The following is a 72,089-nucleotide window of genomic DNA, read 5'->3' as shown; positions in this document are numbered from 1 at the left end:
CATCCCAGTGCACCAGCCCCGAGCACCCTGTCTCATGCATCAAACCTGGACTGGCGATCTGTTTCACATATGATAATATACATGTTTCAATGCCATTCTCCCAAACCATCCCACCCTCTCCCTCTCCCATAGAGTCCAAAAGACTGTCATCTGTGTCTCTTTTGCTGTCTTGCACATAGGGTCATCATTACTATCTTTCTATATTATCTTTATTATTTTAAGTTCTCTTGTTACACATTCTTTTACTCCTCCTTTGCTTTACCTGTATTCTTTATATTTCTCTTTATTTTCAGTAGAGGTTACAACATGAATCCTTAACTTTATTTACAATCTAATATAAATTAATATTTTTGCCACTTTCTAAATACTTTTACAGCCTCAGATCCCTCTATTACCATTTACTACAACTGCCTTTTAAAATTAGTATTCTGTTGAATTTTAATTTCTGTATATATTTTAAATCCTGCCAAATATTATTACTCTTTTGTGTGATTAGTATTTATTTTTATCTGTGAATATTTTTGTTCATGCTTTTGGTCTTTATTTCTTTATACAGTCTTGAATTTCCATCTAGGATCAGGACTGATTTTCTTCTCCCTGAAGAACTCCATTTATTATGTCTTTTAGTCCATTTCTAGTCTTGACAAATTCTCTACTTTTTTCTGTCTGGAAATGTCTTCATTTCACATTCACTCTTAAAAGATATTTGTGCTGTGTATAGAAATCTGGGTTGTTAGTTTTTTCTTTTTCAGTGCTTTAGGGATATTGTGCCATATCTTATGGCTTCAGTTATTTCTGTTGAGAAAATGTATCTTTTATTCTGTGGCTGTTTTTAAGGTTAATTCTTTATTTTGATGTTCAGCATTTTGTTATGTTGTGCCGAGGTAGATTCCTTTTGTTGTGAGATCATACTGCTTCTTAAATCTATAACTTGACATCTTTTTATAATTTTGAAAAAAATCTCAGCCAAAATTTTTTCAGTTATCACTTTTGCTCCATTTTCTTGCTCCTCTCCATCTAGACTCCAGTCACATGTTATTAAAAGTTTGCGTTATGTTGTATATGTCTTTTATGCTCTGTTTTTTCTTTGTTTTTTTCCTAAATCTTGTGCTTGAGTTTTGATATTTTCTATTAATTGACCTCCCAGGTCACAAAATCTCTTGAGTTAAGTTCTATCTACTGTTAAACCCATTGAATAGACTTTTAAATTTTAGTCATTGTGCTTTCTGTTCCGCAGCTTCCATTTGACACGTGTCATTTATTTTCTTGACCACATTAATAATCCCAGTGATATTTAAAGTCAATGACAGATAGTGCCAATATCTGGGTCAACTGTAGATCTGTTTCTATTACCTGTTTTTTTCTTGATCCTGCTTCTTGCTACACTTGGAAAGTTTGAATAAATGTGGGCGTTGCATATGAGACTTTTGAGGCTGTGGATGTTTTCTTCCTACTGGGAAGATTCTCCCATCCTCTTACTAATATCAGAGGGGCAAGTTATCTCTACCCTGTAAGAACCTGAGCCATCTTGTAGCTCTTTTGAAATCTTTGTATGTGTCTTACTCTTTCTTTCCTGACTTCCCATTAGGAACTTCAAGATTCCTAATAAGTGTTTAGGGTGCCCCCCAGGGACCTTTTCTTCAATAAGTCATGAACTCCAATTTTTTTATCTCCAATACCTTGAGATTGTCAAAACCTTCTCTGTAGTTTTTAGCTGCTTTTTGTGGTCCTCTTAACCTTTTACCCTATATAGTAAATGTCTTGAAAAGACAGCAGGTGTTTGATATTGGCTACACTCTTTTATGTGTATCTCATATCTAAAGATGGAGAAGGCAATGGCACCCCACTCCAGTACTCTTGCCTGGAGAATCCCATGTATGAAGAAGCCGGGTAGGCTACAATCCATGGAGTTGACAAAGAGTCGGACACGACTGAGTCCCTTCACTTTCACTTTTCACTTTCATGCATTGGAGAAGGAAATGGCAACCCACTCCAGTGTTCTTGCCTGGAGAATCCCAGGGATGGAGGAGCCTGGTGGGCTGCTGTCTATGGGGTTGCACAGAGTCGGACAGGACTGAAATGACTTAGCAGTAGCAGCAGCATATCTAAAGAATATTGGCATCCTGGATCACATCCACCTCCCATAGCAGCCTAAACCTCAAATTCTGTCTCCATATTCCTGAGTTTGCTTAAAACTCTGATGACTTCTCTGCCACCCTTTGTTCTGTAAGCCTGATACAGGTTTCTAAGAATTGGCAAATCCCCTGAGAGGAAAAGTGGCCTGAAGGAAATTGTGCTTCTCATCTTTCTGCAGTGTAGATCCACTTGTCTTGGTTGATTCGTTATCTCTCTGATCCTTCAAATCATTCCTTTCTTGTGGCTTTTTTTTCAGTTTTTCTAATTGTTCTCAGCAGAAGCATTGAACTTCTACAAGCTACTCTATCAAGCCAAAAGCAAGATGTCTGTGTAGTTACATTTTTTTCCTCTATGCATGCTTCAGTTAACTAATGAGTTCTGAAGACTTTGTTGTTGCTTAAATACTCCAGACCTCAGGACTCCTAAATGTTCTCTTTACATAAGAGAGTAAGAGACAATAATTCTTTATAGAACTAAACCCACAATTGCAGATACTGCTCAAGAGTGCCACTATGGATGTGAGAAGGGTCAGAAGGAAGGCCAGTGTTGCCTCATGACATAGGCCAAGAGGGGACATTTGCCTTTCCAACCTCCTCTCTTTATCTTCTATGCTTCCTTTTACCAAACTAACTAGTGTAGTGTCCTTCTTTCCAAATGTTATCTCCTGAGGCACAGCCCCAGTCTTGGTGTCAGGGGATATGTTAAAATTTTTATTTATATAGAATAATTTCCAACAGATACCAGTTACATAGATTATAATATGAATGGGGACGCCGATGCTCATGCAGTTGAGTCCAGGGTTTTCCTTACTTAGATCATCTAGCACAGTGTTCTATGCGCCACACCATGGTCCTTTATATCAGTTCTTCCTCTCCCCTTCCCCTGTTCCTGTCTGCACTTTGCCTCTTGTTTGCCAGTGACTAGAACAAAGCTAGTGGAGGTGATGGAATTCCAGTTGAACTATTTCAAATCCTGAAAGATGATGCTGTGAAAGTGCTGCACTCAATATGCCAGCAAATTTGGAAAACTCAGCAGTGGCCACAGGACTGGAAAAGGTCCGTTTGCATTCCAATCCCAAAGAAAGGCAATGCCAAAGAATGCTCAAACTACCGCACAATTGCACTCATCTCACATGCTAGTAAAGTAATGCTCAAAATTCTCCAAGCCAGGCTTCAGCAATACATGAACCGTGAACTTCCAGATGTTCAAGCTGGTTTTAGAAAAGGCAGAGGAACCAGAGACCAAATTGCCAACATCCACTGGATCATGGAAAAAGCAAAAGAGTTCCAGAAAAACATCTATTTCTGCTTTATTGACTATGCCAAAGCCTTTGACTGTGTGCATCACAATAAACTGTGGAAAATCCTGAAAGAGATGGGAATACCAGACCACCTGACCTCCTCTTGAGAAATTTGTAAGCAGGTCAGGAAGCAACAGTTAGAACTGGACATGGAACAACAGACTGGTTCCAAATAGGAAAAGGAGTACGTCAAGGCTGTGTATTGTCGCCCTGCTTATTTAACTTCTACGCAGAGTACATCATGAGAAACGCTGGACTGGAAGAAGCACGAGCTGGAATCAAGATTGCCGGGAGAAATATCAATAACCTCAGATATGCAGATCACACCACCCATATGGCAGAAAGTGAAGAGGAACTAAAAAGCCTCTTGATGAAAGTGAAAGAGGAGAGTGAAAAAGTTGGCTTAAAAACTCAACATTCAGAAAACAAAAATCTGGTCCCATCACTTCATGGGAAATAGATGGGGAAACAGTGGAAACAGTAGCTGACTTTATTTTTTTGGGCTCTAAAATCACTGCAGATGGTGACTGCAGCCATGAAATTAAAAGACGCTTACTCCTTGGAAGGAAAGTTATGACCAACCTAGATAGCATATTCAAAATCAGAGACATTACTTTGCCAACAAAGGTCCATCTTGTTAAGGCTATGGTTTTTCCAGTGGTCATGTATGGATGTGAGAGTTGGACTGTGAAGAAAGCTAAGCACCGAAGAATTGATGCTTTTGAACTGTGGTGTTGGAGAAGACTCTTGAGAGTCCTTTGGACTGCAAGGAGATCCAACCAGTCCCTTCTGAAGGAGATCAGCCCTGGGATTTCTTGGAAGGAATGATGCTAAAGCTGAAACTCCAGTAGTTTGGCCACCTCATGTGAAGAGTTGACTCATTGTAAAAGGCTATGATGCTGGGAGGGATTGGGGGCAGGAGGAGAAGGGGACGACAGAGGGTGAGATGGCTGGATGGCATCGCTGACTCGATGGACGTGGGTCTGGGAAAAAGAATAGATGCCTGTATATGTATAACTGAATCATTTTGCTGTATAGCTGAAACTAACACAACTTTGTTAATCAACTATATTCCAATATAAAACAAACAGTTTTAGAAAATAGTTGCCCACAACACAAATACTTTATCTAGTTCTATATGTAAAGAACAAATGAAAGAAATAGTGTCATCAGAAGGGTATATGCAGATGTCTTTTAGTGAATCTGGAAATGGTACGTACCTTAATGTGGTGACATAGGAAGGTACTGAATATCAGGAGAAAGATGTTAAGATCTATTCCATTCTTCTAAAGGTGAATTTTCTGCAGAAATTAAATGTGGATGCATTTATTTTTGATGCATATCTATTTATAAAGCCATTTTTTAAAAACACAGATTAAGATTAAACACAGATTAAGAAAACAGCTTATAGCATCATGATTATAATGTTATGAATTTTTATAATGCTATAACATGGATTGTTATACATAACATAATGAATTATTAAAAGGTGAGCCATTGCAAAGATCAAAGAATAGAGCTTTGGGCAGCCATTCCAGAAGCTCTCCACATTCCCCTTACCAATCACAAATCCTTCTTTCCTTCATAAAATTTACCTCTATTCTGATTTTCATAGTTGTGATGTCTTTGCATTTCTTTAAACATTTCCACCCCAATGTGTATCTCTAAACACTATAATTAATTTTTCCCATTTTTAAAATAGTATTTTAAAATTATTTCTTAGTCTAAATATTCTCCCATCTCTTTTTATGTTCTTTATTAATTGGATAAACCTAGATTTGACCTGTAGAGATCCTGCACTCTAGATTTTGCTGATTACAATGACATATCCTTGTTTTGGTGTGTTAATTGCTTCCCAGAATGCTGTTAGGCAGTTTGGAAGAGCTGTGAACTTTGGACTAATCAGAGAAGCCATTCATCATTCACTAGCATCTATACATTGTGCAAAATCTTTTTGCCCAGTCACTAAAAAGCATTCAGTGTGATTCAAATGGTCAGTTTCTGTGAGACTTGCCAACAATCCTTTTGCGAGGTAATCATAAATGAATACAGTCAATGAAGCTTTCAATTTAATAAAAGGCTAAGATATGTGTGCTTATGCACATGGACTTGGTTTTCTGACTCCACCTTCTTCCTGACTGGTTGCTCATTGTGTCAGTTAGGGAGACAATAAGAAGTAAATTAACAGAGTGAATTAATATCCCCTGGGACAGTATTTCTCAAGACGTGTGTTGGAGAACACTAATGGCCCTTGGTATATTAATACATGGCCCCCCAGAAAAGGCATCTGTAGTTAAATAAATTTGGAAAATGCCAACTGACAGTGCTCTTGAGCATATGAATGTTGCTGAAAAGTCCTGCATTAAATAAAATTGTTTAATTTTGGCTAACTTATTTTTCCAAATTTCTTTGGCCAGAAAGGGCTTTGTTTGTCTGTTTACACTGATTATCTCATGATATCTTATGATATACATGTTTACCATGAATTCAGTTGGAAAATTATGATCAAGATTGCATTGAATCTATAGAGCAAGTTGAAGAACGTAGCCATGTTAACAATATTAAATCTTCTGATCCATGAACACCAGCCTTTCCACTTATTTAGATCTTCTTTAATTTCTTTCAACAATGACTTGTGCTTTTAAGGGTACAGGTTTTACACTTTTTTGTTAAATTTATTCCTACATATTTTATTATTTTTGATACTGTTGTAAGTGGGATTGTTTTCTTAATTTTCTTTTGGGATTATAAATTGTAAATGTATAGAATCACAATAAACTTTTTGTGTGTTGAGAGTCTTTTCTGCCTCTTTTCAACCTTTTGGACTTACTAGTTGTAATAATTATTAAACAGTTCCCTAGGCTTTTCTATACACAAGGTCATGTCGTCAAGCAACGACATTTTATTTCTGCCTTTCCAATCTGGATGTCATTCACTTCATTTTCTTGCCTAATTGGCTTCACCAGGACCTTCAGTATAATGTGGGATAGAAGTAATGAAAGTCGACATCCTTGTCTTGTTCCTGATCTTGAAGAGAAAGCATTCAGTATTCACCATTAAGTATGAATATTTTAGCTGGACTATATTCACCTTGATCATGGTATATAATCCTCTTTATGTATTGCTGGATTTAGTTTGCTGGTTATTTTGTGAGTAGTTTCGTACCTATATTCTTAAGAGATACTGGTCTGTAGTTTTTCTCTTGTGATTTTTTTGCTCAGGTTTGGATTAGTAGAGCTTCATAGAATGAGTTGGGAAGTGTTCCTTCCTGTTCTATTTTTTTATGAAGGATTGATATCAATTCTTATTAAACATTTGGCAGAATTCAGCAGTGAAGCCATCTGGGCTGGGGCTTTCCTTTGTGGATAGTTTTTTGATTACTAATTCATTCTCTTTATTTGTTATAGATCTGTTCAATTTGTTTATTCCTTCTTGAATCAGTTTGAGCAGTTTTTATCTTTTCAGTAATTTGTCCATTTCATCTAAGTTATCTAACTTATTAGCGTACACTGTTTATAGTATTCCGTAATAATCACTTTTATTTCTGTAAGATGAGTAGTAATGTCCTCTGTTTCATTCCTGATTTTAGCGATTTGAGTCTCCTCTCTTTGTTTGTTAATAAGTCTTGCTAAAGGTTTGTTCATTTTTTCTATATTTTTTGAGATATAATTGACATACAATATTGTATAAGTTTAAGGTATGCAGTGTGTTGATTTGATATACTTATTTATTATAAAATGATTACCACAGTAGCATTAGCTAAGACCTTCTTCATATCATATAATTGTCATCTATTTTTTGTGGTGATAACACTTAAGATGTACAGTTTTAGCAGCTTTCAAGTGTAAAAATACAGTATTAATAACTATAATCACTATGTTGTATGCTAAATATCCATAACTTACTCATTGTATAGCTGGAAGTTTGTACTCTTAAAGGTTGTCAATTTTGATCTTTTCAAATAACCTACTTTTGGTTTCATTAATCTTATCCATTTTTTTCATTTTTCTTTTTACCTCTACTCTGGTCTTTATTCCTATATTCTGTTTGCTTTGGGTTCAGTTTGTCTTTTCTCTCTAGTGTCTTAAGCTAGATGGTTATTGTACTGATTTGAGATCTTTCTTATTTTTTATTATAGGCATTTATGGCTATAAATGTCTCTCCAAGCACTGCTTTTACAGCTGCATTTTGTTAGTTTTGGCATTCTGTGTCTTCATTTCCATTTATCTCAAAAGTATTTTGTAATTTCTTTTTTGACATATTGATTATTTAGAAGTATATTGGAAAAGACTCTGATGCTGGGAAGGATTGGGGGCAAGAGGAGAAGGGGACGACAGAGGATGAGATGGCTGGATGGCATCACTGACTCTATGGACGTGAGTCTCAGTGAACTCTGGGAGTTGGTGTTGGACAGGGAGGCCTGGTGTGCTGCGATTCATGGGGTCGCAAAGAGTCGGACACGACTGACTGACTGATCTGATCTTATCTGATCTGATGTTGTTTAATATCCATGTATTTATGAGCTTCCCAAATTTGTTTCTATTATTGAATTCTGATGTTATTTCATTATGCTTAGAGAATACTATGAGGTTTATTTTATAGCTTAGCGTGTCACCTACCCTGAGAATGTTCCATGTGCATTGGGAAAGAATGTATATTCTGTTGTTGTTGAGTGGGGTAGTCTATAGATGCCTCTTAAGTCTAGTTGCTTTGTAAGTGTTTTGATGCTTTCATTTCCTTGTTCATCATCTGCCAGTTGTTTTATTCATTATTTAAAATGAAATATTGAGGTCTCCAACTAATATTGTTTAATTGTTTACTTCTCCCTTATTTTCTATAAGTTTTTGCCTCATGTATTTTGGTGCTCAGTTACTAGGCACATATCTGTTTATAATTTGTTGTATATGCCTGATGGATTAACCCTTTTATAAAAGAATTTACTCTTATAAAATTCCTGTACTTATCACTAGTAATATTTTTGTTTTAAAGTATATTTTGACTATTAATATAGCCACCTTAGTTTTGTTACGGTTGCTGTTGCATGGTATACTTTTTTCACGCCTTTGCCTTTTAATCTATTTGTCTCTTTAAGTCTAAAGTATGACTGTTGTACATAGCACATAGTTTGATATTATTTTTTTATCCAGTTGTCTTTTGCATGAATTATTTAATCCATACACATCTCATGTTATATTGGAGAAGGCAATGGCACCCCACTCCAGTACTCTTGCCTGGAAAATCCCATGGACGGAGGAGCCTGGTGGGCTGCAATCCATAGGGTCGCTAAGAGTCAGACATTACTGAGCGACTTCACTTTCACTTTTCACTGTCATGCGTTGGAGAAGGAAATGGCAACCCACTCCAGTGTTCTTGCCTGGAGAATCCCAGGGTCAGGGGAGCCTGGTGGGCTGTCGTCTCTGGGGTCGCACAGAGCCGCACACGACTGAAGCAACTTAGCAGCATGTTATATTGATATAGTTAAGATTTGCATTTGTAGTTTTGCTTTTTGTTTTTTATATGTCTCATGTCATTTTTGTTCCTCTATTCCTTCTTTACTGCTTTCTTTTCCTTAAACATTTTCTAATGTAATGTTTTCATTTCTTTAATGATTTTTTACAGTTCTTACTGGGTTTTTTTTCTTATTTATTGCTGTAGGGCTTAATATATACATCTTAAGATGTCAGCATCTACATCAAATTTATGTTAACTTAATTCCAGTGAGATACAGAAATTTAATTCTAGGAAATCTAGTTTATTGGTTAGGCTAGTAATTAAGCTACTAGCTTGCTCGTAACTGCTTTCCACCCAAACCTCCATCATCTGTGAGCACATCCCTAGGCTTAGATTTACTCACATTCTGACTCAAAAAAATAAGTCCTCTTGGGTAGAGCTTCAGACCTCTCTAGTCTATGGCCTGCCTCTTGCCCAGGGCAAAGATCTCTGAGCCATGCGCTAGAGCTGGGTTTAGGGACAAGTGCTGTGCTTTTCTCTGAGTGACACTCCTGCTATAATAGCTGGGCACTGGATGGAGGGTGGTAGTCTCTGGTCCTCTTTGTTGCCTTTCCTAGTCTGGAACCTCAGACCCAGGTATGAACTGGGGACCTAAGTGTTCTTAGGGTGTCATGCATACATACGTAGGGCCTCTTCCCATGAGTAGGAGCTGGACAGAAAAAGGGAGCTCCCAGTCTCTTGATGGCACTTACCAGGAATTTAGCTATGCCACAAACATCTGTGACGTGGAATGAGAAATGTGGATGTTCTGCCCTCCTTGGAAAGACACTATAGCCCTTGACACGTGGCTGTAGCGAAAAGGAGTCCTGTGCTCCTGGCTGCCTAGAGTGGAATTTCTCTAGGCAAGAAACAGGGAGAAGGAAGTGGGTTGTGGTTCAGCTAGCACAGATAATTGCTGTTCTTGCTGCATTTTAGTAGATTTCTTGAAGAAATGACTTTTCCTTTTCTGCATGTCTTTAGGATCATTTTCAGCAACTTTAAATGTTTTTTTTTTTAATGACTTCAATAGTATATTGAACACCTATGTCTTTACCAAGAAACCTAAGAATTAAAACATTACAGAGGTGACCATAGTCCTCTCTGTTCTTCTTCCTAATCCCATTTCTCTCTCTTTCTCCAGAAATAATCAATACCTTGAATTTAGAGTTTCACATTCCCGTCATATGTTTATCTTTTATTATATATATATATACATTCTGAAACAGAAAACACATGATTCTTTAAGGTTTATAATAATACATATGTATAAATATATTGAGCCTGTATCATTAAAAAAGAGAAAGAAATTCAGCTCTTGCTTTATAAAACACAGATAAATGCAGGAATATTAGCTGAAACTATCCCTTCGAATAAATTGAGCCTTAAAGTTCATCATTTGTGACCTAGAGGTACTTGTCTCATTGTTATGTAAAAATGTCTGAAATAACATGACAACCTGCTGTCACTAATTGATAACCACATCTGGACTGTGAAGTGGTAGAGGTTTCCTGGAGTTACAAGGCCCCAGTATGACACTATAGAGGGTTAATATGCATCTCTGTCAATACCTACCCAGCAAATTCCACTTTACATGGACACGTGAGGCCTCAACATAGCAGTACTAACCTGGGAAAGTAGTGGGTGATGGTTTTCTAGAATAGAAAGCCATTCAAGGGAGACTGTTATTTTAGGAGGTAAATCAAGCAAGAGAGGAATGTATGGAATTTCAGAGTCAGAACTTTTGAAAAGCTTGAGTTGAGAACCAGAGAAAAAGGGGGATAAGAAAATGACTTAAGGTCTCTCTGTGACCTTATTAACCTGTGACATATTAACCTGGCTGAAAAGATAGATGGAGACTGGAGAAGAAAGAAGGTCTATAGTCTGTAGGGAGTTTTATGTTTAAGGAAAGGGATGGGAGTCAGTAGCAAGTTCATTGGAAGGGGCCTATGAAAGACCTGAGATAATACCGAATGACCAGGGTTCTGTTCAATCCCCTAATGTGCACAGTGTGAATGGAACCTGTTCGTACGATGAGATATTGCTCCTGTGGTTATATTATGTGGAAGAGATGAAGAAATTTTGCAAATGGGCCTGACTTTATTAGGTGATGCACTTGAAAGCAAGGTCTCCTGCTGGCCTTGAAGAGGCAAACAATCACATCTGAACTGCCTACAGAAATGGGTGGCCTCTCAGAGCTGAGAGCCTCAGTCCTATAGAAATTGAAGAAATTGAACTCCACCAGCAACTTGAGTAAACTTGAAAGAGGACTCACCTCCAGATAAGGATGCTTCCCAGCCAACATTTTGATTGTAGGTTTGTGACACCCTGAGCAGGAGACCCAGTTAGATTGTGCCCAGACTCCTGACCCACAGAAACTGTGAGATAATTAGTGTTGTTTTAAACCACTAAATTTGTAGTAATTTGTTACATAGCAATCAAAAACTAGCACAGATCTCTTTCAAAATGTTTGCTTGAGACATCAAAGTACCTAGTCAGGCTTCTAGAAAAAAATATCACAATGACTTGGATCATTTTGGAATATACTTGACCTATGTGATTATCCCATTGGCCTATCTATTCCTTTATTCCCAAGGCATGAGAAGGGCCATTCTTGAGCTAGTTTTTAAGACCATGTTTTAATTGCTTAGTTTTGTAGTGTTTTACCTATGGCTATCAACAAAAGGTTTCAGAATTTTATAGTAATACTGTATTTTCTGTGTACTAAATAATGGTATTTAAAAGTGGTAACTTTATGCCAAATTGGTTTTTCTTTTGTCAAAGACTGACATCTTCATTTATGTAATTATATTTTCAGTGGTCTCTCCTGGCTTTTTCCACTCACCCAATGGGTTCTGTCCTACAGGCATTGTTATTGAAGGAAAGAAAAGTAAATGTCTTAATGATTTTCCCCTTAGCACTTCAGGCAATTCTAAGATGGATGGTGGAGAGCTTGGATAAAGACACAAATTCTTGGTGCTGACAAAATAAAAAGAGATATGTGCTTCAGAAATTACTATTCAAAGTATGGTTTCATTCACTTTTACCTTTAATCTGTAAAATTGGATTCTTTTACCCAGAATCCATTGGAAGCTTAACAGTCCCTGTATAAGATTATATGTTTAATATAGGAAGTATTCTTTAATTTGGGTTTTTAATTCATTTTGTATGTGAAAGGAAAACAGTTTTTTCATTAAGGAATAAAGGAGTCGGAAAGAATCAGACTTGCTCTGCCCTTTGTATCATCTCCTCTTAGACCAGTGAACTTCTAAAGAAACAAGGTTAAACAAATGTCTGTATTGACGAAAATGGTATATTTAGATTTGTCAGGATGAATCTTATGTTTTAAATTTAGAAATGTACCGCATGCTAATGACATTGAATGACACTGAGTTGAGAGGAGGCTTCTCCATCTATTGTGAGGTTGCTCATGAGTAAAGCGAGTTAACAAGTGGAGTGGCCAGGCATATACAGTTTATAAGTGGATGTCTGCTCTTCCTTCTTTTCTATACCGTTTCTTGCAAAGAAGTAAAGGTGGAAAAAATCTTTCAAAATCTAGTGCCCCAAAATGCAGTGCAGAATGGCAACAGCAGCTCAGAAAAGCTCTGAGAGGTAGAGGGCAAAGTGCTTAGAAATGATGCTAGATTATTAGCACAAGAATTCTGAGAGAGTCACTAAATTGTAAAGCTGTTTGTTTCTAACACTGCAAGGATTTTTCAAGTTGTAGTTGGATGACTTAAAGTGACATTTGTGGACACTTAGGAGGCATGTGAAACAATTGTCATTGTTAGGATCTTAAAGAAGTTGCTGACCTGAGTACATGTAACCCTCTCATTAGAAAAAATAAAATAAAATCACCCCAAGTGATCCAGAGACACAGCCTTTCTCTCCAAGGGAAAAAGATACAGCAACACCCAAAGCATGGCTTCTGGTGAAACAATAAACTCAACAGTCAGAAGTTAAGCTGCACCAGAGAGAACTAATGGAGCAGAACAGAATCTTTAGAAACAAGTCCCTTTTTGTTATTCTAGAGTTTCAACAAGTCATTCTGCTTCCTTCCTACTTCCTGGTGCATTAGTAGAGACAAAAAACTGTGCCTGCAAAATAACCTATGAAATAAACAGGTCAGTTCCACTGAACTAAATTCACTGCAATTTGCAACAGGTAACATTCTTTGCCAGCCTGTCCATGGGACAGGTTTCCCTGTCCTACTTCAGCCAGGAGGATTTAGTGCTCTAGCACATTACCATGTCAGACCACCTGGAAAGCAATAGTTTAATCATGTCAATGAAAATAATCAATAAAAAACCTATACTAGGAGTAGAAAAGAGTTTGATCTGAGCCAAACTGAGGAATATAACTCAGAAGACAGTCTCTCAGAAAATTAGGAGAGTCTACTTCAGAGAAACATTTTCAGCACAATTTTATGTCTTATCAGAACTAAAGAATATCAAACAAGTCAAGAATACATTCCTTCGGGGCTTCAAAAAAAGGAAAAACAGATCAACATGTTCACAACACAGCACTGGGGAAGACAGTCTTATAATACTGGAGGAGTACCAACATTGGAATCTCCAGAAGGGAGGCTTTTTATATGTATTTTCAACATGGATATTCTTTACTTCTGGCCAGTGACAGCATATGTAAAACGTATGTTTGATAGACCACAGACTGCTTTAGTTAACATAAAATTCAAGTTAACTCATGTATTAGTCAGAATGACTTTCTTGTACCTCAGTATGTGAACATTTCTTTTATCCATAATATAAGTAGAAAATAAAATTATACTTAGGAATATAAGTACATAAATGTTAATATTTGTTATACTCAAAGATCAAATTAGAGATAGCATGTCAGTCAACTTAGAAAGCTCATAAAAATACTTTATTTCAGAATTTGCATGGCAGATAAAGAAACCTCATTTTGTTGCCTCCCTTTTCTGTGTCCCAGGACAGTAGAGAAACATAGAACATCCCAAACCCTAACTTGGTTAGTCGTCTCAGAGTACCTCCAACACAGTGCATCCTGAACTCCAGAAAGAAAATACCTTTTTTTTTATTGTATAATGTTAAAGCTTTTCTTCTCTTGGCATTCTTGTCTAGTGCTATGAGCTAACAGTGTTGGAAATTATTATGTTTAGGTAATTTACTTGCAATCACCACGGAGACAACTTGAATCTAAACTTGAATTATGAAATAAACTTCAGTCTTTATGTTTTGACTTTATCTACATAGTACAGATATTTACATTGGATCCAAATAATTGTTTTTTTCTTGATAACATAGGTGAAATGCTTCTCTCTTCATACATATTAAATGAAAGAAGAAGCCCAATGATGAAATAAATCAGCCATGTGTTTAAGCTTCCAACTTTGTCATTATGTTTTATCACATCAGGATCTTTTCCCAAGAATTCTTTCCCATTTTTATCCCCATGTAGACTCTAAGTAATTTATTCAATACAGTTTGTAAAATGTTAGTAAGAAAGGACTTTTCTGGAAGCAGTTTTAGGTTTACAGAAAAATGAATGGGAAGTAGAATTCCCATATACTCTCTCACCACTCTCCTCAGTTTTTCCTATTATTACCAATTTGCATTAGTATGATACAGTTGGTACAAGCAGTGAGACAATGTTGAGACATTATTGATTGAAGTTTATAGTTTACAATAGGGTTCACCTTTGTGTTATACATTATGTTGGTCTTAAATATATAATGACATGTATCAACCATTACAGTATCATAAAAAGAATCCAGGTATGACTTGAGAGTGTTACTTTTCTGGTTCTATAGATATTGTAAAACTTGTAAACAAGAAAAAAAAATATATATATATATGTTTGTTGAGATCAAGAAGAGCTATTGTCAAGTTACTTCCAAAGGTTACCTCCAGCACTGTATATTGCTTCTGTTCAATGGAGCAGACACTGATATAAAAGGAATGATTTTTCTCTAGCTTTTTCTATGCTGGAGATGAAAGCTACCTTACGTAGGTTATCAGTTCAGTTAAGTTCAGCCACTCAGTCATGTCCGACTCTTTGCAACTCCATGGATTGCAGTATACCTGGCCTCCCTGTCCATCACCAACTCACGGAGTTTACTCAAACTCATGTCCATTGAGTCGGTGATGTCATCCAACCATCTCATCCTGTCATCCCCTTCTCCTCTTGCCTTCAATCTTTCCCAGCATCAGCATCTTTTCCAGTGAGTCAGCTCTTCACATCAGGTGGCCAAAGTATTGGAGTTTCAGATTCAACATCAGTCCTTCCAATGAACATTCGGGACTTATTTCCTTTAGGATGGACTGGTTAGATCTCTCTGAAGTCCATGGGATCTCAAGAGTCTTCTCCAACACCACAGTTCAAAAGCATCAATTCTTCAGCCCTCAGCATTCTTTATGGTCCAACTGTCACATCCGTGCATGACTACTGGAAAAAACATAGCTTTGACTACATGGACCTTTGTTGGTAGAGTAGTGTCTCTGCTTTTTAATATGCTGTCTAGGTTGGTCATAACTTTTCTTCCAAGGAGTAAGCGTCTTTTAATTTCATGGCTGCAGTCAGCATCTGCAGTCATTTTGGATCCCCAAAAATAAAGTCTGTCACTGTTTCCACTGTTTCTTCACCTATTTGCCATGAAGTGATGGGACCAGATGCCACGATCTTAGTTTTTTAATGTTGAGCTTTAAGCCAACTATCCCACTCTCCTCTTTCACTTTCATCAAGAGGCTCTTTAGTTCTTCTTCACTTTCTGCCATAAGGGTGGTGTCTGCATATCTGAGGTTATTGATATCTCTCCCAGCAATCTTGATTCCAGCTTGTGCTTCATCCAGCCTGGCATTTCTCATGATGTACTCTGCATATAAGTTAAATAAGCAGGGTGACAATATACAGCCTTGATGTACTCCTTTTCCTATTTGGAACCAGTCTGTTGTTCCATGTCCAATTCTAACTGTTGCTTCCTGACCTGCATACAGATTTCTCAAGAGGCAGGTCAGGTGTTCTGATATTCCCACCTCTTTCAGAATTTTCCACAGTTTCTGTGATCCATACAGTCAAAGGCTTTGGCATAGTCAATAAAGCAGAAATAGATGTTTTTCTGGAACTCTCTTGCTTTTTCAATGATCCAGCAGATTTTGGAAATTTGGTCTTTGGTTCCTCTGCCTTTTCTAAAACCAGCTAGAACATCTGGAAGTTCATGGTTCACATATTGTTGAAGCTTGGCTTGGAGAATTTTGAGCATTACTTTACTAGCGTTATGTAGGTTATAAACAGATATAAATGAAAATTAAGAGGAACAAAACCATCCCCAAGAAAAAGAAATGCAAAAATGCAAAACGGTTGTCTGAGGAGGTCTTACAAATAGCCGAGAAAAAAAAAGTGAAAGGCAAAGCTGAAAAGGAAGGATATACCCATCTGAATGCAGAGTTCCAAAGAATAGCAAGGAGAGATAAGAAAACCTTCTGAAGTGATCAGTGTAAAGAAATAGAAGAAAAGAATAGAATGAGAAAGACTAGAGATCTCTTCATGAAAATTAGAGATACCAAGGGAACGTTTCATGCAAAGATGGGCACAATAAAGGACAAAAATGGTTTGGACCTAAAAGAAGTGGAAGATGTTAAGAAGAGGTGACAAGAATACACAGAAGAACTATACAAAAAAGAACTTCATGACCCAGATAACCCCAGTGGTGTGATCACTCACCTAGAACCAAATATCCTGGAGTGTGAAGTCAAGTGGGCCTTAGAGAGCAACACTATGAACAAAGCTAGTGGAGGTGATGGAATTCCAGTTGAGCTATTTCAAATCCTAAAAGAATATGCTGTGAAAGTGTGCTGGACTCATGCCAACAAATTTGGAAAACTCAGCAGTGGCCACAGGATTGGAAAAGGTCAGTTTTCATTCCAATGCCTAAGAAAGGCAATGCCAAAAATGTTCAACCTTACCACACACTTGCACTCACCTCACACACTAGCAAAGTCATGCTGAAAATTCTCCAAGCCAGGATTCAACAGTACATGAACCAAGAACTTCCATATGTTCAAGCCGGATTTAGAAAAGGCAGAGGAACCAAAGATCAAATTGCCAACATCTGTTGGATCATAGAAAAAGCAAGAGAATTCCAGAAAGACATCTGCTTCATTGACTACACTAAAGCCTTTGACTGTGTGGATTAAAAGAAACTGTGGAAAATTCTTAAAGTGATGGGAATACCAGACCACCTTACCTGCCTCCTGTGAAACCTGTATGCAGATCAAGAAGCAACAGTTAGACTGGTTCCAAATTGCAAAAGGAGTACATCAAGGCTGTATATTGTAACCTTGCTTATTTAATTTATATGCAGTATATCATGTGAAATACTGGACTGGATGAAACACAAGCTGGAATCAAGATTGCTGGCAGAAATATCAATAACCTCACATATGTAGATGACACCACCCTTATGGCAGAAAGCGATGAAGAACTAAAGAGCCGCTTGATGAAAGTGAAAGAGGAGAGTGAAAAAACTGGCTTAAAACTCAAAATTCAGAAAACTAAGATCATGGCATCTGGTCCCATCACTTCATGGCAAATAGAAGAGGCAAAAGTAAAAGTAGTGACAGATTTTATTTTGGGGGCTCCAGAATCACTGCAGATGATGACTGCAGCCATGAAATTAAAAGACACTTGCTCCTTGGAAGGAAAACTATGACAAACATAGACAGCATATTAAAAACCAGACACATCACTTTGCCGACATAGGTCTATATAGTTAAAGCTATGGTTTTTCCAGTGGTCATGTATGGATGTGAGAGTTGGACCATAAAGAAAGCTGAGCACTGAAGAACTGATGCTTCTGAACTGTGGTGTTAGAGAAGACTCTTGAGAGTCCCTTGAACAGCAAGGAGATCAAACCAGTCAATCCTAAAGGAAATCGATCCTAAATATTCATTGGAAAGATTGATGCTGAAGCTGAAGCTCCAATACTTTAGCCACCTGATGCAAAGAACTGACTCGTGGGAAAAGACCCAGATGCTGGGAGTGATTGAAGGCAGGAGGAGAAGGGGATGACAGAGGATGAGATAGATGGATGGCATCCCTGACTTGATAGGCATGAGTTTGAACAAGCTCCGGGAGTTGGTGGTGGGCAGGGAACCCTGGCTTGCTACAGTCTGCAGGGTCACAAAGAGTTGGACAGGACTGAGTGACTGAACTGAACCAATTAAGTCTTGCTTTGCTTATGTGAGGCTTAGTACAAGTGAATCCACTTTGGCCCTGTTATTTCTTTTTAGCAATCCTCCCCTACCCCCCCCCCAAAAAAAATCCTCCCCTTTTGATCAGACCCTTAACTCAACTGAGAAATGCAATCAAATTATAAGGCAGTAGGAGCACTCTCAGCTACTTTTCTGTAGTTCTCAAAGCTTTTGTTGATCCTTTATGTGTTATCCACTGGTCATGACATTTCACTTAATCTCTGTAATAAATGACAAGTCACAGCTTCAGGTTTTTTAATATGGTCATTCTCTTTGTTCTATTTTTGAAGTTCCAGTTATGGAGATCATTTGCTTAGAGGCCAATGGCTGTGAGCTTACATTTAAAACCTTTAAGAACCCACAAACTGCCCAGGAGGTTACTATGTTTCTTATAAGCAGGATAATTCCAATCTGGATGCAGTTTAGAGCCATTGTCCCCAAGACCCAAACCAATCAAAATCAAATAAGTCAAAGGAAGTCCCCATTGAAGGAGTCACCTTTTTTAGCCATGTGACTTGCTCAGTGATGTTATGAAATAGTTTTACCTTGCCCAGAAATATTAAACCAGGAATAGCAGGTAGTATTGGCTACAGTATATATAACTCCTTATACAGTTAAAAGATAATCAAGGGCTATTGTATTATCAAGAAAACTTAGGCCAGAGAGTCTAAGGATTGTTTGGGTCATTTGTTGCTTTACTTTCAAGAGTTAAGAAAACGTTCCTGGTTATAGCCTCATTTGCATTTACTCCGAACTAAGGAAGTAGATGGGGAAACAGTGGAAACAGTGTCAGATTTTATTTTTCTGGGCTCCAAAATCACTACAGATGGTGACTGCAGCCATGAAATTAAAAGACGCTTGCTCCTTGGAAGGAAAGTTATGACCAACCTAGATAGCATATTCAAAAGCAGAGACATTACTTTGCCAACAAAGGTCCATCTAGTCAAGGCTATGGTTTTTCCAGTGGTCATGTATGGATGTGAGAGTTGGACTGTGAAGAAGGCTGAGCGCTGAAGAATTGATGCTTTTGAACTGTGGTGTTGGAGAAGACTCTTGAGAGTCCCTTGGACTGCAAGGAGATCCAACCAGTCCATTCTGAAGGAGACCAGCCCTGGGATTTCTTTGGAAGGAATGATGCTGAAGCTGAAACTCCAGTACTTTGGCCACTCATGCGAAGAGTTGACTCATTGGAAAAGACTCTGATGCTGAGAGGGATTGGGGGCAAGAGGAGAAGAGGACGACGAGGATGAGATGGCTGGATGACATCACTGACTCGATGGACATGAGTCTGAGTGAACTCCGGGAGTTGGTGATGGACAGGGAGGCCTGGCATACTGCGATCCATGGGGTCACAAAGAGTTGGACACGACTGAGCAACTGATCTGATCTGATCTGAAGGAAGTAGGGCCCTGCCAGTGGAAGCAAATCCTGAATCATGAATGCCTTGATAATTTCTGTTTAAATCTATGACTCAGGACTGGAAAGGTGACAGCCATGGAGGCCATAAAATTTTAAGAGTCTATAAACCACACAAGCGGATATTCCTGGTGGTCCAGTGGCTAAGACATCTGTGCTCCCAATGCAGGGGGGCCTGGGTTCAATCCCTGATCAGGAAACTAGATCCTTCTTGCTGTAATTAAAGATCCTGATCACTATCAAAAACAACAGAATGATCTCGGTTCATTTCTCATAACTAATTTTTCAGCGTGCCACAGAACATATTTACTGATAGATCTTTCCACTGTTCTGTAAAAGGAAAACAGAAGTGGATAAACCTGTGTTTAGTCATTAATAACTCACTTGGAAATGATCTGTATATTTAATGACTTGTTGTTCAGTCCTTCAGTCATGTCTATCTCTTTGCAACCTCATTGATGCCGGGTTTCCCTGTCCTTCACTGTCTCCCAGAGTTTGCTCAAACTCATGTCCGTTGAGTCGATGATGCCATCCAACCATCTCAATATTCTCTTGCCCCTATCATTTAATTTAACTTAGCAAAACTTTGTTTCAGGATCTCAAAAAGATTTGTGAAAAGTTCATCTAAAATTCTTTATCGTACTTACATCTATTCAGTTTACTTGTTCTTCAGAAGTTATGTTTATATTACCCACAAAAACTTCATGAGCCATTAGACAGAGTCAGCAATCATCCCAAGTTTTTTGTTTTGTTTAGTTTGACTCACAAATTTTCTAAGCTCTGACATGACCTAATGGACTGTTAATAAAGCTAGGTTAGAATGAAAGTTGTATGTCAGAATTGTTTTTAATGTTGATAACTCTAAAGACATACCTATTTAATTTAACCAAGAAACAAACTGGCTTTTATTTACTAAAGCTTATTATCTCAGGTCATGTGAACCTGAAAAGTATTGGACTATGTTTTATTGTATTTTTAAGAATTTTGTGAATATGTAATTCATATAAGCATTTAATTTTCTTTAGAACAGTTAAATACCTTTACAGATTAGTTTTGGCATTACCAAGTGGAGGTAGAAAATACCACACGTATGGAGACACATGTGAGCATATAGATGTATGAAGAGACCTCATAGCTTCAGTACACTTAAGACATCTCATTTGCCCACATTTCAAGTGACCTTTCCGCACCCTCCTTTTCTTTCACTGATAAGAATTGCTTCCTTGAAGTTTGCACTTTATCATTTACATCTCAAAGGTACAGGGTAAGAACGCAGGTTATAAGTCATTTAAGAGAAATAGAGGAGGCTTTGAAATTGGTAAAAAGGAATGGGTAAACTTTGAATTGCCTCTGGAGCTGCATTTCTTGTTTTGCAAAGATTTTTAAGGACCCTTCCTCTCAATTCCTCAAGGAATTGGCTTGCAACTTAAATGATATCATAGGTTGACCCACCTATAAATTCTTTTACAGGAGCTTTAAAAGGTTTCTCTTTCCCTCTGGATATGTAGTTTTATTTTAGTTTAAGGGAGAAGGCTTTTAAAATGTTTCTAGTAGGCTTTGCAATTTGGCCAATTTCTGACCACAGAGCTACTTTGTAAGTTTTTTAGCTGGGACAAACAGTAAATATTTCTGGCAGTACTAAACAACCCTTTGGACTCAAGAGGCATTCCCAATGAGGTTGCAAAAGAAATTTTATTTTCTTCTTTCTACTGAGTACTGCAGACAGAGATCCAGGAGAGCTGATTCCGGTAAGGAATTTTACCCTTAGCTGGCTTGTCAGTTTTCTGAGGATCCTGTTGGCAGACTTCAGGCAAGTAAGGTTTAAACTAGGGGGTGTAGCTTCAGTGTTCCAGAATTTGACAAAGTTCTTCATTAACTTTTAGTTTACCTTAGCTGTTTAAGGGAATACCATAGCAATTTACCAGAAAATCTCTCAGAGTTGTATCAACTCTGAAAGGGGCCAATAGGAAGGTTCTCCTTTGAGGGTGGACAAGAAGGCATGTGAGACTGATGTCGAAAAATTTGCATAAGCCCTTTGAAGATAATCTCTTTTCATGTATTCCAGATGATAATAATTGAGACATTGATCCCTGGACCAGCATTTTAAAGATCAACCCCTTGGAGTATGCAGAGTTGGGGGATCCAGGTATTAATTTTAGTGTCTGACAGAGCTCTCGTAGCTGTAGAGCTAATGGTTTGCTTCACTTTTGCTTATGATCTTGTATTTGAAATTCTCATTAGCCTTTAGCAACAAACTTTTTAATAAAGTTATTTGGGAGTCTTCTTTTTGTAATGTTTTTTATACCAATTAAAATAAGTATTTCATTCTGTTTGATATGAAAGCCTATAAAGTACTTTCAGGTACACTACTTAGGTCAATTATCTTGTATATTTGAAATATGTACTACTGTGGGCAAGAATCCCTTAGAAGAAATGGAGTAGCCATCATAGTCAACAAAAGAGTCCGACATGCAGTACTTGGATGCAATCTCAAAAACGACAGAATGATCTCCATTCGTTTCCAAGGCAAATCATTCAATATCACAGTAATCCAAATCTGTGCCCAGACCAGTAGTGCTGAAGAAGCTGAAGTTGAATGGTTCTATGAAGACATACAAGACCTTCTAGAACTAACACCCCAAAAAGATGCCCTTTTCATTATAAGGGACTGGAATGCAAAAGTAGGAAGTCAAGAAATACCCGGAGTAACAGGCAAATTTAGCCTTGGAGTACAAAATGAAGCAGGGCAAAGACTAATAGAGTTTTGCTGAAAGAACACACTGGTCATAGCAAACATACTCTTCCAACAACACAAGAGAGGACTCTACACATGGACATCACCAGATGGTCAACACCGAAATCAGACTGATTTTATTCTTTGCAGCCAAAGATGGAGAAGCTCTATACAGTCAGCAGAAACAAGACTGGGAGCTGACTGTGTGGCTCAGATCATGAATTCCTTATTGCCAAATTCAGATTTAAATTGAAGAAAGTAGGGAAAAACACTATTCAGGTATGACCTAAATCAAATCCCTTATGATTATACCCTGGAAGTGACAAATAGATTTAACGAATTAGATCTGATAGAGAGCCTGAAGAACTATGGACGGAGGTTCATGACATTGTACAAGAGGCAGTGATAGACACCATCCCCAAGAAAAAGAAATGCAAAAAGGCAAATGGTTGTCTGAGGAGGCCTTACAAATAGCTGAGAAAAGACGAGAAGTGAAAGGCAAAGGAGAAAAGGAAAAGCATACCCATTTGGATGCAGAGTTCCAAAGAATAGCAAGGAGAGATAAGACAGCCTTCCTCAGTGATCAATGCAAAGAAATAGAGGAAGATAATAAAATGGGAAAGACTAGAGATTTCTTTAAGAAAATTAGAGATAAAAAAGGAACGTGTCATGCAAAGATGGGCTCAATAAAGGACAAAAACCATATGGACCTTACTGAAGCAGAAAATATTAAGAAGAGGTGGCAAGAAAACATGGAAATACTATACAAAAGAGATCTTCATGACCCAGATTACCACGATGGTGTGATCACTCACCTAGAGCCAGACATTGGAATGTGAAGTCAGGGAGGCCTTAGGAAGCATCACCACGAACAAAGCTAATGGAGGTGATGGAATTTGAGTTGAGCTATTTCAAACCCTAAAGATGATGCTGTGATAAAGCACTACACTCAATATGCCAGCAAATCTGGAAAACTCATCAGTGGCCACAGGACTGGAAAAGGTCAATTTTCATTCCAATCCCAAAGAAAGGCAATGCCAAAGAATGTTCAAACTACCACACAATTGCACTCATCTCACACACTCAATGCTCAAAATTTTCAAGCCAGGTTTCAACAGTACATGAACTGTGAACTTCCAGATGTTCAAGCTGAATTTAGAAAAGGCAGAGGAACCAGAGATCAAATTGTGAAAATCCGCTGAATCATTGAAAAAGCAAGAGAGTTCCAAAAAAAATCTGCTTTATTGACTATGCCAAAGCCTTTGACTGTGTGGATCACAACAAACTCTGGAAAAAATCTTCAAGGGTTGAGACTACCAGACCACCTGACCTGCCTCTTGAGACATCTGTATGCAGGTCAGGAAACAACAGTTAGAACTGAACATGGAACACTAGACTGGTTCCAAATAGGAAAAGGAGTCTGTCGAGGCTATATATTGTCACCCTGCTTATTTAGCTTATATGCAGGGTGCATCGTATGAAATGCCAGGTTGAATGAAGCACAAGCTGGAATCAAGATTGCCGGGAGAAATATGCAGATGACACCACCCTTATGGCAGAAAGTAAAGAATAACTGAAGAGCCTCTTGATGAAAGTGAAAGAGGAGAGTGGAAAAGTTGGCATAAAACTCAGCATTCAGAAAACTAAGATCATGGCATCTGGTCCCATCACTTCATGGCAAATAGATGGGGAAACAGTGGAAACAGTGACAGAATTTATTTTGGGGGACTCCAAAATCACTGCAGATGGTGACTGCAGCCATAAAATTAAAAGACGCTTGCTCCTTGGAAGAAAAGTTATGACCAACCTAGACAGCAAATTAAAAAGCAGAGACATTACTTTGCCAACAAAATTCTGTCTAGTCAAAGCTATGGTTGTTCCAATAGTCATGTATGAATATGAGAGTTGGACCATAAAGAAAGCTGAGCACTGAAGAAGTGATGATTTTGAACTGTGGTGTTGGAGAAGACTCTTGAGAATCCCCTGGACTGCAATGAGTTCCAACCAATCCATCCTGGAGGAAGTCAGTCCTGAATATTCATTGGAAGGACTGATGCTGAAGCCGAAACTCCAATACTTTGGCCACCTGATGCAAAGAGCTGACTCAGTTGAAAACACCTTGATGCTGGGAAAGATTGAAGGCAGGAGGAGAAGGGGATGACAAAGGATGAGATGGTTGGATGGCATCACCGACTCGATGGACATGAGTTTGAGCAAGGTACGGGAGTTGGTGATGGACAGGAAGGCCTGGCGTGCTGCATTCCATGCGATTACAAAGAGTCGGACACTACTGAGCAACTGAACTGAACTGAACTGATTTGAAATGTTTCACATAATGGGCATAGTTTCTAGGTTGTGTCTTTGATAGTATTTTACCATGTTTGTAGATATTTATAGCTTTGTATGGATGTGAGAGTTGGACTGTGAAGAAAGCTGAGCACTGAAGAATTGATGCTTTTGAACTGCGGTGTTGGAGAAGACTCTTGAGAGTCCCTTGGACTGCAAGGAGATCCAATCAGTCCATTCTGAAGGAGATCAACCCTGGGATTTCTTTGGAAGGAATGATGCTAAAGCTGAAATTCCAGTACTTTGGCCACCTCATGTGAAGAGTTGACTCATTGGAAAAGACTCTGATGCAGGGAGGGATTAGGGCAGGAGGAGAAGGGGACGACAGAGGATGAGTTAGCTGGATGGCATCACTGACTCGATGGATGTGAGTCTGAGTGAACTCCGGGAGTTGGTGATGGACAGGGAGGCCTGGCATGCTGCGATTCATGGGGTTGCAAAGAGTCGGACACGACTGAGTGACTGAACTGAACTGATAGCTTTGGGATCTGTAGTTCTTAGACATAAAATAAGCAGGTGTGCCACCAGGTGGCACACTTAACATTTTGGATTTTGAAGATCCCATTTTTTACTTTGTTATTGTTGTAATTATTTTTAGCTAAGCCTTTGTGTTCTCAGAGCCAAACTAATACCTAAAAGTGATGTGCCACACAGTTAAGAATTGTGTGATGTTTCACAGTTTACCTGGCATGGAAATTTTCTTCAAGTTGGCAGGTGACCTAGGATAAATCCAACTTGTTTCATTACCAACTTATTCTGTGTAGTGAGTGCTCTAAAAACTCTTAAATACTCAACCAGTGCCCAACTTTTGTGGTTTTTTTCCCCAAAGATTTCCATTAACAATAGACCTTGTCTAGACAAACCAAGACAAAGAAACGTGCACCTTAACACACTAACAATAATGAAGAGATGTTAGTGGACTAGACAAGAGAAAACCAACTACCAACAATTTCCAGTGTGAACCAGACCAGCATTCTCCTGCAAATGTGGCCTGTAAACTGAAACTGGGGGAGTTCCAGTCTGACTGAACCAAAGGTTTGGGACTCAGACTGCAGTTGGAACTGTCTGCCAGCTCAAGCTGATCCGCTAAGCCCTGAACTGGAAAGACAGTTAGATCAGGAGCTCAACACAACAGAGTGGAGCTCGGAACCCTGCTGAACTTAGCCATGGTCCTTGAAAATGGCGATAATAAAGACAGTGAACTCAAAACAGAGTTCTAGGGTACCACACCTGTGTTTCTCATTGTCCTTGAATGCTGTAAGAAGCTCCCCTTGGATGCCCTTGCTGCTACCAAACCTGTTAACAAGAGAAATTCAACCGAATAAACTTAAAGATAAAATTTACTTCATTAAATGATTCGGGAATGGGGCAGCATCCCATATAGCAAATAGAGAGGGACTCTCCACCAACCTGAAGGAAAGAAAAGGCTTTTAAAGGCAGAAAGGGAGTGAGTGTAAAAGGAAATTATTAGCAAAAAAATGCATTGTTTTAGGCAAGGTCACCCTTCTCAAGGGAATGGGAGGAATCTTTTGGGTAGATTATCTTACTAGTGCTGACTGGGTAATTCCAAGTTGACTGGTTAAAGGTTACATTCTTGACATGTGCTGAAACAGCATTTAGGTTAGGTATTAAGTCCTGGTTTCCTCATGTGGGACTTAGCGTAAGTGTCTCCATTTGGGGCCTATTATGTCTTTTTAGCACCATGGTTTATTTTTAGCTTTATTTTCTTATGGTCAGCTTCTGCCAAGTTTTAATATTTCCTTCTATAAAGTTAGTGTGCAAATACCTCTCAAGTTTAATGTGTATCCAGATCACCTAGATATCTTTTTTTAATGCATATTATGTTTCAATCAGTTTTGATACATGTCTAGCAAGTTCTCAGATCATGCTGATACTTCTGGTTCATAGAATACATTTTGAGTAGCAAGGTCCCATTCCATTATTTCTCTAGATTTTATAATAAATCCTGACCTTCTCTTCACCTGTTCCTTACTAAGTGGTCCCAACTTACATTCAGTGTAACAGTGACTAACAGTTTGGTGTTTTTTTTAAAAGGCTCAATCTTATTTAATCCTCACAGTAACATCTCCGGTAGATTGGAAGTTCTGTTGGTTTCCTCAGTGAGAAAAGGGAGCCCAAGGGTACAGTGACCCTTTCCAGGCACTTCTCAACCTTGGCTTTTCTGTCATACGTCTCTGTACTAGCTGTTTCCGAAGGAACTGTGGACATACACAGAGCATGGACATCTTCACTTTAGGTAATTTGCCTGAGAAGCCTTTTTCTCTCAGTCTGTTGTGTCCTTATTTCTCTCATGAGCTTGTTCTGCTTGCCTTTGGTGTTTTTTCTTTCAGATTGAGGTGGAAATTGGCTTGACCTCCCATGAAGCTCTCTAGGGACAGTTTTTCTGGGTGTTGATTTAACATTTGCGTGTCTCTTTTCAGCTGACTGGTTGGCATCCGTGAAGCTCCATGTTTTTTTTTTTTTTTAATTATAGCTTTCTCTAGTGGGTTCCTAATGTGTGTTAGTATAATACAAGTTTAAGGAAATCTTCAGTAAAGAAATCTGTTTCCCTATGTTGAAACCTATATATTTTTTTAAACTTACATGGCCATATAACTCTTGGTTTTGGTGGCAAAGACATTCTTTTTCCTTTTGCTAATGTTCCTACATTTTATATACAGATACAAATATCTACTTACCAACCACTCTTCTAGGTTCTCATTAAGTAACAAACATTATGTAAGTACTTTAAAAGACATTGTCTCTTTTATACTCACCGTCACCCTCGGAAGTATTATAAGCTCTTTTTGACAGGAGAGAATTAAATCAAGGCTTAGTAACTTATACAAAATATTTAGCTAATTCAGGACAGAGTTTGAATTCAATTTAGGATGCCTGGTTAGAGAGTGCGTTATATATCTCTTGGGGATACCTTAGTGCTTTTCAAGTACAGCATTGGCCCTTTCCTTAGGACTAGGACCATTCAGCTAATTCTGACATTGTTTAAAATAAAAAGATGTCAGGGTGGAGGTACAGTTAGTGAGAGTTGTGGGAGAATACTGAGCTTTCGAGCATACTTGACTGATAAAATGAATGCCCAGAAGGCTGTTTGTCACCTAGTAAATGTGGCTCAGTCCCAGAGAAAAATCATTCTCAGAAGAGTTTTTAATGCATTTTACAGGTGTCTCTCTGCTTGCCACGGCTCTTTCCCCAGGGCACCTTTGCAAAACTGATGAATAAGAGGTGACATGACTGGGGGTGTCTGACTGGCACACCTTATGTGAAAAGATGGCGAGCTCTGCTCTTAGCCAGTAAAGTCACATCTAATTTCTAAAACTGAGTTAGAATAATAATGACAATAAAAGACCCAGAGCACCACTTTATTACATCCCATGGTGTTTATAGTTCTTGGCAACAACAAGGGAGAAAAATCCTGCAATCAAATTTGGGTGATCTGCACGACAGAAGTATCAGCGCAAGACAGAAGAAGCAGGAAATTGTTGATGGTTTTCATTATGTGTAATGCTGCTGAGAACTCTATTTGTCTTCACCTTGAAGCTCTGGAGAAAATCTGACGCTCCTTGGCATCATTAGCTTTTTCGACTGAACCATCTTGCTATTTAATAAGCATCAAGCCCTTCAGGTTATTTTGGAATGTTTTCCTTTCCCGGTGCCTGGGGTTTTCTGTTCCTAAAAGAGATACGTTTGAGAAAATCTGGGAGGTTCTAGGTGCTGTTTATTATTTAGATGAATGTTTTCATCATTTTTAAAATCACAAGATTCCAGGGAACGTGAATGGAGTGAAGAGTGTTGGCTTCAACTGCAGCATCACATTATAATGAGAAACGTTGGGTAGGTAACCTGATCTCGGTTTCCTCCCTGTGATGTGTGATCATAGTACCTATCTCACTGGGTTGGGGCAAGTATTTGAAAGCATCTCTATGATATCTCCAGCCACATTAGGCGTTCCCTGATTAGTCACTTGTTTCTTGTAACAAGCCTAGGGAAAATGTACTGAGGGGAAGAACGCACTCTGTTCTCCTGGGCAGAGCTAATAGTCCAGATAATGGCCATGCTTTAGAGATGAACTTGGATGGTTCTTACCAGCTGGTATTTCTGTCTTTTCAGAGGTCAGAGATACGTATATGAGCCAGTTCTGGGAGAAAATTGAATGCAAGAAGAATAAGCAGTTATCAAGATTGACCAGAGAACTGGTTTTGCACATACTGGACAAACAGTCAGATTACTTTTCGTATCATCTTTTGGGTTATAAGTCTTTACCATTCATGCATTAATAAATTTGTATAGAAGAAGAGTTTTTTCATGATATCTTTCTAAATTTGAAGTTGTCACTATCATAGCATTGGTTTAGATGTAATTAAATGTCTTAGTTCCTTTCTATTTTTCTACTGTCTCTGATTGAGTATACCAAAGTTAATCAGGCAGAATTGAAAAGGATGGTTCTAGATCAGATACTCAGGTAAGCTAATTTCCAGACTTTTTCAACCTCTTGCCTTTTCTTTCTATTCTTCTAACTTTTGAACATCACAGAGCTCCCTTCTTGGATACAGTTCTTTAAACTATTTATTCTCATTTATCTGTAACTTGGGAAACTGTCTGATAAGATCATTTTGGCTTAGAGTGGTTCTGTCTTAGGAGGAGATGGTGTCTTTCATACCCTCCTCTGCTGCTGCAGGCTGGCCCTACGTTTAGCCAACCAAGGCAGAAGAAACTTACACTTTTCATCATCGGAAAGCATGGGCTGAGTTGGACTATCACTTGAAACCAGAAGTTCCTACTTAGCAACTGAAATTTTTTACATGGATCACAAAGACCAGAGCCGAGGGTGGGTGTTCCGAGGCCAGATGCTTAGAATTATAAAGGGAAATTTAAAACCTAAATTAAGATCCTGGGAGAATCTGAAATAAGATTCTGCTTTTATTTATGGGCTTCAAAGTTTTTTCCCTTGTAAATCCAGATGTGAAGTACCTGAGTGCCTTTATGTGTGTGTACATGTACATGAGTGTATGTGTGTACATATGTGTACCTGTATGTAAAAGTGTATGAAGTTGGGTGTGTGTGCATATGTACCTCTCAGTGTGTGCATGTACCCATATAACTGACCTGTTATTTGGAGGCCTTAATCTCAGAAGTATCATAAACAGTCCATCTTTGATTCTGAGTATTTACTTTCTGATAATTTACAGTAATTACAAGTATTTCTATGGTGGTTTAGTTTTATGATGATATCATGAAATCAGAGTCCTGTGCCCACTACAGCTCTATTTAGCAACCCCTTTGCCCCAATATTACCGAAATTTCTGTCTGTATTATCCCCCTGGGAGGCCACATAGCAGTAATGTGTGCGGTCTGTGCCTCAGAGAGCTCTGTGTTAAAATCTCTGCTACTTAATGGCTGTATAATCTTGGACAGAGGTTCATTCATTCTTTACTTCATTAAAATTCACTTTCTTCATTTTCAGAACAGAGGACATGTAACTGAAAAGCTTGCTGTGAGTTCTACATAAAATAAAACATATAAACTAGCAGTGTGTGGCATATATTAGGTGCCTAAGAAATGTTAATTGGACTTCCTAGGTGGCTCAGACAGTAAAGATCTGCCTGCAATGCAGGAGACCAGGGTTCAATCCCTGGATCCGGATGATCCCCCGGAGAAGGGAATTCTCCAGAATTCTTGCCTGGAGAATTCCGGGGACAGAGCAGCCTGGTGGGCTGTAGTCCATGGGGTCGCAAAGAGCTGGACACAACTGAGGGACTAACAGGAACAACAACAACAAATGTTAATTAACTGTCTCCATTCTCTCTCTGGTATTAAATTTAAACTCACGGAACACTAATTTTTCCCATATCTTTTTTCCAAAAGGTTAGTTGAGGGTCAGAAAGTGTAAGTAATTTTTCCAAGGCCACACAACTTGTAAGAGGAAGATGGATGATTAAAACTGAAGTTCGTCTGATATGAAAGGTTTTTGGCAGCTAAAATGCTGGTCTGAAACACAAACTTAAGGAGTACCTATTTTACATCTCCATTTTCAGCAGGCCTATACCTAAGCGATCTTAGCATCTTACCCCCTGCTCCAAAGTCTTTCTGAGAACATTAGACACAGTTAACCACTTACAGATGCAATGGAAGAGGGAGAAGAAAACAATTTAACAAAAGGAATTAGGAAAGGGAAATTAGATTTAGAGAGAGACTTTTTTCTGGTTTTCATTTTCAGTTTCTACAGTCTCCTACTGTTCATTGCTAAAGATTTTCCTCAAATATTGAAAGTTGTTTTTCCCTCCACAGACCTTGTTCACTCTCCATCCCAGTAAAGAAGTATTCTTCTATTGTATTATTTTGATGTATGCTTTGAGTATGCTTGCATCTAAATACCAGATGCTGTTCATGATATTACACAGACAGAAGAATGTTTAGTTCTGACCCAAGGTGAAGAACTAGCACTAAAACCTAACTTTTAGGGGGATGAATTTAATAAGGGTGGAATGGCAAGTTAAACTGTTATCAATTTCCATGAGAAGAAAGAATTCCTTTTGTCAGTTTTTGCTCTGTGCGATGGCATCCCACTGCAGTACTCTTGCCTGGAAAATCCCATGGATGGAGGAGCCCGGTAGGCTGCAGTCCATGGGGTCGCTAGGAGTCGGACACGACTGAGTGACTTCACTTTCACTTTTCACTTGCATGCATTGGAGAAGGCAATGGCAACCCACTCCAGTGTTCTTGCCTGGAGAATCCCAGGGACGGGGAAGCCTGGTGGGCTGCCATCTATGGGGTCGCACAGAGTCGGACACGACTGAAGCGACTTAGCAGCAGCAGCAGCATCTTTAGGTGACAGTATCTTTGATAAAGGCATTTTGGTTCTGTTTTCCTGAATGTAATCCCTTCTATTGCCAAGGAGAATCACCAATATGTTAAATGGTAGAATTAAATAGAATTACTCAATTGCCAAGAGTTGCCAATATGTTAAAATAGTCTTTATTTTTGCTTTTTACAATTCTACTTCAGTAAAAAAAAAAAAAAGAGAGAGAGAGAGAGAGAGAAAAAGACAAGGTTGCTGAAAGTACCCAAATGTAATACTCTGGTACATAATTATGTGTTTCAAAACAGCCTTTCACACTACTTTAGTAAGCCTGATATATATCAGGAGACTGCAGAATCCTGCTAGGTGGAGCTGGGCATTCCCAGTAGACTGTCTATCTCTAATGGTGACCTGAGTGTGCTCAGAAATGTCCAACTCTTTGTGACCCCATGGACTGTAGCCTGTCAAGCTCCTCTGTCCACAGAATTCGCCAGGCAAGCAAACTGGAGTAGGTTGCCATTTCCTACTCCAAATGATCACTTGGGGCCAGAAATATTCCTGTGATATTAAGTGTTATGGAGAGGCTTGCATCATCTGAGAATGTATTTTTTAGGACTTGGGGTCATGTGGGATGTTACCCTTGAGAGTGGCTAGAGAAGGAAAGCCTAGAGCCAGTAGCTGACCACTGCTAACTTATTTCCTGACCCTACCAGCAAAGTCACAGACTCCTCACTGGTCACAGTATATGCCTCCAAGTGCCTTGTGTGAATCCTGGATCCAAACCTCTGGTCACCGTTTGCCAAGAGAAAGTACTAGAGTTTGAAATAGGCTAGGAGAAGGAAATGGCAACCCACTCCAGTGTTCTTGCCTGGAGAATCCCAGGGATGGGGGAGCCTGGTGGGCTGCCGACTATGGGGTTGCACAGAGTCAGACATGACTGAAGCGACTTAGCAGCAGCAGCAGCAGCAGCCTCCAAGGAAGCTTTTGACAGCAGCTCTGCCCATGGCCATGCTTCCTGCTTCCATGTCAGGAGGTGCTTAGGGAGGAAAGGGAAGGAACCTCCTGGATTTCTGTCACTGTCCCTTTTCTTCCCACCTCCCTTGGCCTCCTGTTCTCTGGGAACTGAAATAACTAGAGATTTGCCTTAAATAATTGACTTCTTTTATTTTGATCCATTAAAGAATAAGAGAGAAGTCATAGTAGTAAGTAGTAGGAGATGTGGGAAAAGGGAAAAAAAAATCAGTCTTTGTTGCATTCTTACTGGCTGTCACACATTTTATGTACATGCTTATTCAGGTCTCATGTAACCCAGGTAAGCATTCATTCAGTCATCCATTCATCCACATTTATGGTGTGCCTGTTGTATGCCATGCACCACTTTAGGGGCTGATTCATAAAAATTCTAAATTCAAAGAGTAAGAATCTGAGAGGTTAAGTAACTTGTTCAAAATTATACAGATAATAGTGGAGAAGCAAAATTCTAATCCAGGATAGTTCTTTCAAATGACCCCTGCGGTTCTCCTCTCTTTAGGTGAGAGGCAGTAATTGTTAAGAAATTGAATGTGAAATTTAACTTGCCTTTATACAAGTTATAAAGACCCCTTTTAGCTGGATCAGTTTTTCCTGAATGCTTAAAGCTGAAAGGATATTTCCACGTAGTTTATGCAGTGTATGAGGAACATGACTGCTTCATTTTCTTTCTTTGTTTTCAGTTTCCTTCTACATCATCTCCACTCTCCTGATCTCCACTACTAGGGGCATCTGTGTCTTTAAGACCCCCTGACACCCCACCCTCAACTTTCCATTTCTTCTTCTTACATGATGTAGATAGGTCACAGATTCTTAATGGAGTACAGAATACTTTGCAAGCTTAGCTTCAAGATCCCCTTCCAAACATATTAGTAACCCTTAAAACCCTTTTGGGTAGAAGTTTGGAGTTTCTACTATCAATTCATTTGACTGATTCACCAAATAAAGTTCCATATCAAACTTTTCATTTAGAACCAAAATAATTTGTGATTTGTTGCTGTGCTGTGCTTAGTCGCCAGTCATGTCTGACTCTTTGCAACCCATGGCCTGTAGCCTGCCAGGCTCCTCTGTCCTTGGAGATTCTCTAGGAAAGCACACTGGAGTAGGTTGCCATGCCCTCCTCCAGGGGATCTTCCCAACCCAGGGATCAAATTAGGGTCTCCTGCGTTGCAGGTGATTTGTTAAGCAAATAATTTCTGAGTCAAATTTGTTGTGTGTTTGAATGATTCTTCTATTGACACTTTTCATCTGTAGTAATAATACGGTGATTTGTGACATGTGGAGAAACATTAGAGAAGTTTTCTTCTGCTTATGTTGTAGAAGAAATGAGATATTTTGTTCACTGTTTTAAAATTTTTAAATTTAAAGTCTTGATGCATTTGCTTGGTTTTGATATTACTTAATAGCTACTCTTTCTAGATTAAAACCATTTGGCCATGTTTTTTTAATGGATTATTTATTTAGGATTTAGAAGAATGGACCTATTGCTTAGGCATATTGAATAACACAATGATAAAGTCAGTCCTTTAAAATGGTAACTTTAAAAAATTTCTTTAGAGATTTAATGGGATTTCTCAACTACTCTGTTTTAATAGCATATCAAGAACAGCTTTGGTAGTACAATTCATAAACAGTTCTTTTATGAACCAAATGAATTTTTTATTGCTTTCAGAAATGAATCTCCACCCATGAGACACTTATAGTAACAGAACAAATGAAAATTCAGTGTTTTTGAAGTAAAAATGCAGTGTGGGAACAGAACCGTACAGTATTATAGTGAAGGTAAGAAGGTTCCTTAGCATCTAACGTACAACAGTAGTTGAAGTTGTTTGACTGTTAGATAAGAAACGATGCTTGTGAAAAGGTTCTCTGATTCACAAAGCAGTAAAAGGCAAGCGGGACCTTCTACCTCAGCTGGAAACCTGAAAGGGACTCTCTAGGTTATTTTTAATTTTTCAGATAAAAGTTATTTTTCACAAAGAAACAGGCAGGTGGTGAAGAACATAGATTTGCCTTGATTTTGCATATCACTTGCATCTCTGTCATACTTGTCTCCAGCTTCTGATCCTATCCTACAAGCAATGCTTATGTTATTGCTAACCCATGTCTTTACCAATGCATTAACACATTCTTTATTTCCCCAAACCACCATCACTTGTAAAAGAAATAGAGACCTCCAACTTCTTCTCTGTTGGTCATAAATATGCCACAGTAGCTTCTGAAATATTATCACTGAGACAGGCAGTGAGTGTTTTCTGTTATTTTATTCTAAGAATGTTAAACCCTAACTGAATGTTATTATATACATTGTTCATTATTATATACAAGTGAGATATTAGAAGTTTCTGAAATGAACATCTGCCTAAGACCAATATTTAAGTTGTAGTCTGCATCTATTCCAGTATCGTACAATTTAGATACAAATCCTTCTTCTATTGACATGGAAGAAATTTTGCCATTCAGTCTCTGAATAGAGTAAATGGAAATCTTAAAAAAGTAAATACAAGGAATTCACAGAAGACATTCTATTTTCTAAAGAAATTAAGCTTATCTTTCTTAACCTTAAATTTCTCAATTTGGAATATTCTCTGTGGGGTTTGAATTTAATCAGTAGAATTTTAAATTTATAAAAAGATACTTTTGGGGTGATTTCATCAGGTGACCCAAAGAAAAACTACAGTTGCTTTTATACATTGGGTTAATTTTTTAGGATAAATATGTAGAGTTTGGGAAAGAGTAGAGGAGAGAAAGGTGAGCCCTTACCTCACTTCTCACTAGGTCTTAACATGACCTACTGTAGGTGAATTACTTAAACTTCTCACTAGGTCTTAACATGACCTACTGTAGGTGAATTACTTAAGTTCTTATTTTAAACAGAATGAATATTGAAAAATGCTTGCTGAATAAATTAATGAAATACATGGCACAAGCCGTTGAGATGTTTGCTTAACTCCATATGACTTATAAAGGAATTTTTTGAGGGTTTTTTTGAGGTGAATAGCCCTTTACGCAAGATATATCACTAAGCTAAAATAAATAAATTTAAAAGGTTTCATATAGACCAACTCTAAATTGCTGACCTATATCCTACTGTATACATAGAATACTGCAGAAAGTGTACAATGTTGGTGTGGTTGTATAGAATCAATAATAATTGGTTCTGAATATAAAACACCAAAAAAGATACACAAGTGCAGAAGCAGAAGTGTACACATACCCAGGCATGTGTAAATATGTATTCTCTCCATGTAAATACATACAGATTACATACCTGTCATATTTTTCACGTATATCTGAATCACTTTATACCAGCATGAGCTTGGCTCAGCAGTTAGGTTGATTTAGACAGCCAGTCTCATGAAAGTGAGCATTCGCTTGGTAAATTTCTGCAGATCCTAGGATAATGGTCTGCGTTATCATTTCTTTAACTGCACACCAGGGGACTTCTTAAAATCACAGGATGTTTAGTGATTGGAACCTGGGGCTCTGGGTATTAAAAAAATCTCCAGGTGACCTGGATGCACATTATGTTTGGAATGTTTTTTATACCATATCTGAGCACTCTATGAATTCCCTCTTTGACTTCATTTTTGGCCCCTAACTATTTCTTTTGACGGGAAAAAGGGATCAAACCATTTTAATGAGGGGCTTTCGGTAAGCTCAAACGGCTGGGAGGATAATGAGATCTTACGTCCTCAGCCTGGCTGGGATCTCCCAGCTTCATTGTTACTGTAAGCCCCTGACCATTTCTTAGTTTCTTGGCAGATCAGGGAAGAATTTCTATGGATTAATATTTATTTTCCATGTTTTTTTCTTATTTTCAGTGGGCTTGGTATCTGGAATGTCGTACTGATAAACACAGAAGCCTAAGCACATTTTCTTGGTGTACCACCACAGATTGTTTCTGTAGATGACTTGAATGGTGATCTAACCACCTTCCTGGGATGGAGGAGGGGAAATACTTAGGGACAGAACATATATTTATATTTCACTGAATTATTTAGTCTTAATAAAAATCATAAAAGGAATTAAAATGGCACATGAGAGCAATAACTTTTAGAAATTTGCAAGTAAAAGTATTTCAATCAAAAAAATTAAAGAAAGATTAGGGAAAAGAATCATCACTTTATGTGAGTGATGGGAATGTTCCATCAGATCCTTCTCTGTTGTTTCCTTTGGTGTTTCTGTTCAAATGTGGCTTGAATTTGTCACATACATGAATTGCTATACGTTTTTATTATTCTTCACTCTTCATCAGACTTTCTCCTTTTGGTGCCATGTGCTTATTTTTTTTTCCAATCTTCTACTTCCCTTTAATTGATTCTGCTTAAAATTGGTCTCTCAGTCACTTTCCTTCTCTCTTAGTAATTCTCCTTCCATCTGTTTCCTTCTCACTCACAGACACACTAGACAGACAGCTTGATCACAGCTCTTTCCCTTACCCTATCTCCAACATTTTTTTACTTCTCCTTTTCTTGAAGAAAAATTTGATTTTTATAGAAATATTTCTCCCCTTTATTCTCAATAAAAAGCAGGCAGCATGTAAAAAATCTTAGAAACCTGGAAAAAAATGAAAATCTTGCTGAACAGCAGTCATCTTTAGAATGAAGAATGCCTGATAAAAGCACAGATCTCTCAGATTTCAGAGAGTGAAATCAATAGTTTTCTCCATGCTGTTTCAATGTGAAGGAGACAAAAACAAAGATCTAAAGTAATAGCAGCAAGAAGAGAGCTCACGGAACAGAATTGACTCTTACTGCTAACAGGCCTGTAAACTGAAATGGTTGCAGGCCTCTGAAAGGGTCTTGAAGAATATGAATCCATGCTGAGAGACAAAAGTGAGAATGCTGGATCACCATCTTTGGTCTCAAAAAAAAAAAAAATGCATTTGAGAGTGAATGCATTCCAGGAGTTGGTGATGGGCAGGGAGGCCTGGCGTGCTGCAACTCATGGGGTCGCAAAGAGTCGGACACGACTGAGCGACTGAACTGAACTGAAATCTTCTGTATAAACATTCAGATGTGGAATCTTCTGTATAAACATTCACATGTTTATGGTACTTTGCAAGTCATCACTGACTTAACACATTTAATTCTCACAGCTACTCCTATAAGACCGATTGTTTTCCTCTCCATTTTTCGGGTGGGGAAACTAAGGCATACATCTGTTAGCCAACTTACTCAGGATTATGAAGCTGATAGGTGGAAGTGCCAATATTCAGACACAGGTAAGGAAATAGCAACCCACTCCAGTATTCTTGCCTGGGAAATCCCATGGACAGAGGAGCCTGGTAGGCTATAGTCCATAGGGACACAAAAAGAGTCAGACATGACTTAGCAACTAAACAGCAGTAACTGCCTGACTCATCTCTTCACCAAAATGCTGCCTCAATCTTAAACCAAGGGTAGAAAAGAGAATGGCATCATGGGTGATGAGTGATTTTAAGCCTTTGCACAGGATAGAGTCCTCAGGTGCTATATTTAAACTTAAATGGATCTTAGAGAAAATTTTGTCAGTCCTCATTTCATAGACAAGGAAAATAATTCTCAGAGACTAGAAAGAATTAGCTCAAGAATGTCTTTTGTCTGTGAGATTAAAACCCCAAATCCCTCTGATGACAAAGCCTTGACTTTTTTAAGTCCTAGTCCCTGCTCCTTCCCACACATTATATTCCCCATTGATTTCTTACAGCACTAGAAAGTCCACCACTGAGAATACTTTTCAATAAAGGTACTGGCATTCAGAAATCTTCAGCTGACACATGGATTCATTACCCTGAGGGAACCACACAGAGTTATTGTTTTTCTCTGGGTTTATAGTTCCATCAGAGGGCCTCTTTTCTGTTTTACTGGAGAAAGAGGCAGGGGAGAACACCCTGGGCCTTTACTGTCCCCCTCCACTCACAGATTTCCTGCCTTGGAAAAAAAAAAATGGACCTAGAGTTGCTCTCTCAGTGAACAGGTTACTTGTTGCAAAACTGTTCTTGAGCATTCAGAACATTGTGCTTTAGAGAATGGTAGCATCTTAAGTGTAGGCATTGTACTGTTTGGGTTTTGCTTTGTTTTGTTTTTTATGTTGAAGAGGTTCTTTATGGTTGTTTTCAGCAACTACACAGGTGAAGGTACAACCAATTCATTCTCGCTGCATGACCCCATGGAGAGCTGGAGCATTCATGTTCAAAGAAAACTCTTTGAATTGAGTCCACAAAGACTTCCCTCCAAGGATACAGAGCTCGTAAGTTGAACTTTCTGTATTCACAGAAAGCTGTGAATCAAGTGACATCTTCCAGTGATTTTCTCTGGCACCCTCATACTTCCCAAACTTTGTTGGATCTCCAAAGTAGTCATTTTTTCTATTACAGCTAAAGATGCCAGCCGTATAGCCAGTAGAAACCAGTACTGCCAGGAAAGCTGCTCTCTGTGGATCTGAGGCTCTATCGTTAGATGGGCAAAGGCATTTCACGATCAATGGAATGTCTTGACAAACAGTTCTGACATGTACCAGGGAACCATTCACCACAGTCATGACTCCAGGGAGTAGATTTTCACTTTACTTAAATCTGCATCAAGGAATCTGCAAGGTAGCATCCCATATACTCATTTTTCTTGAACCACTTGGGTAGAATAATTTACATGGTGAGCGAAGGACTAGCTTCAACAGTGTTCTCCTTAGAACTCTGACCGCTACCAACACTGCAGAAACAATACATATTGATTCTTTTTTCTTTTTTTCCTTTTGGCAGATTTCAGCAGGGTAAGATTCCTTCATAATAAAAATGGGATTGAATCATTAACCTTGCTCCACTCCACAGATGAATGTCAGTTATTGTCTGCTCCCAGAACATTGCTAAAAGGTCTAAATTACTGTAATTTGGTACTCATCTTTCATAGCCATTCTTCAGGGAGCACAGGGCCGTGGCCAGGGGGCCTCCGCTTCCCCTGAAGAGAAGCACGGGCTGTGGCAGCCAGGCTGAGGCACTGAGCTCTGTGTTTGTGGTTCCCTTGAGAGCTGCGTCTGAGGAGCTGCGATATTATCCTCAACTCTTCCCAATTTAAAGAGAAAAAGCCTGCTTTTAAATCTGCGCTGCTGTTGATTTCAGTTCTTTTAAATCCACTAGAGCAGGGTTTTTCAAAGTGTGCCCTGTTTCTCTATATGTTGGATTAGGGGAGTAGAAAGAGAGAGGGTCCCAGGAGAATAATTCTGTGAGAAACTACATGTTTACTATATCAATGTATGTATAACTTTTTCTAATAGTTCAGTCACTTCTTTTTTATCTTTTTTTTTTAATTTTAGGTATGCATCTACAGTTTAGTTTTTATCCTATAGCAGACATGCTTAGAGTAATCAAAGGAACTCCACCTCAAAGAGTAGAAATAGAGTCACTTACAGACAAGAAAGGCAATATTTGTGTGTGTGTTTTTGTTTGTGGGTTGTGTGTGTGTGTGATTCAGATAAAAAGGTTTGCCTTTGACAAGTTGCCAGTCTCACCATAGAGTTTACTTAATATGTAAACTTTTCTTATAAACTTTTCTACAAAATTTTCTTCTATTATTCCTCTTTGTTTTCCTTCACTTAAAAAAAATTCAGTTCACCCCTTTACAATGAGTCATTGGCTATAAACTATTACTTTATTATGAGTTATTATACATGTTACTTAAATGGCAATAGATTTTTTTAAAAACCTATGTATATAATTAGAATACTGTGGCATAATCAAGTTTCTGAAGACATTTATTTCCAACATAAGGGAAACATTAAACAGTTTGAAAATACTTGGTCTAAAATTCATGTAACTATAGCTTTGGGCTCACAGTCTCTAGTTTAGAAAATTTTTGCACTGCTCTGCTTTCTTTTCACAATCTTTTACCACTTCCTTCTCCATCAAACTGACCTTTTATTTTAATGGGTTTTCCAGAGAGAACTTGCTGTAATAGAGGCAATCTATTGTTGGACATGATTTCAGATGACAACTTTGCAGTTTTGATGTACTTTATGTTATTTAATTGAACAGGAATAGACAGTTTAATGAGACATTCTCTATATTATTTTATTTTTAATTGGCAAAACCAGGATGACTCACACCCAGGTTTTAGGTAAATATTAAACTAAAGAAACAGGAGGAAGCTGAAGGAAGAGTGGTTTCTGGTTTTGCCAAGATGATGAAATAACAGGTTTCAAGTTCTGTCCTCCTAAGTGAATGCTGGAGAAATCATAGAAGCACAAGGGAACTATGAATTTAGGGAACTAACAGAGGAGAAACACTCCCGCCGGCCTCATAGATGGAAGACCTTCTGAGAATTGTCTGCACAGGATAATTGGGTGGTGGCAGCCTGGAGCAGAGGCAGAAAGTGGGAGAATGGGATAGAACAGTGGTTCTCCAACATGCCACAAAGACTAGTAGCATCAGTATCTCCTCAAACTTATTAAAAATGCAAATTATTGACTAATTCCAGACTTACTGAATCAGAAAGCTAGTAATACCCAACTATTTATGTTTAAACAAGCCTTCCAGGTAATGTGATACATGCTAAAACTTGAAAAATGAAAGCTTTGTTGAGCTTCACTTGCCTTTTACTTGCTTTGAAGGCCTCATGTTGTGTTTTGCTACAAACACCTGCCTTTCCCCAGCAGCTCAGAGGATCAGTGCTGTTGCCAGTTCAGGGAGTAGTTCAGCAGTTCGAAGAAGGCCTGCTCCAGCCGTGAGTTACTCACATGTGTGGACTGACCAGCTCTTCTCCTGCATTTATTTCCCGCTTAACTCTTCAGTTTTCAGCCTCAAGAGCAGAGGGAACCTGCCTCTGTTGATTCACCTCTGTCATTCACTTTATTTATTTATTTTTTATGTGCGTGGATTTCTCTGGGCTTTCTATTTTGTTCCATTGATCTATATTTCTGTCTTTGTACCAGTACCATACTGTCTTGATAACTGTGGCTTTGTAGTAGAGCCTGAAGTCAGGTAGGTTGATTCCTCCAGTTCCATTTTTCTTTCTCAAGATCGCTTTGGCTATTCGAGGTTTTTTGTATTTCCATACAAATTGTGAAATTATTTGTTCTAGCTCTGTGAAGAATACTGTTGGTAGCTTGATAGGGATTGCATTGAATCTATAAATTGCTTTGGGTAGTATACTCATTTTCACTATATTGATTCTTCCAATCCATGAACATGGTATATTTCTCCATCTATTAGTGTCCTCTTTGATTTCTTTCACTAGTGTTTTATAGTTTTCTATATATAGGTCTTTAGTTTCTTTAGGTAGATATATTCCTAAGTATTTTATTCTTTTCGTTGCAATGGTGAATGGAATTGTTTCCTTAATTTCTCTTTCTGTTTTCTCATTATTAGTGTATAGGAATGCAAGGGATTTCTGTGTGTTGATTTTATATCCTGCAACTTTACTATAATCATTGATTAGTTCTAGTAATTTTCTGGTGGAGTCTTCAGGGTTTTCTATGTAGAGGATCATGTCATCTGCAAATAGAGTTTTACTTCTTCTTTTCCAATTTGGATTCCTTTTATTTCTTTTTCTGCTCTGATTGCTGTGGCCAAAACTTCCAAAACTATGTTGAATAGTAATGGTGAAAGTGGGCACCCTTGTCTTGTTCCTGACTTTAGAGGAAATGCTTTCAATTTTTCACCATTGAGGATAATGTTTGCTGTGGGTTTGTCATATATAGCTTTTATTATGTTGAGGTATGTTCCTTCTATTCCTGCTTTCTGGAGAGTTTTTATCATAAATGGGTGCTGAATTTTGTCAAAGGCTTTCTCTGCATCTATTGAGATAATCATATGGTTTTTGTTTTTCAATTTGTTAATGTGGTGTATTACATTGATTGATTTGCGGATATTGAAGAATCCTTGCATCCCTGGGATAAAGCCCACTTGGTCATGGTATATGATCTTTTTAATGTGTTGTTGGATTCTGATTGCTAGAATTTTGTTTAGGATTTTTGCATCTATATTCATCAGTGATATTGGCCTGTAGTTTTCTTTTTTTGTGGGATCTTTGTCAGGTTTTGGTATTAGGGTGATGGTGGCCTCATAGGATGAGTTTGGAAGTTTACCTTCCTCTGCAATTTTCTGGAAGAGTTTGAGCAGGATAGGTGTTAGCTCTTCTCTAAATTTTTGGTAGAATTCAGCTGTGAAGCCGTCTGGACCGGGGCTTTTGTTTGCTGGAAGATTTTTGATTACAGTTTCAATTTCCGTGCTTGTGATGGGTCTGTTAAGGTTTTCTATTTCTTCCTGGTCGAGTTTTGGAAAGTTGTACTTTTCTAAGAATTTGTCCATTTCTTCCTCGTTGTCCATTTTATTGGCATATAATTGTTGATAATAGTCTCTTATGATCCTTTGTATTTCTGTGTTGTCTGCTGTGATCTCTCCATTTTCGTTTCTAATTTTATTGATTTGATTTTTCTCCCTTTGTTTCTTGATGAGTCTGGCTAATGGTTTATCAATTTTATTTATCCTTTCAAAGAACCAGCTTTTGGCTTTGTTGATTTTTGCTATGGTCTCTTTTGTTTCTTTTGCATTTATTTCTGCTCTAATTTTTAAGATTTCATTCCTTCTACTAACCCTGGGGTTCTTCATTTCTACCTTTTCTAGTTGCTTTAGGTGTAGTGTAGAGTTAGGTTATTTATTTGACTTTTTTCTTGTTTCTTGAGGTGTGCCTGTATTGCTATGAACTTTCCCCTTAGGACTGCTTTTACTGTGTCCCACAGGTTTTGGGTTGTTGTGTTTTCATTTTCATTCGTTTCTATGCAAATTTTGATTTCTTTTTTGATTTCTTCTGTGATTTGTTGGTTATTCAGCAGGGTGTTGTTCATCCTCCATATGTTGGAATTTTTAATAGTTTTTCTCCTGTAATTGAGATCTAATCTTACTGCATTGTGGTCAGAAAAGATGCTTGGAATGATTTCTATTTTTTTGAATTTACCAAGGCTAGCTTTATGGCCCAGGATGTGATCTATCCTAGAGAAGGTTCCATGTGCGCTTGAGAAAAAGGTGAAATTCATTGTTTGGGGATGAAATGTCCTATAGATATCAATTAGGTCTAACTGGTCTATTGTATCGTTTAAAGTTGTGTTTCCTTGTTAATTTTCTGTTTAGTTGATCTATCCATAGGTGTGAGTGGGGTATTAAAGTCTCCCACTCTTATTATGTTATTGTTAATTTCTCCTTTCATACTTGTTAGCATTTGTCTTACATACTGCGGTGCTCCGATGTTGGGTGCATATATATTTATAATTGTTATATCTTCTTCTTGGATTGATCCTTTGATCATTATGTAGTGACCTTCTTTGTCTCTTTTCACAGCCTTTGTTTTAAAGTCTATTTTATCTGATATGAGTATTGCTACTCCTGCTTTCTTTTGGTCCCTATTTGCATGGAAAATCTTTTTCCAGCCCTTCACTTTCAGTCTGTATGTGTCCCCTGTTTTGAGGTGGGTCTCCTGTAGACAACATATGTAGGGGTCTTGTTTTTGTATCCATTCAGCCAGTCTTTGTCTTTTGGTTGGGGCATTCAACCCATTTACGTGGCGGAGGAGTAGGACAGGGAGAACACTTTCTCCCCCACAAGTTCATCAAAAGAGCATTTAAACGTCGAGTAAATTCCACAAAACAACTTCTGAATGCCGGCAGACGACATCAGGCACCCAGAAAAGCAATCCAACTCTTCGAAAGGAGGTAGGAAAAAATATAAAAGACAAAAAAAGAGACAAAAGAGGGAGGGACGGAGCTCCGTCCCGGGAAGGGAGTCTTACAAAGAGAGAAGTTTCCAAACACCAGGAAACCTTCTCACTGCCGAATCTGTGCCAAGCTTTGGAAGCACAGAGGGCAACATAACAGGAAGAAAAAATAAATAAACAATTAAAACTCGAAGATTGCGAGTCCTACAGTAACTCCCCCAGCGGAGAAGCAGCGCAGATGCCTGCACGCGCCATTAGCAAGCGGGGGCTGGGCAGGGAGGCGCAGCGCGGGCTGCATCACTTAGAGTAAGAATCTGGCCTGAATACCCTGAGCACTATCTGAACGAAATAATTTGGGCTAGCAAACCAGACTGTGGGATATCTACCACGCGAAAAGCCAGCCCTAACCTAAGACCGCCCGCGCACGGAACAAAGAATTGAACAGAGATAGCCGGCTGCAGACCTTCCCCCTCCGGTGACAGGCAGCCAGAGCCGGAAGGGGGCAATCGCAGCCCCAGAGAGACATTATCTATAAAACTGTAAGCAGGCTTCTTTGCTAACTAAAACTTTTTGGGGGTCTGGACGGTTAACATCTGCCTGAGAAGGTGCGCCGGTTTTACACCCAGATAACCAAGTGGCGGGGAGGCGATAAGTCGCAGCATTGGCGCTCGCCAAACACCTCATCACTTGAGCTGCTCGGACCTGGGAAGAGCACAAAACTCAGGCCCAACTGAGTCTGCGCCGCTGAGGACTACCCGAGTGCCTGAACCTGAGCGGCTTGGACCTGGGAGGTACATGCAACCCAGGGCCGGCCTCGGATTGTTCCCGGCGGAACAACCTAGAGCCCGAGCAGTGTGGGCAGGGAGGCTACACACACCGTGAGTGGGGGCAGACCCAGTGTGGCTGAGGCACTGCGAGCGCACGCCAGTGTTATTTGTTTGCAGCATCCCTCCCTCCCTCCCCACAGCGCGATTGAACAAAGAGAAGAAATACAGCTCCACCCATCAGAACACCGACACAAGCTTCCCTAACCAGGAAACCTTGACAAGCCACCTGTACAAACCCACACACAGCAAGGAAAAGCCACAATAAAGAGAACTCCACAAACTGCCAGAATACAGAAAGGACACCCCAAACTCAGCAATTTAAACAAGATGAAGAGACAGAGGAATAGCCAGCAGATAAAGGAACAGGATAAATGCCCACCAAACCAAACAAAAGAGGAAGAGATAGGGAATATACCTGATAAAGAATTCTGAATAATGATAGTGAAATTGATCCAAAATCTTGAAATTAAAATGGAATCACAGATAAATAGCTTGGAGACAAGGATTGAGAAGATGCAAGAAAGGTTTAACAAGGACCTAGAAGAAATAAAAAAGAGTCAATATATAATGAATAATGCAATAAATGAAATTAAAAACACTCTGGAGGCAACAAATAGTAGAATAACAGAGGCAGAAGATAGGATTAGTGAATTAGAAGATAGAATGGTAGAAATAAATGAATCAGAGAGAATAAAAGAAAAACGAATTAAAAGAAATGAGGACAATCTCAGAGACCTCCAGGACAATATTAAACGCTACAACATTCGAATCATAGGGGTTCCAGAAGAAGAAGACAAAAAGAAAGACCATGAGAAAATACTTGAGGAGATAATAGTTGAAAACTTCCCTAAACTGGGGAAGGAAATAATCACCCAAGTCCAAGAAACCCAGAGAATCCCAAACAGGATAAACCCAAGGCGAAACACCCCAAGACACATATTAATCAAATTAACAAAGATCAAACACAAAGAACAAATATTAAAAGCAGCAAGGGAAAAACATCAAATAACACACCAGGGAATTCCCATAAGGATAACAGCTGATCTTTCAATAGAAACTCTTCAAGCCAGGAGGGAATGGCAAGACATACTTAAAATGATGAAAGAAAATAACCTACAGCCCAGATTATTGTACCCAGCAAGGATTTCATTCAAGTATGAAGGAGAAATCAAAAGCTTCTCAGACAAGCAAAAGCTGAGAGAATTCTGCACCACCAAACCAGCTCTCCAACAAATACTAAAGGATATTCTCTAGACAGGAAACACAAAAATGGTGTATAAATTCGAACCCCAAACAATAAAGTAAATGGCAACGGGATCATACTTGTCATTCACTTTAAAGAAACCCTGAATGGAGTAGCTGCCAGCTGGAGGGCCAGCCAAAAGGTCACCAGGGATTCTGTGTAGCCTGAGATACTCAACTGGGGGGACTCATCTCTGCCTCCTGAACTCACCTGGACTGATGGATTCAGTGTGTAATCTTGTGCCATTTTTCATGAACCAGACAGAATAGCTGATACTCTCAGGAAGACATGGGTTCAGCAGATGCAAGGAGGAGACCTCTGGAGAGTGACGTCAGCACGATGCTGACATAGGTGGCTTCTGACTTGGCTGTCCCTCCGGAGAACTGCTGACAGGTATTTATGAACAAGACACCCCTGAAAAAATCTTGAAACATGGGAGCATGACACTGAAGCACCCCGCTGCACCGCAGAGGCTGACAGGCTACGTTCCAAGATAAGAGAAGCAGCAGCAGGTTCAGCGCACTGCCCCTGTTGTGGCCAGAGCACACCACATGGTGAGCTCTGCTCTGAGCCTCTGGGGCCTGGGGGGGCCAGCCAGCCCCTAGCTCTGCGAGCTGCACTGAGGGAGTCCCTACTGACGCTGGTCTTGATCCATGGGGACTACAGGGGAATCTATGATGGAGACTTCCAGGAAGGGGTGGATCCAGGATTATGAGGCCTGTAAATGATACCATTTTATATCTTACAAAAAAAAAACAAAATTACAAATACACAAAATCAGGTGTGAAAATGATTATTTGTTTAGGCTGACACAAGAGATAGCAATAAAGTACACATATTTAAAAACTGACAGATAACACAAATATCACTAAATCTCAAAAAACTATTTATATTATTTAACCATGGGTTCAGTCCCTGGGTGGAGAAGATCCCCTGGAGAAGGAAATGGCAGCCCACTTCAGTATTCTTGCCTGGGAAATCCCATGGACAGAGGAGCCTGGCAGGCTACAGTCCATGAGGTCACATAGTCGGACATGACTTGGCGACTAAAGAACAACAACAGCAGCAACTAGGAGACATATTCCTATAAAACGGTTTTCCATTATTTTTTGCTTATTTATTCTCTTCATTCACCTCTTTGTCAACAATTGTATTATCAAAGATAATTAACTTTAAAACAAATATATTTTATCCTTTTCTATATGGTTGTTCAAATTTTGATTTTCTTATTGATACCTGGACATAAATCATACAGCTTCACAAACTTGACATGTTTTTGATACTGCAATAGTTTTGTGCGTTATAGTCACAGCACATCTGATTAATCCTATTTTGCATGATTGTGTCAAGAAAGATAAATTGTATGCTGCACTTGAGATTATGTGTTTTGAATTTTCAACTATATTTCTAAGAACAGAGAGCTTCCATTTTGATTAGGCAGTCATTGAAAAACAAATTCTCATATAATTTTACATATCTGATGATTGGAATTATTTTTCACATATTATTTTCTAGATTTGTGTACTTCAGACCACTTCCTTCATATTCTCAGTACTGGACACTGAAGCACATTCTCATAGTACAGCATGACCTTTTTCACGTCATGATACAGAGAGGATGAGTTGGCATAGTGCACTAAACTAGTATTCCCAGAAGCTTTTTTCTTTTTAATATGTATTTATTTATTTTTGGCTTTGCTGGGTCTCCATTACTGAGTGCGGGCTTTTTATAGTTGTAACAACTTGCAGTGCGAGGGCTTCTCATTGCGGTGGTTTTCTCATTGCAGAGCACAGGCTCTAGGGTGTGTGGTCTCAGGAGTTGTGGTGCACAGGCTCAGTTGTCCTACAGCATGTGGGATTTTCCTGGACCAGGGATTGAATGGTGTGCCTCGCATTGCGAGGCAGATTATTACCACTGGACCACCAGGGAAGTCCCCCAGAGCTATTTTTGCACAGGTGTAGCTAGTAATAACTTTATATTCAGGATTTATTGTGACTCATATGTTTTAGAATAGAAATGGAAATAGAGGAAAGAGACAGAAGTCTTATCTGATTCCATATAAAATATCTTACTTTTGAAGATGTACAAAAATATACAACCATTTGGTAGTGAGAGTGCACAACTCAAGCTTTATTACTGTATTAGTCAGGGTTGAACAGAGAAGCAAAATCCATAGGAGATAAGTATATATGGAGAAGGGGTGAGAGAGAGAAGAGAGAGTTGGATTTGTTTTAAGGAATTGACTCACTTGATGGTGAAAGCAAGTGCATAATCTGCAAAGTAGCCTGAAGACCCAGGGAAGAGCTGATGTTGCACTTTGAGTTCAGAGGCTGTCCATCTTCCTATAGGGAGGTCAGTCTTTTTATAAAAAGACCTTTAGCTGATTGGATGAGGTCCACCCACATTTTGATCTATTTTATTCAAAATCTACTGATTTAAATGTTAACCTCATCTTAAAAAATTCCTTAGAGGAAAACATTAGAATTAGAAAGATTAGAGATCTCTTCAAGAAAATTAGAAATGCCAAGAGAACGTTTCATGCAGAGATGGGCACAATAAAGGATAGAAATGATATGGGCCTAAGCAGAAGATATCAAGAAAAGTGGCAAAAATACCCAGAAGAACTATACAAAAAAGATCTGCTTGACCCAGATAACACGATGGTGTGATCACTCACCTAGAGCCAGACATCGGAATGCAAAATCATGTGATCCTTAGGAAGCATCGCTACAAACAAAGCTAGTGGAGGTGATGGAATTCCAGTTGAGCTATTTCAAATCCTGAAAGATGATGCTGTGAAAGTGCTGCATTCAGTATGCCAGCAAATTTGGAAAATTCAGCAGTGGCCACAGGACTGGAAAAGGTCAGTTTCATTCCAATGCCTAAGAAAGGCAATGCCAAAGAATGCTTAAACTACAACACAGTTGCACTCATCTCACACGCTTGTAAAGTAATGCTCAAAATTCTCCAAGCCAGGCTTCAACAATATGTGAAACCTGAACTTCCAGATGTTCAAACTGGCTTTAGAAAAGGCAGAGGAACCAGAGACCAAATTGCCAACATCCGCTGGATCATCAAAAAAGCAAGAAAGTTCCAAAAAAAACATCTACTTCTGCTTTATCGACTATTCCAAAGCCTTTGACAGCATGGATCACAACAAACTGTGGAAAATTCTTGAAGAGATAGGAATACCAGACCACCTGACTTGCCTCCTGAGAAATCTGTATGCAGGTCAAGAAGCAATAGTTAGAACTGGAGGTGGAACAACAGACTGGTTCCAAATCTGGAAAGGAGTACATCAAGGCTGTATATTGTCACCCTGCTTATTTAACTTCTATGCAGAGTACATCATGAAAAATGCTGGGCTGGAAGAAGCACAATCTGGAATTAAGATTACTGGGAGAAATATCAATAACCTCAGATATGTAGATGACACCACCCTGATGGCAGAAAGTGAAGAGGAACTAAAGAGCCTCTTGATGAAAGTGAAAGAGGAGAGTAAAAACGTTGGCTTAAAACTCAACATTCAGAAAACGAAAATCATGGCATCTGGTCCCATCACTTCATGGGAAATAGATGGGGAAACAATGGAAAATAAAGTTGACAGACTTTATTTTCTTGGGCTCCAAAATCACTGCAGATGGTGACTGCAGCCATGAAATTAAAAGACACTTGCTTCTTTGAGGAAAAGCTATGACCAACGTAGACAGCATATTAAAAAACAGAGATATTGCTTTGCCAACAAAGCTCCATCTAGTCAAGGCTATGGTTTTTCCAGTGGTCCATGTATGGGTGTGAGAGTTGGACTATAAAGAAAGCTGAGTGCTAAAGAATTGATGCTTTTGAACTCTGGTGTTGGAGAAGACTCTTGAGAGTCCCTTGGACTGCAAGGAGATCAAAGCAGTCAGTCCTAAAGGAAATCAATCCTGAATATTCATTGGAAGACTGATGCTGAAGCTGAAACTCCAATATTTTGGCCACCTGATGGGAAAAACTGACTCATTGGAAAATACCCTGATGCTGGGAAATACCAAAGGCATGAGGAGAAGGCGACGACAAAGGATGAGATGGTTGGATGGCATCACCAACTCAATGGACATGAGTTTCAGCAAGCTCCTGGAATTGGTGATGGACAGGGAAACCTGGTGTGCTGCAGTCCATGGGATCAGAAAGAGTCAGACATGACTGAGCAACTGAACTGAACTGAGAAACCTCTAGAATAATGTTTGACCAAATATCTGGGTACTGTGGCCTAGTCAAATGGACACATTGTTAAACATTACAGTGATGAACCTTCCTCTTTACCTAACAAGTTCAACTGCCTCAAAAGGAAAGCAATGAATAGAATAGTATGTGTAATCTGAAACATATGCACTGGAACAGGACTCCAGTGGTGTGTAATATTCATCCATATCAACTTCTTCTCTCCAGGTAAATAGAATTATCGTCCATTTCCCCCTTTACAGTTAGGCAGGATCATGTGACCCGTCCTGGGCCACTTCTTTGTAAGTCAGAGTTATGATTTATTACTTCTGTATGAAGCCTTTAATTGCCAGTTCAAAATTCTCCAGAGCTCTTTTCCCCTGCTGTTCTGGCCCAATGGATTGCACGCTCTAGACAGTGCAACTACGTGGCGGTCGAGCCTCTGCCCCTCAGGGGTGCTGAAACACCACATGCTGTTGCCTTGGAGCACTGTTGGGGCTTGTAGTGGACTTTGCTTGAGTTAAACCACTGGGGTTGGGATTTTTTACTACTACATCATAATATGTTCTAATACATGAGCCAATAAATTAAAATAGCCATACTAATTTTAAAGAGAAAAAGGATGACAACAGCAGTGTAAAACACAACTAGAATTATAGAGTAACCAAAGAGAAAACTTAGGTATGAATAATTATTTGAAGTATGGAACCTAATGTATGGGATGACTGTATCTGGTGGATATAGCTGAAGAACAATTTAGTTGAATTGGAAAATCAAATTCAGCAGCCCTCCAGAAGTCATTTGTTGTTGTTATCTAGTCTCTATCTCCAACTCTTTGCGACCCCATGGACTAGAGCACACCAGGCTTCCCTGTCCTCCGCTGTCTCCCGGAGCTTGCTCAAACTCATGTCCATTGAGTCAGTGATGCCATCCAACCATTTCATTCTCTGTGGCTTCCTTCTCCTCCTGCCCTCAGTCTTTCATAGCATCAGTGTTTTTTCCAGTAAGTCAGCTCTTCGCATCAGGTGGCCAAAGTATTGGACTTCAGCTTCACCATCAGTCCTTCTAATGAATATTCAGGGTTGATTTCCTTTAGGATTGACAGGTTTGATCTCCTTGCTGTCCAAGGGACTCCCAAGAGTTTTCTCTAGCACCACAGTGTGAAAGCATCAGAAGTCATTAGGAAACAATAAATAGTTGAAAAATGTAAAAGAAAAAGATAAAGAGGTATGAAGGATTGGAATAGAAGATACAATGGAGGTTCAGAAGGAAGGGAAAAAAAGTAAAACTGCAGAGAAGAAAATATTTGAAGAAATAATGGAAATAAATTTTCCAGAATGGAAAAAATAAGCTTCAGATATAAAGAGTTCTATAGAGCATCAAGAGAAGACACAGAGAAAATTGAATATACTAAAGAAACCAAGAGAGTCAGTATTAAGTTTGGAAAGTAACAATTTTTACTTATCCCTCTACAGTTTTTTTTAATTATTATTTGCATTTTATTTTATTTTTTATTTATTTATTTTTTTTACTTTACAATATTGTATTGGTTTTGCCACACATCAACATGCATCCGCCACAGGTGTACACGTATTCCCCATCCTGAACCCCTACAGTTTGTTTTTACCTGTTGCTCTGTTTATGTTTCTGAGGTCCGTAGATTTTTTATTTTTTCAACACAGAATGAATCTATATGCATAATTTGTCACTATTTCTGCAATGGCATGCAGCCTGCCTCTCTCTCTCTCTCTCACACACACACACACACACACACATAATGAGGCCTGTTACATTTATTTTCCTATCTGGATGATTGGATTGAGTTAAATTCATTTCCATGTGCCCACAGTTAAAGGTTTTCAGACTGACTTGATCCCTCCTTGTCTCATTGAATACATTTATTTTCCTTTTTTAAAAAAAATATTTATTTATTCATTTTGTTTATTTGGCTGTACTGAATCTTAATTGCACCACCTGGGATCTTTACTTGCATCATGCGAACTCTTCGCTGTGGTATGTGGCATCCAGTTACTTGGCCAGGGATTGATCCTATACCCCCTGCATTGGAGACATGGACTCTTAGCCGTTGGACCGCCAGGGGAATCCCTCCATTTAATTTTTAATGCTAATTCAACAAGACATCAGGGAAGCTAATGAATATAGTTAGCTTCTGAGTGAAAATAGTCTCACTAGAACAGTGAATGTAAACCAACCACAGGAACTGCTATAGGTAGTACTGTCCATAATCACTGCAGACATCTGTAACTATAGATACTACTTTATATCACTACGTGACTACTGTAGATACTTGCTACTAATATTAAAGGCAGATAAAATTTTACAATTTGTATCTATAAATTCATATAAATATAAAATAAGTAAACAAATATATATAAATTCATACTTTTATATGGGCAGAGAAAGACTGTTATTGTCACTTTATAGATAAGCAAATTGAAGTTCAGAGTGGTTACTCTCCTAAGAGTCCAGTGTGAATATAAGACTTTCTGATTTTGAGTTCGATGCTCTTTATCATGCTGTGATTTCATGCAAAGTAGATTGAATATGTTTTTACTACTTTTGACCTTTCAAGCCAAATTTAATCAATCTTTAACATTCAGGTTTTAGTTTAAATCTACGTCTCTGTGACCGCAAGTGTAAACACAGGCACATACACACCTACACATAAGTTCACATTCTGCCTGGATACATACTCAGAAGATGAAGAGAATGCATCATTTACCTAATACTTGATTTTTTTCTTCTTTTATAATGAAGACCATAATTTACCAGGTGACTTTATATGCCAAATGCTTTATATATTAAATAATTCTTCTATAATCCTAATCCTATATTACTTATAGACATTAAGTCACTTACTTAAAGTCTTTAAGCTAATAAGAAGCAGAGCCAGAATTCAAATCAGTACTGACTCCAATTCCCTTGTGTTCAGTAACTTGGTCCTGCAACCAGCTGCAACATAAATATAAAGCTCTGGGGATCAATTTTGTGAATGAGTTGAGAAACAACATACTCAAGAGGTGAGATTTGGAAGACTCCAAATCCATGAAGGACTTGGTCCTAACAGTGACAGTTCTAGGAGAAGCCTGTGGCCTGGGCCCGCACAATCCCTGGCATAGACTTAGATCCATGCACAGAAGAAATTCCAGGGGCTGGGCATCTGGACAGAGATAGTGGGGCACACAGACTTTAGGTAGCATGTCCTCTTGGGCCCATGAACTCCTTGCCTTGTAGAGAGAGGTGCAGTCACAGAAGGGCCAGGGCCAGTTTCCAGGATAATAGGGGTACATGGTAAATATTTCACTGTCCGATTTTTACTAAATAGAAGGAAATGAGATTTCTTATTCCAGATGAAAAGACAACTTAATGGGGACTAAAATATTTTAAATTTTTTTACTTAAAAAAAAACTTCATGTTGGAATATAGTTGATTAACAATGTTTGTTAGTTTCGGGTACACGGCACAGTGATTCAGTTATACATGTACACATATCTATTCTTATTCAAATTCTTTTCCCTTTTAGGTCATTACAGAATGTTGAGCAGAGTTCCCTGTGCTATACAATAGGTCTTTGTTGATTACCTGTTTTAAATATAGTACTGGGTACATGTCAGTTGCAAACTCCCAGTCTGTCCCTACTCCCTAGCTTTCCCCCTTGGTAGCTAGTTCTGTCTCTAAGTCAGTGAATCTGTTTCTATTTTGTAAATAAGTTCATTTGTATCATTTTTGGATAGACTATTTTAATTTCAAGAAATCTTTTTTGGAAATTAGATGATCAGAGATAGAACATTTATCATATAGAAATAATCATTTAGATAAATTAACCTCATTAGTGATGAAAGAAATGTAGATTAAAGCAATAATAATGTCATTTCTCATCTTTCAGATCAACACAGTCTCCTTTAGAATAAAACTAAGGCTTCCCGGGTGGCTCAGACAGTAAAGAATCTGCCTGCAGTGCAGGAGACCCAGGTTCAATCCCATGGTTGGGACTATCCCCTGGAAAAGGGAATGGCAACCCACTCCAGTATTCTTGCCAGAGAATCCGATGGACAAAGGATCCTGGTGGGCTACAGTTAGTGGGGTCACAAAGAGACACTACTGAATGACTAACACTTTTACTTTCAAATGCTAATGAGATGGAAATGAGGCTGTCACTCAAATGAAAAACTAGTGGAAGAATTATCGGTCATAAATTCATTTGGAAGGTAATTTGGGAATTTGAACATAATGTCTGAAAATTTCCCTTGTTTTTTGGTCCAATAATTTCACTTATGAAATACAGCCTAGGAAAACTATCTGAAATGCCTAAAACCATAATATATGTAGACATGTGCATCATAGTACTATATATAATGACTTAAAATGGAAGTAACCTAGCAAATGATAATTAGGAAGTAGGTATATAGGATTTAGTAAACAAACTAAAAGATGACTTGTAAAAGTTGTTAATAATGAGAATACTTATATTCTAAATTTAAATTTCAAAAGCAATGATAGTTCTTTTTGTGCACAATATTATATCTACTCCATAAAGATATTTATAGATAAAAAAACTAGAAGCAATTATACTAAAATCATAAATAAAGAGGATAATAATTAAACCCCATAACTGGTGGCCAGTGAAGCAGTTGTGGATCATTAAGTCTGTGTTTTCCACTGTTAGGTATCCATGAAATAAAGAACATGTTGAGATTTTAATTTTGTGAACAACAACAAAATAGGTGTACTGCTAAACATTTAAGCCACTTTAATCATTAGGATAAGTTTCCATTGATTTGGATAGGATGATGTATGAGAAATGATCATTTTTATTGCCTGTTTGCCTCTTAGGAAAAGGGTTTCATGATTGATATCATAGATAGCAAGCTACCCTTTATTTTCTATTCATATTATACCAACATTAAAGCCATTGTAAAACTCCATGTTCTTTGACTGTTGAAACTTTATTTAAAATTTTGAGACTAGTTGGTCTTTAGTATTGTTTTTATTATTTTATTCAACAAATAATTATGAATATTTAACAAATCTTATAAAGCATTCTATTCCAGTTACCTATAAAATACAAACAGAAATGGTCTGCATGTTTTGGAATTCTTTAGAATTAATGTACCAAATATAAAAATATTCCTAATAAGCTCAGTAATCATATTAATTATTCCTCACAATTGTTTGAGAGTGTCCCATTTTGTGAGGACAAAAAATTACCAGATGAAAACTGCCAGGTGTCATGGAGGGCAGAGAGAGGTGGTCTTGTCTGCCTTACTCAAAGGCAGTAGCTTCAGCGTCTACAGAGTGGGCTTCAGAGAGATTGTGTTTTCTTTTAATTTATTTATTTAATTGGTGGATAATTACTTTATAATATTTGATTGTTTTTGCCATACATCAGCATGAATTGGCCATGGGTGTACATATGTCCCCCCTCATCCTGAACCCCCCGCACCTCCCTCCCCACCCACCCTGGCCTTCTGGGTGACCCAGAGCACTGTGATAGTGATGAACTGGCTACTGAAAAAGACAGAAAACCTTGATTTGTTGTTGTTCATAAGTGACCTTCACTGGGATCTTTTTTTAGCCTGAGTTCCTCCGTAAGTCAAATCTATAAGTATATATCAATAAAAAAAATTTTTTTAGAGAGCTGAAGGGAAATATCATAAATGAAATTTTTAATTAAAGCATTTAAAAAATCTGGAAGAGTGGTAATTTTTCAATGATTCAGTTCTTAAAATTCAGTGTATTCTCTATGTGGATTCTCTATGTATTTGCTATGACTTTCACTACATATATTCTTCACTACAGTCTGCAGCCCTCAAAATGTGACGTAATAGGAGCATCAAAAACAATTTTTAACCATTTACATACTAAAGCATAGTTGATTTACAATGTTGTGTTAGTTTCAGATACACAGAAAAGTAATTCAGTTATACATACCTGTTGTTGTTGTTGTTGTTGTTTAATTGCTGAGTCATGTCATCTGCCATGCTCCTCTATCCATGGGATTCCCCAGGCAAGAATACTGGAGTGTGTTGCCATTCCCTTCTCCAGGGGATCTTCCCCACCCAGGGACTGAACCTGCATCTCCTGTATTAACAGGTGGATTCTTTACGACTGAGCCACCAAGGAAGCCCTATACATACATACATGTATATATATTATTTTCAGATTATTTTCCATTATATATTATTAAATAGACATTATACATATTAAATATAATTCCTTGTGCAATATAGTAGGTCCTTGTGGTTATTCTATTTTTTATATAGTCGTTCAGTTCAATTCAATAGCTTAGTCGTGTCCGACTCTTTGCGACCCCGTGAATCGCAGCACACCAGGCCTCCCTGTCCATCACCAACTCCCGGAGTTCACTCAAACTCATGTCCATCGAGTCGGTGATGCCATCTCATCCTCTGTCATCCCCTTCTCTTCCTGTCCCCAATCCTTCCCAGCATCAAGGTCTTTTTCAATGAGTCAACTCTTCACATGAGGTGGCCAAAGTACTGGAGTTTCAGCTTTAGCATCAGTCCTTCCAATGAACATCCAGGACTGATCTCCTTTAGGATGGACTGGTTGGATCTCCTTGAAGTCCAAGGGACTCTCAAGAGTCTTCTCCAACACCACAGTTCAAAAGCATCAATTCTTCGGTGTTCAGCTTTCTTCACATTCCAACTCTCACATCCATACATGACCACTGGAAAAACCATAGCCTTGACTAGATGGATCTTTGTTGGCAAAGTAATGTCTCTGTTTTTTAATATGCTATCTAGGTTGGTCATAACTTTTCTTCCAAGGAGTAAGCGTCTTTTAATTTCATGGCTGCAGTCACCATCTGCAGTGATTTTGGAGCCCAAAAAAATAAAGTCAGCCACTGTTTCCACTGTTTCCCCATCTATTTCCCATGAAGTGATGGGACCAGATGCCATGATCTTCGTTTTCTGACTGTTGAGTTTTAAGCCAACTTTTTCACTCTCCTCTTTCACTTTCATTAAGAGGCTTTTTAGTTCCTCTTCACTTTCTGCCATACGGGTGGTGTCATCTGCATATCTGAAGTTATTGAGATTTCTCCCGGCAATCTTGATTCCAGCTTGTGCTTCTTCCAGCCCAGCGTTTTTCATGATGTACACTGCATATAAGTTAAATAAGCAGGGTGACAATATATAGCCCTGACGTACTCCTTTTCCTATTTGGAACCAGTCTGTTGTTCCATGTCCAATCCTAACTGTTGCTTCCTGACCTGCATATAGGTTTCTCAAGAGGCAGGTCAGGTGGTCTGGTATTCCCATCTCTTTCAGAATTGTCCGCAGTTTATTGTGATCCACACAGTCAAAAGCTTTTGTGGTTTTTCTATTTTTTATATAGTAGTATGTATATGTTAATCCCAAACTCCTAATTTTTCTCCCTCCCCAACCCACACCCCCACCTTTTCACTTTGGTAACCATAAATTTGTTTTCTATGTCTATGAGTCTACTCCTGTTTTGGAAGTAAGTTCATTTATATCCTTCTTTTTAGATTCAACATATAAGTGATATCATATGATATTTTTCTTTGTCTGACTTACTTCACTTAATATGATAATCTCTAGGTCCATCCATGTTGTTGCAAATGGTACTATTTCATTCTTATTATGGCTGAGTAAAATTCCGTCATGTATATGTACTGTATCTTCTTTATCCATTCATCTGTTGATGGACACTTAGGTTGCTTCCATGTCTTGGCTAAAAAGCATTTTAACATTCATTTCCTTAATATTTGTTACTTCATCTAGCAATGACAAGAGAGTAGCCCTTTTATTTTTTAATTTTTAAAAGAAATATTTTGTCAAATGATGAAAACACACTTAAGATTTTTTTTGGTGTTAACATATTCTAAGCAGGTAGGTACAAATGAAGTACTAATTGACTTCAGAGGAGAAACTCAGATTTTTTTCTCCAGCAAGATGGAACAATAAACTAATTCCAATTTTTGACAGTTCAATGACAAATACATTTACTTAGCAAAAGTATATCATGCAGCTGTGATTGTAGCAGAGTTATGCTGCTTGTCAATTTAAATCATATTATTTAGAAGAGCTCCTACATTATGAAATTTAGAGTGTCATAAGTTGGAATAGTTTATTTTGAAATAAAAGTAAATCTCATCATTGAAATGTCCTTATAAGCTCACCAACAATATTGACAAAAACAAATACAAAAAAAAAGAAAAACTCTAACCTTTTTCCCTATTGAATTGACTTCTTAAAGTATCATGAAAGAATAGTTTTTGTGAATGATATCTTATTACAATTACTTGGTAGAGAATCATGACACTTTATTCATAAGCAGATGGCACAGCATTAAAAAATATCCATTTTATACATACACAACAAACAGAGCTTAGTGATGAACATATCTTGTTAGTTGAAGTTCTATTGAACTAAAATTTTTCAGCTCTTTGATATTCATCCAGCTTCACCCATTACATCTTTTTTTATGAGTTATAAACATTTTACCTACTTCTCTAAATAAGATTCCTTTAAAAATACTGCTTGTAGTCAATTTTCATCAATCAAGTTCTTTGTCTTTCTTATCAGTTCTCTCCTGAAAAAAAAAAAAGATTGTTTTGGATTACATTTGGTTCCTCTCGAAAATGTAATCACTTAAAGGAATTTTAAAGAATATGAAAGAATTTGTTGTGAGCTTCATCCATGGTATATTTGGCTATAAATAATATACTTTTATAAAAACTCTAATTTATTCCAATACATTATGCTATGGTAGACTAGTTTATTATTCCAGCTCTTCACTTAGCATCTCTCCCATCTCTGCTCTGGCTGGTACCAGTTCCCAAGAGGACTGTACCTCTTCATCCTTGGCCACATTACTTTTCAGTGACACCTCCCTCTATGATTGGAGTATATGTTCTTATCCTAGTGATGTTGGGATTGAACATGTAACTTGTTTTGGCCAATAGAAGTATTTAAAAGGCATCGTGTGTTTTTACTTGCCCTCTTATGCCAAGGTCATCACCATGAGATGGACATTCTTTAGTTAATTCACTGGTCCTGGGAAAAGGATAAGAATGAAGCAGAGCCATCCCAATTGACCTGCAGAGCTGTGAGAACAAATGACTTGTTTTAAGCCATTGAAAACAAGTGGGTAGTTTGTGGGTGGTTTCTTTCAGAGCATTCTTGTGGCAATATCTAACAGATTCCCTAGCTGATAAGCAACATTGAAGAAATTTCTGCAATGTATTTTTTCTTTTGGTAGATATTTTAAGTAACCCCTTTCCATGGAGTTTAAAAAAAGAGTAACTTTTAGGAAACAGGAGACCTGGATTCTTGTCTTTTCTTAGAAAACAAGTGGAGTGATCTCAGCTAAATCTTTAATCTTCCTGTGCTTCACTTGTAAAATGAAGATAGTAGTACTTTGACATCTAAAGGCCAAGACCCTAAATTTGGTGATGTCCAGAAACAGATTTTATGACTTGAATATTTTTATGAAATGAAGCTACATTGTTATTTAAGGACAGTCCAGCTCTGTTACTCATATGGTTGCATAGCAAATTAGTCTTTTTGAACTGCAGAAGTCCTGAAGCAAGACTTCAGGGTGGGTGTGAAGTAGGAATACCCACCAGATAGGGCCAACTGCAGACATTGAACTGAGATTTAGGGAACCAAGGTGAACAAAAGTACTTTGGTGTCTGTTACAAGATCCAAGATCAGAATTGGCAGAAGGAGATATAGTTTTCTGAGCCTTGCTTCTGACCCTTTTCTAAATCTATGATATATGCTTTCTTAACTCCTCTCTCATGTCAGAAGAGCATGGATGTCTTGTGAGAAGTATGTTGTAGCAGAAGATCATCTTTAGAGTTACAAAGCTTATTCCAGATGTCTTTGCTCTTTTTTGTCTTTTTGGTTATGGTTCATGGTAAGAAATGAGCATATATGCATATGTTAAGGTCAAACAAACGTATTTTGCCAACCTCCATCACCCCTTGTTCCAGAGGTGAGGCTAATGCGGTTTGAAAAGTAAGATATTACCATCTTTCCAGGCTTGTATATCAAAGAGGTAAGCTTACAGATAATTTTTTCATATATATTTATTCATCCTCCATTAGATTTTGTAGAAAATTTGAGGCAGGGAATTGCTGCACATTAGGGAGACTAGGGAATATAGGCTTTTAGCTAAGTGGCAAGCTGCCCAGATAAAAATGAGCAGGAAAGGAGAATGGGGATTGCAAAGCAATTAACCATTTCTGCCATAGTGATAAATCTCTTAAGTTTTGCTCCTAAATTTATGGCACTGTAAAAAAAAAAAAATCTTACTTTTCTCTGACCTAAATTTCCATTTATTCAACATGTTCATTCTTTCAGATTGTAGCAGTTCGTAAGGGTGCACACCCAAAGGTGCTATATCCTTACCCTGAATAGGTACTTCTCCTCACACTAAACACATATGAGAGATGCCTGATCAAAACAGTCATTCGAGTTTAGGACTTTTTAAGTCTATTTGTAGCACACGATAGACATTTAGCTAGGTGACTTTATTTAAGATCATCTGCATAGTGCTAGAAGCAAAAGGAGGTTACCTATGGCCGTTTAATAGACATTATGAATGCCAAAGGCTACTGTGTACATTGGTATAATGCAGGCAGGGCATAAGCCAATGAACTGTTGATTTTCTAACTAAATTGTGGAATAATTTTACAGTTTGACCCACTACAGACAATTTTGAAGAGCCATTCTTTTCCCCTAATTTCACAGGGGAGATTTCTCTTCCCTCTGCAAGAGAATCCTAAGATGTTATTCCTATCACACAGTCTCTGATTTAGTCTCATGAAGTTAATGGCATGGGACAGAAAACTCACATTATAAGCAGTGAAGTTATCGTAGGAATGTGCTCTAGGATACTTCCAATATAGGACAAGTTAGGAAAGGCTTAGGACACCATGAAGCACAGCCTCAGGAAAGAACATGGTGCAGTAAGATGCTGAAAGTGTAGTAGATGTGATTTTGATTGCTTTGTGCACATGGAGAGGGGTGAGTCCTACAAACAGAAATGTGGGTCTTGTTCTAGATCAGTGTAGTTACCCTGACGGCAGTAGTAAATAAATTAATACTACTTTACATGTGTAAGAGTCCTTTCACATGTATCATTTCAGGTTATGTGTTGTTATTTACAGATCACAGCTAAGGAAATTGAGGTTCCTTGCCTTTTCCAAGATTGTGTAAATATCAACCAGTGCCTTGGCAACATCCTGCCAAAATAGAGCCAGCCTGCCAGTGCCCAGGGTGCCTGTTGAAAACGCCAGGCACCAGAGACTCAATCTCTCGCAGAATTAAGTTTTAACATCCTGTATCTTTTCTGATTCTGAACCCCAACTTTTATCTACACAATTTCTGACTCCCCACACTGAACTTCCATAATAACTCAGTCTATTGCCCCCGTGGACTCTGGTGCTATGCCTTCTCTCCTTCTGCTCCCCTGCCCAACCTCAGGGAGCACTAGGTGCTTTCAGACCTTTTGTGTCTGTTACAGCAGCAGTCCCCTACCTTTTTGGCACCAAAGACTGGTTTCATAGAAGACAGTTTTCCACAAACCAGGGGTGAGGGGATGTTTTCAGGATAATTCAAGCACATTGCATTATTGTACATTTTATTTCTATTATTATATCAACTCTACCTCAGATCATAGGCATTGGATCCTGGAGGTTGGAAACCCCTGTATTATAGCATTAGCTACAAAATGATTAAGTGAAAGAGCTAAGCACTGACCCAAATCATAAACACCAAATCTGGTGTTTTTGCTGATTTATCATTATACATTTCCAGGTCAGCAATATGATTGCCATTACTATTTTAAACAGAAGTATGCCTTTGAGCAGATTTTGATTCATAGATGAAGGCAAACAATTATGCATTCTTATGTCATTTAAGTTTAATATCCTGCCATTGCATTTTCAGTCTTCCACTCTTTTTCTCCTTCAAAGTAATATTTTAGATGATTTTGAAATCAAGTCATGATCAGAGCCAAAGCCTGCATTCACTTAATCACTCATGTAGCTACCTATCACAATTTATATTTTTGTTTTAGTCAGTTTCCAGTTTTCATTCCTTTTTGAAGCTGTATTGTATTCCATTGTGTAGATATGCATAATTAATATCATCAGTCTCCTACTATTGAATATTTAGATTGTTTTCTTCTGTTTTAGCTGTGAATAAAGCTGTACTGGTATATGTATAAGATAAATTCCTAGAAGTTAAATTTCTGGTTAAGAGGGTATATGCATTTGTATTTTTTAAAGGAATGCCTTTTACTTTATTTTTAGATGGGATATAAATTTGTCCTTTATTCTTGGATGAGATTTAATGCATAATATATAAATTCAAAAGGTTAACAAAAAGGAAATAGTAAAAATATTTCTAGTTCTTCTTTTGACAAGCAACCACTGTTACCAGCTCCTTAAATATCCTGACAGAGATAATCTATGAAAATACAAACACTTATGTATATTAGGAATTAGGAAACTCCTCTTATTTTGAAATATTTATGTTTTCTTCTGAGTTGGGCTTGTAAGAGCCCAAAGGGTCTTGCTAAGATGTTGGCTGAGAGAGAAGTACTCAGGCTTTTATGTTGCCATTCAGTTAGAAGCATATTTCTGTATTGTTTCATCACTCAGTGTCTGACATGCATCATAATTATTGAAGATCCTATTTTAAAAAGTTGTGTTTCCATTGATTTGCACTATATCTGTCTGTTCATTCCAGAGGGAAGGATGGCCATGGATACAGGGAGCAACAATGCTTGTCCACAAGTTTTAAAACATTATCCAGGCTAGACTGTTCTCTATGGCAGATTCTATATACAATATCACAAAGCCTTCTTTTCCTTTCTTCAATAATAAAAGAATTTAAACTGAACACATTGTTTAACTAGGAAGTATATTTTGTAAGCTCACTTCTGATAGATGTGATCATGTGACTAAGTTATTACTTACCGTCTAAGAGTAGAAGTGAGGTGTGTAAACTACTACTCTAATTGTTTAATCTGAATTTATGCTCATTCTTATTCCACAAGCTAATATATAGATATATCCTCAAGCTTTGAGTGTATCAGAATTGTCCAACAATCTGGATGAGCAACAAGGCAGAAGGAAAGAGGGTCCCTGTATGATGGTGTGAAGCACAGATGTTCACCAACCTTCATTGCTGAACCTGGAGTATTATATGGGAGAGAAATAAATTTCTGTCTTTTTAAGGGCACTATATTTGGGAGACCAGTTTGTTACAGAACCCATCCTGTACCTTAAATAATTCAGAGCCATGCCTGGTTCTCAGCGGACAACCTAGGATTCATTTGTCTCTGCTGTGTCTCTCTTAATCTACTTCCTCACTTTGAAAGTGGAATGCAAAATGTCATTGTTTCCGTTTGTGCATGTTTGAAAATATCTTTATTTGACATTTCTAGTAGGCGGATAGTTTGATTAAGCCTGGAATTCTAGCTGGAAAATGATTTCCCTTCAGAGTTGTGAAGTTATTACTATTTTCTTTGTTATTCTAGAAAAGTTCATTTTGATTTATTAATCTTTTTCTCGCTTTATTGAAGGTTTCAAGATCTTCTTATTTTGAAATTTCTTAGCTTTATATTTTAGTGTGGTTCTATTTTTATCCATTGTGTCTGGTATTCAGTGGGCCTTTTCATAATGCCCTTTAATCCTAGGAAATTGACTTTAATTACTTGATGGATGATTTTCTCCTGTTTTCTTAGTTCTTTCCTTCAGAACTACTCCTTTTTGGATGTTGAAACTCTTAAATTACTCCTATTTTCTTAATTTTCCCTTATCCCTTTCATCTCTTTGTCTTTTTGCTCTATTTTCTATGAGACTTCCTCAAATTAACCTTCCCTCCTATCCGTTAATGTTTTTCTTTTCTGCCATCAAATTTTTTTTTTTTTTTCTTTATGGTAAAGAATCTGCCCGCAATGTGGGAGACCCGGGTTTGATCCATGGGCTGGGAAGATCCCCTGGAGGAGGGCATGAAAAATACTCCAGTATTTTTCCTGGAGAATCCCCACGGACAGAGGCCATTAAGTTTTTAACTTCCGAGATCTACTTGTCTGTTCTTTGAGTACGATTTATTCCTGATTATTCCCTGATGTGGTCATGCCATCCTTATATTTAACAAGGTATCAGTAATAGTTGTTTTTCTTTTGTTTCCTTTTCCCATACAGTTCTTGTCCTCTAAGTGGCTTTTTTTCCTTAGTGATTATGATTATTGGATTGCTAACTTCTTATTTGGAGAAGGAAATGACAACCCAGTGCAGTACTCTTGCCTGGAGAATCCCTTGGACAGGGAAGACTGAGGGACTGCAGTCCACATGGTCACAGTCAGGCATGACTGAGCAACTGAACAACAACTTGTTCAGTTTAGTTCAGTTCAGTTGCTCAGTCGTGTCCGACTCTTTGCAACTCCATGAACTGCAGCTCGCCAGGCCTCCCTGTCCATCACCAACTACCAGAGTCTACCCAAACCCATGTCCATTGAGTCGGTGATGCCATCAAACCATCTCATCCTCTGTTGTCCCCTTCTCCTTCTGCCCTCAATCTTTCCCAGCATCCGGGTCTTTTCAAATGAGTCAGCTCTTCGCATCAGATGGCCAAAGTATTGGAGTTTCAACTTCAACATCAGTCCTTCCAATGAACACCCAGGACTGATATCCTTTAGAATGGACTGGTTGGATCTCCTTGAAGTCCAAGGGACTCTCAAGAGTCTTCTCCAACACCACAGTTCAAAAGCATCAATTCTTCGGCACTCAGCTTTCTTTATAGTCCAACTCTCACATCCATACATGACCACTGGAAAAACCATAGCCTTGACTAGATGGACCTTTGTTGACAAAGTAATGTCTCTGCTTTTTAATATGCTGTCTAGGTTGGTCATAACTTTCCTTCCAAGGAGTAAGCGTCTTTTAATTTCATGGCTGCAATCACCATCTGCAGTGATTTTGGAGCCCAGAAAAATAAAGTCAGCTACTGTTTCCACTGTTTCCCCATCTATTTGCCATGAAGTGATGGGACCAGATGCCATGATCTTAGTTTTCTGAATGTTGAGCTTTAAGCCAACTTTTTCACTCTCCTCTTTCACTTTCATTAAGAGGCTCTGTAGTTTTCCTTCACTTTCTGCCATAAGGGTGGTGTCATCTGCATATCTGAGGTTATTGAGTTTTCTCCCAGCAACTTTGATTCCAGCTTGTGCTTCTTCCAGCCCAGCGTTTCTCATGATGTACTCTGCATAGAAGTTAAATAAGGACGGTGACAATATACACCCTTGACATACTCCTTTTTCTATTTGGAACCAGTCTGTTGTTCCATGTCCAGTTCTAACTGTTGCTTCCTGACCTGCATACAGGTTTCTCAAGAGGCAGGTCAGGTGGTCTGGTATTCCCATCTCCTTCAGAATTTTCCACAGTTAGCTTTCCTTAAATGTTTGTAGATCCTTTATTGTCTACTTACAAAATGAGGGTTTAAAAGCTGATTGAATGTTCTGAGTATGGGAATGGAGCTTGCAGATTTATAGTTTCACAGTAGGGTGGTCTTGACAGATCATTAGCTGCCAAGCTCCAGATGTCAATGTCTTTATAAATTTCCTTCTGGATTGATCAGATGTTCCAGGGAAAGATGTCCCAGTCTCCAACCTAGATGTTAGATTTAGCTGCCAGAGTTCTGGGAGATGAGGAGAGGATGAGGACAGAGCTGGTGGTTCCAGCAGCATTCAATAGTCTCTATTTATCCTCCACTTAGTCCCCCTATTTTTTTTTTAATTTTATTAGTTTGTTTATTTTAGCCGTGCTGGGTCTTCTTTGCTGTGTGGACTCTTCTCTAGTTGCAGTGAGTGGGGGCCGCTCTCTCGTTGCAGGGGCTTCTCATTGCTATGGTTTCTCTCCTTGCAGAGCACAGGCTCTAGGGCATGCAGGCTTGGGTATTTGCAGTGTGTGGGCTCCGTAGCTGCAGCTCTTGGGCGCTAGAGTACAGGCTCAGTAATTGTGGACCGCAGGCTTAGTTTTTTCACAGCATGTGAGATCTTACCAGATCGCACATTGAACCTGTATCTCCTGTGTTGGCAGGTGGATTCTTTACCCACTGAGCCACCAGGGAAGCCCAGTGCCTCTGCTTTTATTATTTTCCAGGCCCACAACTGTGCTAAGTATGACCAGTCCAGAGATCCAGAGATTCTCCACTTAAAACTTTTCTGAAGAATGACTTTCATATTTCTGTTGGGGTAGGGGAGGTGCATTCACTCTATAGAGTGGAGTCTGGAAGGACGTCTAGGGTTTTAAAAGATTCTCAACTGTTACCATGTTTTTATTTTATTCTTTTACCCGCTCAGTGTTCCCTTCACTGTCATTTCCAGAAACACTGGAGGTCCCTGACATTGCCAGCTCCTGAACCTTTTGAGTGTAAGTTAGATATGTTTCTAGCTAGTCCTCACTGCAGCTTTTGGAGTTTGTCCGTATTACATCTACTTAATCAGTGACCATTCATTTATTTGACTTTCAATTCAAAAATTAGTAGCTATTTTCCTGACATCTTTTTTGTTTGTATTTGGGGATTTTGGTTGTTTTTTTGCTGTTGTTGTTTTTAAGATCCCATTTTGTTCTACTTCAGAAAGGAGTGAATTTAGGCGTGTATTTTCCATCTACCATTTTAACCTAAAACCTTGGTTATTGCTTTTATTAGTCATTCATTTTTCTCTTAGGCTAGCATAGAAGTTTAAAATGGTTTACGTTGCTTTCCATATATTCGTCTATGAAAAAAGAAAGTGAAATTTTACTACGAAAGCTGATGGAGAGTATTAAGAAATAGTTATGTTCTCTTATTCAGAGAATTAATTTTGGACAAGAAGAATGCTATGAATGGGGATGATAAAATCTTAATCAATCTTTAATAACTTTCAGAATCTACCATTTAGTTGTCCATTTATTTAAAAGGACAGAACTTGTGCTAAACATATACTTGGGATAAAAAATGAAACTAAAAGGCTGACAGTAAACTGGCCAAATACAGAAATTCATTCAGATAAAAATTATATAAAAGAAGTTAATCAAATAGATCAAAACTCAGAAAATGGATTTGTTTGCAGGCAGTAGTACCTCTACAGCTGACAAATTTGCAATAAAGTCTAAAGATACTGGGAATGTTTTCTCTGTTCATTAGTAATATGCCTTCTAGAAAGAGTCTGCCTGTATGGACCCAAGTGAAAGAGAACCAGATCTATTTCTTCTACTTTTCTCTAAATTTTTTGTCTTTGTTAGTATTAGCACCTAAGTGCTTCTCTGTTTTAGTTCCATGGTGAGTCTACTGAATCACACTGACCAATGGAAATAAACTTTCCATATCTACGTCAGTTCAGTTCAGTTCAGTTCAGTCGCTCAGTTGTCTCCAACTCTTCACGACCCCATGAATCACAGCACACCAGGCCTCCCTGCCCATCACCAACTCCCGGAGTTCACTCAGACTCACGTCCATCGAGTCAGTGATGCCATCCAGCCATCTCATCCTCTGTCGTCCCCTTCTCCTCCTGCCCCCAATCCCTCCCAGCAGCAGGGTCTTTTCCAATGAGTCAACTCTTCACATGAGGTGGTCAAAGTACTGGAGTTTCAGCTTTAGCACCAGTCCTTCCAAAGAAATCCCAGGGCTCATCTCCTTCAGAATGGACTGGTTGGATCTCCTTGCAGTCCAAGGGACTCTCAAGAGTCTTCTCCAACACCACAGTTCAAAACCATCAATTCTTTGGCGCTCAGCCTTCTTCACAGTCCAACTCTCACATCCATACATGACCACTGGAAAAACCATAGCCTTGACTAGACAGACCTTTGCTGGCAAAGCAATGTCTCTGCTTTTGCATATGCTATCTAGGTTGGTCATAACTTTCCTTCCAAGGATAAGTGTCTTTTAATTTCATGGCCGCAGTCACCATCTGCAGTGATTTTGGAGCCCAGAAAAATAAAGTCTGACACTGTTTGCACTGTTTCCCCATCTATTTCCCATGAAGTGATGGGACCGGATGCCATGATCTTTGTTTTCTGAATGTTGAGTTTTAAGCCAACTTTTTCACTCTCCTCTTTCACTTTCATCAAGAGGCTCTTTAGTTCCTCTTCACTTTCTGCCATAAGGGTGGTGTCATCTGCATATCTGAGGTTATTGATATTTCTCCTGGCAATCTTGATTCCAGCTTGTGTTTCTTCCAGTCCAGCGTTTCTCATGATGTACTCTGCATATAAGTTAAATAAGCAGGGTGATAATATGCAGCCTTGACGTACTCCTTTTCCTATTTAGAACCAGTCTGTTGTTCCATGTCCAGTTCTAACTGTTGCTTTCTGACCTGCATACAGATTTCTCAAGAGGCAGGTCAGGTGGTCTGGTATTCCCATATCTTTCAGAATTTTCCACAGTTTATTCAGGTATGACCTAAATCAAATCCCTTATGATTATACAGTGGAAGTGAGAAATAGATTTAAGGGCCTAGATCTGATAGAGTGCCTGATGAACTATGGAATGAGTTTCGTGACATTGTACAGAAGACAGGAATCAAGACCATCCCCATGGAAAAGAAATGCAAAAAAGCAAAATGGCTGTCTGAGGAGGCCTTACAAATAGCTGTGAAAAGAAGAGAAGCGAAAAGCAAAGGAGAAACAGAAAGATATAAGCATCTGAATGCAGAGTTCCAAAGAATAGCAAGAAGAGATAAGAAAGCCTTCCTCAGTGATCGATGCAAAGAAAGAGGAAAAAAACATAATGGGAAAGACTAGAGATCTCTTCAAGAAAATTAGAGATACCAAGGGGACATTTCATGCAAAGATGGGCTTGATAAAGGACAGAAGTGGTATTGACCTAACAGAAGCAGAAGATATTAAGAAGAGGTGGCAAGAATACACAGAAGAACTGTACAAAAAAGATCTTCATGACCCAGATAATCACAATGGTGTGATCACTGACCTAGAGCCAGACATCCTGGAATGTGAAGTCAAGTGGGCCTTAGAAAGCATCACTACAAACAAAGCTAGTAGAGGTGATGGAATTCCAGATGAGCTATTTCAAATCCTGAAGGATGATGCTGTGAAAGTGCTGCACTCAGTATGCCAGCAAATTTGGAAAACTCAGCAGTGGCCACAGGACTGGAAAAGGTCCGTTTGCATTCCAATCCCAAAGAAAGGCAATGCCAAAGAATGCTCAAACTACCGCACAATTGCACTCATCTCACATGCTAGTAAAGTAATGCTCAAAATTCTCCAAGCCAGGCTTCAGCATTACGTGAACTGTGAACTTCCTATTGTTCAAGCTGGTTTTAGAAAAGGCAGAGGAACCAGAGATCAAATTGCCAACATCTGCTGGATCATGGAAAAAGCAAGAGAGTTCCATATCTACTTGCTGCTTTCAAATGAGAGGTTCCTTGGTGTTCAGAATTACCTGACTTTCTGAAACCCACTAAAAAGCCTGTGAGGTAGAGAGACTGTAATTGTAATCACCCAAGTCCAGTATAATCAGATGTCCAACTACTCATCAGCTTTAACAGCAGCTCTACCCCCTCTGCCTCCTTGCTTCTGAGATGCCTCTCTGCGGATCAGTCACATCTGCCAGGCCAGGAAGGAGAATGAATGAACTAGATTCTAGTTTGCAAGCCAGTTATCCCACACAGGATGAGATCATTTCTAACAGAGGAGCAGGTGGGACTTCTGACATTTGCAGGCTGTTAACCATTGGCATATTTGAAGTGGGCTCTGGGAACTTGAAACAGAGAAACCTAACATGGAATCCATTTACAGTCTCATTCCAGGCTTTGAAGTATCAGTGAAGTGTGGTTCATCATGATAACACTCTTTTTAAAACTGTATGAATGATTCATATAATCATTCAGTAGGACACACTAGAATCTGTATTGTGTCCTATTAATCCCCCTTTCCTGTGAGTGTTGTTCCAAAAAATCTGGCTACTTGGCTACTGAAGGGAGATAAAGTATAATTCAAAAGGACCATTTGCCTTCAGGAACCCAATATATTTTGGTGGAATATTTAGAATATTTAGAACACAGAAACATAGATTATGCCACTTGGAAAGACACTTTAAACCCAGACCTACCATAGTATTTTTGCTTTTAAGTGCTTCAAGGTTATTCATAAGGTTATTCTGTTTACTGGTGGCTTTGACGGTAAAGAACCTGCCTACAATATGGGACACCTGGGTTCAATTCCTGGGTGAGGAAGGTCCCCCAGAAGGGAATGGCTACCCACTCCAGTATTCTTGCCTGGAGATTCCATGAGCAGAGGAGCCTGGCAGGCTATAGTCCATGGAATTGCAAAGAGTCGGACACGACTGAGTGACAAACACTCACTTTCAGAGTCTATTTCCAACAATCTTAGAACAGTTTTGACTAATCCCAGGCTGGCACCATCTGGGATGAAAAAGAAAAACAGCCTATATCGTTCACCATAGTAATCTGCCCTTCTAGGTTGTCCAGGGTTGAAGAACCTCGCTTTGCACCTTCTGCAGACTGGCTTTTCCCTCTCTCTCTTCCTCTGTGACCCCTATTGCATGAATGTTAGTATAGTTGATGTCCCAGTGGTCTCTTAAACTGTCCTCGTTTTTTTTCATTCTTTTTTCTGTTCAGCTTCAGTGACTTCTACTACTCTGTCCTCCAGCTCACTGAGCAATTCCTCTGTGTCATCTAGGCTTCCATTAATTTCTTCTAGTATTCTTTTCACTTTAGTTATTGTGTTCTTCATCCCCATTTGGTTGTTCTCTATATTTTCTAACTCCTTGTTTAAAACTTCTAACTCCTCATTCTGTACATCCATCCTTCTCCTGAGTTCTTTGATTTTCTTTACGGTCATTACCCTGAACCCTTACTTGGGTAGATATCCTATCTCCACTTCACTGGGGTTTATCTCCTTCCTTCATCTGGAACCTATTCCTCTGCTGCACCATTTTGTCTGCATTGCTATTTATATTTTTATGTATGTGGTAGGTTAGTTACATTTCTCAACTTTGGAGAAGTGGCCTTCTGTAGGAAAGGTCCCACACATCCATGCAGTGTACTTTTTTCCTTTTGTTGCCCCAGGTATATTCTCTATGGGTTCCCCTTATGAGGACTGTGTGGGTCCCTCTATTGTGGTGGGCTGACTGGGTAGGTGGTCTGGTAGGCTTGATTGGCCCTGAGCCTGGTTGGTTGCCAGGCCCTGCCTTGTATGAATGCTGCTGGCTGCTGTTTAGCGGGGCCTAGTCATGAGGCAACTGGGTGCAGAACCCTAGGAGGCCAAGGGGCTAGTGCTAGCTCACTGGTGGGCAGAATCAGGGTCCTAAGACTCTGGGGCTGTTGTCTACACATTGGCAGGTGAAGCAGGACCTGGGGTGCCAGGAGCCAACGTGAGGAACTCCGCCCGTGGCAAAGGTCATGAGGAAGGAGGCTCGGCATGCGCAAAGGCGGGATCGAGCCTCAGGAGTCCCCCTGGAAATTCTCGAGCGTCTACCCCCAAAACCAGAGTCTGCCTACTTTACTGCTTTGTGCTCTCACCTACACCTCTGACTTTACAGGGGCTGTCCTGGGCATGACAAGAGTTGTTTAGTTCACAACTGTGAGAGGCATGA

This window comes from Bos taurus, chromosome 7, assembly GCF_002263795.3.
Source record: "Bos taurus isolate L1 Dominette 01449 registration number 42190680 breed Hereford chromosome 7, ARS-UCD2.0, whole genome shotgun sequence".
Lineage (NCBI taxonomy): Eukaryota > Metazoa > Chordata > Mammalia > Artiodactyla > Bovidae > Bos > Bos taurus.
Note: the sequence above shows the minus strand (reverse complement) of the source record.